This window comes from Pyrus communis, chromosome 1, assembly GCF_963583255.1.
Source record: "Pyrus communis chromosome 1, drPyrComm1.1, whole genome shotgun sequence".
NCBI lineage: Eukaryota > Viridiplantae > Streptophyta > Magnoliopsida > Rosales > Rosaceae > Pyrus > Pyrus communis.
This window is the reverse complement of record NC_084803.1, coordinates 13,108,752-13,175,199: the sequence shown is the minus strand read 5'-3', so window position 1 is coordinate 13,175,199 and position 66,448 is coordinate 13,108,752. Positions and strand designations below refer to the sequence as shown.

At 37.6% G+C, this 66,448-nt stretch overlaps 13 protein-coding genes across 15 annotated transcripts; 5 read left to right on the top strand and 8 right to left on the bottom strand.

Moving 5' to 3' along the window:
* Positions 1-1,251: 1,251 nt before the first annotated feature.
* On the bottom strand, positions 1,252-3,284 carry LOC137709410 (transcription factor MYBS3-like). Its single transcript, XM_068448506.1, has 3 exons — positions 2,753-3,284; positions 2,157-2,353; positions 1,252-1,889 (listed from the first exon to the last, which is right to left on the bottom strand). The coding sequence occupies exons 1-3, from the start codon at positions 3,132-3,134 to the stop codon at positions 1,509-1,511; spliced, it is 960 nt and encodes a 319-aa protein (XP_068304607.1). The 5' UTR covers positions 3,135-3,284; the 3' UTR covers positions 1,252-1,508.
* A 4,979-nt stretch (positions 3,285-8,263) lies between these two features.
* Positions 8,264-10,719, bottom strand: LOC137717568 (probable acyl-[acyl-carrier-protein]--UDP-N-acetylglucosamine O-acyltransferase, mitochondrial). The gene is made up of 10 exons (XM_068456978.1): positions 10,538-10,719; positions 10,325-10,449; positions 10,094-10,202; positions 9,915-10,007; positions 9,733-9,849; positions 9,363-9,446; positions 9,089-9,193; positions 8,900-8,986; positions 8,687-8,819; positions 8,264-8,529 (listed from the first exon to the last, which is right to left on the bottom strand). The coding sequence occupies exons 1-9, from the start codon at positions 10,685-10,687 to the stop codon at positions 8,700-8,702; spliced, it is 990 nt and encodes a 329-aa protein (XP_068313079.1). The 5' UTR covers positions 10,688-10,719; the 3' UTR covers positions 8,264-8,529; positions 8,687-8,699.
* A 553-nt stretch (positions 10,720-11,272) lies between these two features.
* LOC137741583 (inactive protein kinase SELMODRAFT_444075-like) lies at positions 11,273-15,363 on the bottom strand. Of its 2 annotated transcripts, none has more exons than XR_011069318.1 (9): positions 14,515-15,363; positions 13,888-14,042; positions 13,708-13,802; positions 12,547-13,568; positions 12,264-12,424; positions 12,038-12,114; positions 11,799-11,932; positions 11,568-11,717; positions 11,273-11,487 (listed from the first exon to the last, which is right to left on the bottom strand). XR_011069318.1 is itself a non-coding variant. In XM_068481281.1 (9 exons), the coding sequence occupies exons 1-9, from the start codon at positions 14,660-14,662 to the stop codon at positions 11,413-11,415; spliced, it is 2,031 nt and encodes a 676-aa protein (XP_068337382.1). In that variant the 5' UTR covers positions 14,663-15,356; the 3' UTR covers positions 11,273-11,412. The 2 variants fall into 2 exon arrangements, 1 of the variants encoding a protein (XP_068337382.1); XM_068481281.1 differs by having other exon boundaries at positions 11,799-11,946; positions 14,515-15,356.
* Positions 15,364-19,481: 4,118 nt separating this feature from the next.
* LOC137748186 (uncharacterized) lies at positions 19,482-21,459 on the top strand. Its single transcript, XM_068488328.1, has 3 exons — positions 19,482-19,655; positions 19,890-20,272; positions 20,600-21,459. The coding sequence occupies exons 1-3, from the start codon at positions 19,482-19,484 to the stop codon at positions 21,138-21,140; spliced, it is 1,098 nt and encodes a 365-aa protein (XP_068344429.1). The 3' UTR covers positions 21,141-21,459.
* Positions 21,460-23,907: 2,448 nt separating this feature from the next.
* Positions 23,908-26,166, top strand: LOC137740528 (pentatricopeptide repeat-containing protein At2g15690, mitochondrial-like). Its single transcript, XM_068480377.1, has one exon. The coding sequence runs from the start codon at positions 24,112-24,114 to the stop codon at positions 25,720-25,722; it is 1,611 nt and encodes a 536-aa protein (XP_068336478.1). The 5' UTR covers positions 23,908-24,111; the 3' UTR covers positions 25,723-26,166.
* Positions 26,167-26,300: 134 nt separating this feature from the next.
* LOC137740534 (mitochondrial carrier protein CoAc2) lies at positions 26,301-28,948 on the bottom strand. The gene is made up of 7 exons (XM_068480381.1): positions 28,642-28,948; positions 27,883-27,968; positions 27,592-27,799; positions 27,361-27,487; positions 27,067-27,251; positions 26,861-26,983; positions 26,301-26,776 (listed from the first exon to the last, which is right to left on the bottom strand). The coding sequence occupies exons 1-7, from the start codon at positions 28,798-28,800 to the stop codon at positions 26,633-26,635; spliced, it is 1,032 nt and encodes a 343-aa protein (XP_068336482.1). The 5' UTR covers positions 28,801-28,948; the 3' UTR covers positions 26,301-26,632.
* A 4,798-nt stretch (positions 28,949-33,746) lies between these two features.
* Positions 33,747-37,090, bottom strand: LOC137747455 (thiamine phosphate phosphatase-like protein). Its single transcript, XM_068487570.1, has 4 exons — positions 36,815-37,090; positions 35,403-35,524; positions 35,097-35,298; positions 33,747-34,251 (listed from the first exon to the last, which is right to left on the bottom strand). Exons 1-4 carry the CDS (start codon positions 36,950-36,952, stop codon positions 33,976-33,978), a joined length of 738 nt encoding a protein of 245 aa, XP_068343671.1. The 5' UTR covers positions 36,953-37,090; the 3' UTR covers positions 33,747-33,975.
* Positions 37,091-39,602: 2,512 nt separating this feature from the next.
* On the top strand, positions 39,603-43,743 carry LOC137744353 (protein NDL1-like). Its single transcript, XM_068484188.1, has 11 exons — positions 39,603-39,769; positions 41,257-41,356; positions 41,570-41,667; positions 41,811-41,899; positions 42,067-42,127; positions 42,204-42,290; positions 42,375-42,452; positions 42,543-42,599; positions 42,740-42,795; positions 42,890-43,025; positions 43,145-43,743. The coding sequence occupies exons 1-11, from the start codon at positions 39,710-39,712 to the stop codon at positions 43,364-43,366; spliced, it is 1,044 nt and encodes a 347-aa protein (XP_068340289.1). The 5' UTR covers positions 39,603-39,709; the 3' UTR covers positions 43,367-43,743.
* Positions 43,744-44,486: 743 nt separating this feature from the next.
* LOC137717179 (putative pentatricopeptide repeat-containing protein At3g23330) lies at positions 44,487-49,732 on the top strand. Of its 2 annotated transcripts, XM_068456483.1 has the most exons (6): positions 44,487-44,651; positions 44,822-47,901; positions 48,011-48,099; positions 48,202-48,303; positions 48,428-48,750; positions 48,871-49,731. In XM_068456483.1, exon 2 carries the CDS (start codon positions 44,822-44,824, stop codon positions 47,777-47,779), a length of 2,958 nt encoding a protein of 985 aa, XP_068312584.1. In that variant the 5' UTR covers positions 44,487-44,651; the 3' UTR covers positions 47,780-47,901; positions 48,011-48,099; positions 48,202-48,303; positions 48,428-48,750; positions 48,871-49,731. The 2 variants fall into 2 exon arrangements, with proteins under 2 accessions (XP_068312584.1, XP_068312589.1); XM_068456488.1 differs by lacking the exon at positions 48,202-48,303 and having other exon boundaries at positions 48,871-49,732.
* LOC137717195 (uncharacterized) lies at positions 49,213-51,472 on the bottom strand. The gene is made up of 4 exons (XM_068456494.1): positions 50,610-51,472; positions 50,248-50,300; positions 49,748-50,157; positions 49,213-49,658 (listed from the first exon to the last, which is right to left on the bottom strand). Exons 3-4 carry the CDS (start codon positions 49,938-49,940, stop codon positions 49,213-49,215), a joined length of 639 nt encoding a protein of 212 aa, XP_068312595.1. The 5' UTR covers positions 49,941-50,157; positions 50,248-50,300; positions 50,610-51,472.
* Positions 51,473-54,372: 2,900 nt separating this feature from the next.
* LOC137731670 (uncharacterized) lies at positions 54,373-56,871 on the top strand. The gene is made up of 7 exons (XM_068470855.1): positions 54,373-54,748; positions 54,849-54,959; positions 55,249-55,317; positions 55,530-55,661; positions 56,053-56,130; positions 56,217-56,348; positions 56,432-56,871. The coding sequence occupies exons 1-7, from the start codon at positions 54,542-54,544 to the stop codon at positions 56,621-56,623; spliced, it is 921 nt and encodes a 306-aa protein (XP_068326956.1). The 5' UTR covers positions 54,373-54,541; the 3' UTR covers positions 56,624-56,871.
* Positions 56,872-56,881: 10 nt separating this feature from the next.
* Positions 56,882-59,978, bottom strand: LOC137731660 (probable protein arginine N-methyltransferase 1.2). The gene is made up of 9 exons (XM_068470843.1): positions 59,640-59,978; positions 59,111-59,121; positions 58,855-59,010; positions 58,662-58,725; positions 58,413-58,555; positions 58,081-58,168; positions 57,821-57,936; positions 57,560-57,710; positions 56,882-57,282 (listed from the first exon to the last, which is right to left on the bottom strand). The coding sequence occupies exons 1-9, from the start codon at positions 59,878-59,880 to the stop codon at positions 57,077-57,079; spliced, it is 1,176 nt and encodes a 391-aa protein (XP_068326944.1). The 5' UTR covers positions 59,881-59,978; the 3' UTR covers positions 56,882-57,076.
* A 910-nt stretch (positions 59,979-60,888) lies between these two features.
* LOC137731651 (uncharacterized) lies at positions 60,889-65,146 on the bottom strand. Its single transcript, XM_068470830.1, has 16 exons — positions 65,003-65,146; positions 64,868-64,917; positions 64,528-64,588; positions 64,271-64,366; positions 64,034-64,183; positions 63,486-63,617; positions 63,052-63,179; positions 62,828-62,870; positions 62,668-62,751; positions 62,452-62,493; positions 62,152-62,222; positions 62,003-62,056; positions 61,786-61,891; positions 61,603-61,671; positions 61,285-61,428; positions 60,889-61,124 (listed from the first exon to the last, which is right to left on the bottom strand). The coding sequence occupies exons 1-16, from the start codon at positions 65,138-65,140 to the stop codon at positions 61,023-61,025; spliced, it is 1,470 nt and encodes a 489-aa protein (XP_068326931.1). The 5' UTR covers positions 65,141-65,146; the 3' UTR covers positions 60,889-61,022.
* Positions 65,147-66,448: the final 1,302 nt, after the last annotated feature.

Genomic DNA, 66,448 nt, shown 5'->3' with positions numbered 1-66,448 from the left:
TATGTTGGTACTAGACCAATTGATGGCGCTGTTACACTATCGCTGAGACGTCCATTTCTATCAATATAATATTATGTGTGAGTTTTCGTTCAATGTAATGTTAAATTATTGATCTGAGATGTCGGCATAATAATATACTCATATCATTGATTGAAATTGTTCTCCAAAACCTGGCATACCTGATCAAGTTATCCTGCACAATCTTAATGTTGTAGGTACTTCGGGACCTAGAAATTTAATACTGGGGTATGTCCAACCAATTACTCAGAATATTTATTTTAAATTGTCCCAGTTACTCAGATATATCGTAATATTTCAGTACACAAGTGCAGTAGTAGTCCCCCCATTTTATCCTTGATGCTACGACAAAAGAATGCATGCCTTGTTTTATTTATGTCTGCATTAATGCATTTCACAATCTATTAACGTACCTTATTTATCATGTGCTACAAGTAAGCTTGTCATTGAAAAGCATGTGGTTCCCTTTCTGCTAAAATTGGAGTGCAGATGCTCAACTACTGCTGTCTGTAAAGATAGCTAGTTTTTCTTTTTAAAGATATTTCTACTTTAAACTATTTAAGGGCATATGAGTGGATTTGAATCTGAAATATAGTGGATTGAAGAAAAAGACTGTAACCACCAGAATAATCCATCACTTACATTAACTAGTTCTTTTTTGTTAGAGAGTTTTTGAAAGCAATTAATATTCCGAAAACCCTAATATTTCTACTTAACCATGAATATATTTTTTTTGGTAAGAGGGGAAACTTGTGAAAGAATGTTAAATACCAATAAAACTTTTTAATTGTTATTATGTACCATTAATCAAGAAACTGTATTTAAGCAGTTGATCCAGTTGTCTACACATTTTTGTCACTAATCATCCGTGCAGATTATGTTTGTGCATCTGCTTCTGTGTTTTGTTTTGGAAAAAAAGAAGATAAAGACTTTATTAGATTCCAAGTAATATTTATACCTTTCGTTAAAATACTGAAAAGAAATTCAAGACCAATAACATCTCATAAATAAATTCGGGACCAATAAAATCTCACAAATGAGCCAGCTGCAAACTGGCATAAAGAAATCGAACTTTGTAAATAATTAGAAGATGAGATCACTGATCACCTCTGGTAGAAAGAAAACATCGTTAATTTGTTATTTTAATTTGCTGATCAATATTTAATGAGGCCGTGGCTTAAAATAAACCTAGTGAGAAAACCCAACAAGCGATAGGGAGATGTTATACAGACGCAATATGGGTTTCATATATAAAAGCAAGTTAAGTACTTCCATAAAACATGTTGTCATGCATGCATGGATTCATCCTCGTTTTATTCATCAAGAGAAAAGGAAAAGAAAGGAAAAGGAAAGAAAGTTAATAATTAATACATAATAATTAATTTTATTGTTCCTTGAGATCCCTCTTGAGCTGCTTGGGTTAAAGTCAAAATCACGATCATTTCTGTATATAGTATCCCCATGCCAGTCCACCTCATTTTACTTTTTTTTTATGTGACACTAATCCTTCCAAGATTAAGGAGGGGGCCTGCTGGGGTTGGGGATGATCTCTTTTTTTGTTCCAAATTAGGACTAGTTGGCGCGGCAAGCGTGAGCTCTAGATCCGGTACCACTGACGCTTCACTAGAAGATGAACTCGATTTCATCTGGGAATCGATCAACCCGTAAATCCAAGCCGGCAGCTGCTGAGTAGTAGTCCTGCCGCTTTGAGGTTTTTGATTGTGATCTGATTTTAGATTTTTTGCTGCAGTGCTACGTTGAAGCGGAGGCAGTGTGCTGGTATCAATGGCCATGTCACCATGAATAATGTTGTCACGTTGAGTAGGAATTGGATCATAAGTCGCCATATTTATATTGTTGCTGCTCCCAAACTGTCATGAACATGATTAACACAAAATTAAAATTAAAATTCAAGTCCAATTCCATTTCATAAGTAGTTAACGTGCGTCCCTTTTGATAAGCATTTCAATTTTTTCAGTTTTCAGTTTTAATTTTTTTGAAAATTGAAAACCAAAATCATATACCAAAATTTGAAAACTCACAGAAACAGTTTTCAATATTTAGTTTTTGGAATTTAAAAATAAGTGAAAATAAAAAATGAAAACGGAAACAACTGAAATGATTAGTTAAGTACGCACCATATCGAAGAGGCTAGAACGTCGCTTCTTTTTGGTGAGGCTTGCTTGCCTGAGAAAATACTTCTGAGCATGACTTGCAACTTGGGTTGGGGTTCTTGTGGTCACATAATTCCTAGAGATGCCTCTCCAGTCACCCTTTCCTAACTTCTCGAGTCCGATTAGGAACTTCCGGTGCTCCTCTTCCGTCCATGGAACTCCTAATAACATACATGAATAATGAGTATGTAATTAAGGTGCATGAAATTCACTTTCCCTAAGCAAACAATAAATTGGTGAATAATTTTCAGAAAATGCGAAAGTAAACCCCTACAAACTACTCTGGAGGTGCTATATATAGCGGTATTCTAAGCAAATTAAGCATTGTCATGAAGGACATGACAAGACTCAATTAACTTGAAATACCACCATACCGACATCTTAATTGCAGATAAGTTCTCCTCCGTCTTGAAACAACAGATTGGAAAACAAGAATCGTAAATATGATGCATGCTCAAGAACACAATTTTAAAGTAAAAACACACATGGTATTGAATATTTTATTTTTTTCAAAAATTGACAAAGCAATAATAAATAATACGATTAATTTGGAACTATACCCTTCTTCCTTTCTTGGGCTCGGCATATGAGACCGTCGGAGAGATAGCCGATGGAGGCTTTATCTGCTGCACAAATATTTTCATCCATGGAAAGTCTTGAAGGAGACAATGAAGAGTTAGATGGGGAAGATGAAGAGGCTGACGACGTTGTCGGCAAGCAATCCGTGCTGAAACTTTTCTTCATGGACATGGCAACATGATGATTAGCAGAATTACTGTTCATGATAGAAGAAGACATCACGATATGATGGTGATCATGGTGAAGTTGGACACCGAAGAGCCTAAATCCAACAAAACTAGTGCTACTAGGAGTGCCTCTGAAATTTGTGCAGGTCCTAGAGTTGTGGCCTACGTTTCCACAATGTGAACACTTTCTGCCCATCTTCAGCCAGGCAATAATATTAAGCGCTTCTGTATTAAGTGCTTCTTGCAACTTAATTCTCGAAATATATTAAGCTGACACCACCACAATTCCAACTAAATTCACAGAGAGAGAGAGAGAGATATAGAGAGAAAGGACGAATGAGCAAGGCGTTTGGTGGTATATATGATGATAGAGGTGAGGGGTGTGGTGTGGGGTTTATGAAAATGGATGCACACCAAGAGAAGATGATTGGATGGACATTGTTTATTGTTTGGATATTTTCCAACTTGGGTTCTAAACAGAACAAGTTAAAACCAGTTGTATAACTACCTCGCTCTTCTTCTCACTTCATATATATATATAAGAGGAATATATATATTTAAATCTCATCTTATACAGGAACTCTGTCTTCTGGAGTTTGTAGGAATATTCTAAGTACAATATATTAATATTGTAGGGGACCTATAGCGTTTTTTCATTTTTAATAAAAGCAATTGTATGTGTATAATCATAATTAGGTAGATAAATCCTGCGTATAGCTGTTATTAGCACTTTAAAAAAATTATTTCACACTTCAAGTATGCAAAGACATAAGAGAGAAAATACGTTTTAGAAGAGTATTGTAGGATGGCTTTTTTAGAGTCAATAATATAATATTTTCCTACTTTTGTATCAAGGTAAAAATAGTCAAACTTGAAACACCCAATCACGCTAAGCTGATAAATATATCACTCATTTTGAGCAATATTTGTTTATATGTTATTGTGTACATGCCTTGATAATAAAAAGCCGTCATGCAATGCTCAATACTTGGAATTAGGTAGGTATATAAGAAATATCTTGGAAGTAGGTAGACGAGAAATACTTCTTCATATACAGGTTCTTTGTGATAAGTCAACAGCTATATATATGCTTAAATGTTACGCTTAAGAGACTAATGCCAATATTTTCAGGGAAGAAGAAACCAAAATGTCATATCCTCTTCATTCAACCATTCAGATTATTGGACCAAATGTTCATATCAGATTGAACTACAAATTAATGATTTGATTTGTTTTCAAACTTCAAAGCAACCCAATCACTAAAAATCTAGATGATCAAATCTAAATCTACCTAAATTATATCAAGTCTTACCTAACTCTCTCGTTATCCTTGAATCTAAGATAAAGAACACTTCGCTGTTTGCATTGACCTATCATATCACTTGTTTTTACGATTATTTACACACACACACACACACAATATATATATATATATATATGTAGATATGTATATATGTATATATGTGTATATAATTAATAGTTCATGGCTAACGACTTTGGCTAAGGTACCATAATTGTCACTCAGAATATACATATATTAGAATCCCCAGTTCTGATTTAAGGAAATGGTACATATATTCTAATTTCTATATTGGCAAACTATATATTACAAGAGCACTTCAAAATCTAGATAGGGACTCAAAGATATTATTTAATATATACAATTTAATTAATATTATTTAGCTAAGGTACCAACTGCTTTTGTCTTAAGGTTATTATTAAGATTTTTAATTAAGCTACTTGGAGAAAAATATATAATCCAATTTATCTAGAGAGGAGGCCAAGCTGAAGATTGGTTAGTCCTTTCTATGTCTAAAACCATGAAACACTTCCAAGTTCCAATACTTATTCAAACTATTTTTTTTATGCATTTGGCATTCTTTGTAGAAAGGAATCTTCCCTCGTATGAAACTAGAGGATAATGGTCATTGGGGGAGTTTTCTAATCTTGTTTTGACTAAGTATTACGTCACTTTCTTATTCTTTTAATCTATATTTTATATATAAGGTAGTAATTCGCGAGGAGTTGATATCTTGAAGCTTACTTTTTCTAATTATTTGATCAATTAACTGTGATCATGAGGCCTCTCAACGTCAATTCAAATTTTCGGGACGGATTTGTTGCACTACGTACATTTTGACACATATTTTTGTGGGGTTTACTTTATAATGTATTGCTACGATCTGAACCGTTTATCTTTTAGAACATCATTCATAAATCATTCTTGCAAAAAATTAGACAAATCCAAAGCTAGAACCCTAAACCCTTAATCCACGGTCATATGGTTTCAGAATTAGATGATTTTTCGTAGACATGATATTTGAGGAAGTAACTAAAAAATAAACAGTTCGGATCGTTGAAATACATTACGAAATAGGTTCCACAAAAACGTGTGCCAAATACAGTATAAAAAAAGTTGTGTCACATATTTGTCCCTACTTTGTTTGCATGCCATAGGATAGGACCCAAATAGATTGACACTTCAATGTATTGAAATGTGATGTTGTTTTATCAAAATTAATATGTTATTAAATAGTGATTTTAATTGGTGCTCTTCACAAAATAAACTCCTCAAAACTCTTTTCATAGTAATAAAAAAAAATTAAAAAAAAAAAAACCTAAAATTTTTTTTGAGAAATTTTCTTGGAACCCAACTGTTATTGCTCCAGACATTAACAAATTATATGTGAGGCATTTTTATCTATATACAACGATTCGTAAAATATTTCTCACTAGTATTAACAGTTATTAAGCCACTCACTTTCTCTCATCTACTTTAATAACTACTCAAAACAAATGCAGAACATGTGTGTCCCCCTCAATTAAATTCCCTTGCATTGTTATACTTCTCCCCCTTTATCAAAGGGTAGGTGGTTTGGGTGCTGCAAGAATGGTGAGCTTGAGATCTCAGCTTCAACTGAAAATACTTCTTTTATACATGCAACTCAAAAGGAATATTTATCAAGCACCAAGTTGATGAACACATTGAATATTAAAGCATATATTCCTCCTAGATATAATTCTCTCCAACTTTAACTATAAACTTTGGTGTACTTGCTAAATCATGTTCCTGTTAAATTATACAAAATCCGATGCAGATTGATTGAAAATCATTGCTTGTTTTCCGTAATGGCCTCCACACAAACTCAAAAGGCATCAACTTTATGAAAATTAAATGGGCATAAAATATATCCAAATGTATCCATCAGCCTGAGTTGCTGAAGTACAAAAGCTAACTATATCTGCTTTTGGGGTCTATTAACAAATTATTAAGGTTGTAAAACACTAGCTTCCATCCACTGACAAGCATAAAATCCTCGTGTTCCCCCCAAAAAAAAAAAAAAAAATTGTTCCTCGGCAACATGTGATCAAGAAATGTATGGTCATTTGCAATTGGATTTGATATTAAGTGTAGAGGTTAATTAAATTGATGTATGTTTAGTGGTTTGATCTTAATCTTTGGTATCAAATTCAACGGTGAATAATTTTAAATTCGTGATCACTAGGCGACTAAGAGAATTGAGAGTGTCCATACGTATAACATGGAAAAGGAGCACAACGTTTGAATTGGTTCAAATATGGAAGAAAAAGAGAAGGTTAAAAGAACGGACGAGGCTTCAAGGTGGGTCACATTCAATCCCCAAGAACTCAACTGCTCTCTTCAATCTTTATTTAGGAACTGAGCATAATGCCTTTAAATCTCATTTTCATATCCTTATCTTAATATTTTAATCATTATATTTTCCATTACTGCTAAAGATTACAGCACATGCCATAATCCAGTATTATTAGTTGCAACTACAAATGATTAAGTAGAGGAAGATCCAATGTACAAGCACTCATCGGCATCTTTTTTTTTTTTTTGTTTTTTTTTCTATCAAAATAAGTAAACAATCTCATATCAGCAGCCACAAAAGAAGTGATATTATTGTCACTTTGTCTGTTTTATTAATTTTATGAAGGGGGGAATGATTTGAAACAGTGTTGAATAAGATTATTGTTTATTTCCGACTTAATTTTATTTATTTGTTGCTGCAACAAAATAAAATTTGACTCCAGGAAGAAGATGTTTTTCTCAAACTATGGCCCAATTGGTTTTATGGTGAAATTTTAATTTTTTCTGTAGTATCAGAGCAGATTGTTCCAAGTGTGAACTCCAACGGCCACACACGTCATTCGATTTGTGTTGTCTACGTATTAGACTTGAAAATTCGTCATTCGTGAGGGTATGTTGAGAGTATTAATTCCACATCGGTGAAAGAAGGGATCTTGCATGTACTTATAAGAAATTGGGTTACTCTCTATATTCTTAGTTGGTTTTATGGTAGAACCTCAACTTTTTTCAAATTCATGGTGATCTACTCTTGAATTTGATATAAAAAATTGGAATTAAAAAGCTAAAATTACCACTGTTTTTTCATCCTCAATAAGATGAATATTCATGCATTCTTTGGTCACCTAGTCATAACGAGACTATTTTTGTTCTAACTACAAAGTGAGGTGGCCAAACATATTTCAAGTCATTGCTTCAAAGTCAAAGTTGAGGGAGAATATTTACCATGCAGATGAGGAAACTTGGACAATCAAGTAATTTGGACAGCAATTAAAAAAGAGTTCAAATCATTCTTAAAACCAAAATATCTCGTTTTGAAAAAATGAGGTCAATTGCAAAACATCAGTTTATTTTTGTTATCACAATTTATCCTGCCCTGGTGGATTAACTGTTAAGTATCAGAAACTGCAAATGAATGGCTGAAGTTCATACAGCAGAAAAACTGTCACGGTGAATGCAACATTGGCGGGGGCGCGAAATTAAATATGGAGGATGACATTGGTCGGTTTTGAACATTAGGGGTCAAAGTTGTGAGTTATGCAAAAGCACAAATGACCATTTGTCACTATATGGCCACTTAAAAAATGATATTTTGGTCTCTTTCTTATATAATTTTTCGCGTTTTTACAGATTTTGATTGCATAATAACTATTTTACAGTACTAATAATAGTTTCATATATATAAGATTTTGTTAATATTGAACAGTGGATATATACATCCCCAAAGAAAAGGAAATGAAGAACAGTATTCAACAATTATTTAGTCAAAGGTATCACAATAAGAACAAAATTTTAAATCAAATTCAATATGCCTTTTGATGGACTTTAATTGCTTCCATTTTCAACAAGGAAAACAACGAACTTTGAAAACTAGGAAAAACTCCAAGATTGTCTTGTAACATATTTTATGTTGATTTGATTTTTGAAGCAGCAAAGAATACCTTAGTTAATAATATATTCTGGTAATCAAAGAATAATTAAAAAAACAAACATTTTTAAAGCATCAAATGAATTCCTAGCATTTTCTGTGAATTTGAGGTCAACCTTCTTGTACGAAAATTCAAAGGAATGTTTGTTTTTCTAACTTCAAAGAAATTGCACAAGTAATTTCCTTGAAACAATTCACTAGTTGAAAAAGATTAATACTTCTACATTCTGTTATGCATCTGCGACTTCTTGCTGTATTCCATTGTTTCTTCGGCACAGCCACGAGCTGCCTGGCAAGTTCTTCATACTACATACCGGAGCACATCCTCAGCTGTGTTGTAAATAAACTAGCAGTTAGGTCATTGCGAAAAGATGAAACAGAAAACCAAATTAACTGCAAGAATTCATAGGCATAACTCTAGTGATGCCTAGGAAGCACAGATGTTTGTAATATGTGAATAATATCTTTACAGAACAAAGAAACTGACCTGTTACATGCTTTTAAGAGCCATTCCAATGTCTGAATTTACATATTCCACGTCGATTTCCTTCAAAAGAGTCACGGATAGACTGCACCATGGAACGGACTGCAGGTATATGAGCCAATTCAGCATGCAGCTCCTGCAAAATGAATTTAGCTCCATGACCAGCAATTTAAAAGCTTAGATGTCAGAGGGTAGATATGAGGTTGAATGTAATACCACGTGAGAAAGACGTTCTTCAAAATCCTTGGAATTTTCATCAGCAGGCATGAATATCTTTTGGTAAGCTGTTCTCAGGCTTCTGATCTAGATCCTTGCCCAGAGGTATAAAGCTCTTTTAGATTTGCAATTAAATAAAATGAAATGAAAAATGTCAAAAATTAAGACAAAACATTGATTAATCAAAACCTCTGCAGCTGTGAATCCATTACGCCGAAGACCTTCAAGGTTTAAACCCCGAAGCACAGCTCTTTCTCCTGCAACCATCATGTACTTTGGAACATCCTGTACGATCTTCAAGGATATGAAAAAGAACATATTAAATCAAAGATTTAATGGTGAAAATTTTTGAGCCAAATTCATGTACTGGCACCAATCTCACAATTCACTAGTATGAGACTCTGAAGCAATTGTTCAAGTTTCCACGTTGCATAAAAGATGGTAAAAAGTTAGACTGGCATACCACAGAACCACCACCAATAAATGAGAAAGAGCCAACATGGCAGAATTGATGAACGACGACAGCCCCTGCAGTGTGAGCATAATCCTACATTTGAAATGCAACTAAATATCAGATACTACAAGTAGAATAGAAGTATATATCAAGATATATTCTTACTTGAAATTTGCAAAACAGACTAACGTTACATTTGATGTAGAAGAGGAGTTTGAAATGCAAGACACGATGTAACACTGTGGATTACAACAAATATAACGTATGACGTATCATATGTAATCTGTATATTGAGCAAAAGAACATATCTTTCTATGAAAACTCAGCCAATATCCTGAAATTTGAAATTTCATAATCCAAAGAGAGCGTAAGGGCTTACTTCCACCACAACATGGCCTGCCAGCAATGTATTATTTGCAAAAATGATGTTGTTTCCGATCTTGCAATCGTGGGCAATATGACAAGATCCCATGATAAGATTGTTATTCCCAATAGCCTGATCACATAACAACAATGAGAGCATGAAACTCAAATTTGAAATTAATTAACATATCCACATACTGTTATATCACTCGACTTCGAAGATCGGTGGATCGAAGTATGCTCTCTGATATCGTTGTTGTCCCCAACATCAAGGAAACATTCATCGCCTGACTAAATCACAAAACAAACACAAACTAGTGAACTTTGTCTTAAAAGTTAAAGTATTGTAGTGAATTCGTTAACATATCGAAACTGACCTTGTACTTCAAATCTTGGCATTTGACACCAACCACGGCATGGTGTCCAATAACATTATCACACCCGAGCACGGTACGCCCTGGAAGATCATCACCAACAATGGCACCACTGCCTGACAAATTTTGCACCACACCAATGAAAAGTTCAAAGCTTGAAATCAAAGTCGAAACCTTTATCAAGTTATCAACAATGTCTATACACATGTACATATTTATATACACGAAACTCACGTCATCAAAACACAACGCTCCCCAACATCTGTATTTCCAAAAATATGGCTTCCGGGGTATAATCGGCAGCCATTGCCAACCTTCGCCGACGACCCAACAGTACAAAAGGGTCCAATTGAAACACCCTGTCGCAGAAACACCAAACCGCAACGACACTATGAGTTTCGCCACTAAAAGTAAGCTAATTTAGTCGAGCATTGATAGGTGGAGTACCTGACCCAAAACGGCATTGGGGTGAACGTTTGCACTGGGATGAACGGAGCCGGAGATAAGGCTGCTGCAGAAGCGGCGGATATACGGCGAGCTGAGGCTGCTCAGCGCAGAGCTTAAGCGTTTGCTGCCGACTTTCACCAACGCACGCATGGTGTTCGTCCCGTGGCCTCACTCAGACTCATACTCTGCTTTTCTCGATTTATACCTTTTTTTTTAACAAATGTAGGCCCAACTTCACCAATTACCGTCAATAATCCACCAATCAGAGACGGGTGTACTTCATTTAGCAGAAGTAAACAGCTGTGGTGTAATGTTTGGTTACCTATATAGTGCTAAAATTGTTTTTAGCAAAAGAAAAGAAAACCGCGTAGTATTGTTAACATGAAAGTTTTATTAAAAATTATTGTTCACCCGTCTCTTATGAAAGAAGCATTTTTTTAGAAAGCATAGCTATTAGTTGCTTCTTTTTTTTGTTGTTTTAGATTCATAATTTTGAAAAAAAATAATTCTTTTATCAAACACAATTTTAACTCCCAACTTATTCAAGAAGCTACTTTTAAAAAAAATTAAGCAATTCCAAACCAACCCTTAGAAGAATGGCTGAGAATAATGTGGAGTTATGTGATTTTTTTCTTTTTCTTTTTTCCAAATGAAGTTATGTGATTTGACGAGCATTATTTTGTAATAAATCCTGTGACAGGTAAGTAATATCGCACCTTCTTACTCCCAAATGACAGTAAATAAGCTCATTATATCAAAATCTTACACTAATTTTACTATAGTAACAGGAAGATGACATTTGTCTACAAAATCTCCACATATATTCAACTTGATTACAGGCATATCTATCTCTCCGGGATGTCTACAGAATGTCCTCATAAGGCCTCCTTCAAGCAAGAATGATTTGGCGAATTCGCCGGAATGTCATCGCCTTCCAAAATCCGAAGCACCTGCGGATACAAATTGGACAAGAAACAAGTTCACAACACGTACCAGCAGTGAGTGAGGGTTACATGACAGCAACACATACCTGAGAGATTCGAGGCCTCGAACGAGGGTCACGCCTGATGCACAAGAAAGCACATTGCATCATGTTGCAAACCTGTTGCTTCGAATAGCAGTTCCTTAACTGCGGGTCTAACAGCTCGAAAGTGGCCTTCTTTTCGAACAAGGGGCGTGCCTGCTCCGCAGAAATGAGTGTAAGCAATGGCCATTATAGACATCAGCTATCTCAAATTAAAGTTGCCTTACTCGTACATACCCATTCAGTGAGGCATTGCTGGCCTCTCGGGCGGTTTAAGTCCATAGCTTTCCGTCCTGTAACGAGCTCTACTAATACTACTCCGAACGAATACACATCAGCTTTTTCTGTGATTTGTCCACTTTGAGCATATTCTGGAGCCAAGTAACTACATTAACACAAGGTTTCTGATTTAGTCTAAAAAAATTATCCGTTGGTAATTTGATTTAATTAAGACCTCTCAAGTCGTATGGTCTTACCCGAATCTTCCAAGTACTCTTGTTTGCATCCCAATATCTCCATCTGGTTGCCACCGCGCGAGTCCAAAATCTCCGACCTGAAAATCCAGAAGTCAGTTGGTTTTACTCCAAATGATGCATTTTGCATAAACACTCATATGCAGTGCGATTCGTCAAGGAAAACGTTAAACTTGGTGAAGAGAGTACTTGAAATTTATTTGAAAGTGATGAGGAAAGGATGCCATACCAATGGTTCAAAATCATGGGTCAGAAGGATATTGTTCGGCCTCATATCCCGGTGGACAATGCAACCCACTCTGCACTCTTCATGAAGGTATCTCAGCCCTCGAGCTGCTCCAACTGCAATTCTTTGTCGTGCAGACCATTTTAACGGGCAACTGTCTTTCCCTGAAATTTTTTAGCATTCCCCTTAATTAGGTAGGTCTCAGAAGTAAAGGTGAAACAAACTTCTACTGAGAGTGTTCGCGGTTATGTATCCGCTCTTTTGACAAAGGGGATGTTCAACTTACCATACAGATGAGAATCCAAAGATCCATTGCACATATATTCGTAAACTAGCAACCTTTTACCATTCTCCACACAGAATCCGATCAACATGACAACATTGCGATGCTGCGCGCAGCTTAAGACCTCTACTTCTGAGCAGAATTCCTTATCACCTTGAGAACTAGCCAATTTATGTTGCTTGACAGCAACAACCTGACCATGTGGTAAGACGCCTCTGTGTACAGAGCCATATCCACCTTCAGCCAAGAAATTTGCTTCTGAAAATCCACCTGTAGCAAGTTCCAGCTCGGCGTAAGTGAACCACCTAGGTGGATTTCCAAATGCAGGTGCCTTGTGCTGACATATCGAACACAATGGAGGAGGGTTGGGAGGTGAGTGCCTGGATAGCGAGATTGCTTCACGTACACTTCTGCTTAAGTTCAAATCAAGCCTATAATTCAATACTCCAACATCAGGTTGCCGATTTAAGTTGGCTAACTTATCCAGCAAGGTTCCATATGTTGAAATCAAAGCCTTATTGTAATGTCTCTCTGAACCTTCCGCCACATATCTTGAAAATTCACCACCGTAACTTAGGTAATCTGTTGTCATCCATGGCTGGCAATATGAGCTCGCATGACAAGAACTCCGGTTTTCATGGTTTGCCTCATTGTCAGAATCATTCGCATACTGATACTGTTGCTTTAACCTCCCCAAAATTTCAGAATTCGAGCATGATTCAGTCCCTGCATCGGAGCTTGATATAGATGATGTTCCAATATCCGTAGCAGTCAGAGGTGACTCGCGGTCGAAACTACTAGTTGGAGTCACAGTCGGCCCTCTAATCATATGCCACTCTTCAAACTGGCTTTTCGGAAGTTTTGGATACGATCCTGATTCAGACAACGAACAGAAAGGCGCTTCAGGTTCCGTCTTTGGAGAATTAATCAAATTCAACCGAAGAACCTTTGGCCCAGATCGTTTCATAATCACGACATTGCATTGCAGCTTCTCCAAACAGTGTTTCTTTTCACATTTCAACTTTCTGCAAAAGATTGAAATAAGATTGATAACTTTAACCGGAAGTAAGGGAATGAAACAATATTCTGGAGAAAAAGCTTTCGTGCTCAAATTCTTTTGGGATGAGGATTTAATAGATATTAAGGGTACATTGAATGTATTACTTGTCCAATATAACCCAGTTTGATTGAGCTTTCTTTGCTTCGGAAGCCACAACACCACACGGTGTGCCAGAGACAATCTTTACCCGGACCTTTATCTGTGAAGAAGAATATGGAATTAGTATTAGTTGTAATGCATGTAAGGATTAAACATTGGGAACGAAACGATATTGATGCACTGACCTTCTCTGGATCATAGACATCTCGGAGTTGCAGCACCATCTGAGAGCATGAGTCCACAATGTCATCCTTGTCATCTAACATGGTTCCTGAGAAAGACCTCCGGTGACTCGTTGTGCAATCGTTGGTAAATCTTGCAAAATCCCATATCCTTTTACCTAGACACATGGTGATTTCATCAATCAACCATCAATTTTGGCCACCCGAGTTGATATAAACTCGAGCACAAACCGAAGAGTTAAAATTTCACCAAGCAAAAATCAGATACACCTTAGGCATAATTCAACTTGGTTTTGAAACCGATATCTAAGCTTCGAATTTGTGAAGAACCTCTATCAGAATTAGTACCCAATAGACAAATCCAGAGGAAGAGTTAACCATAACATATTTCCAGTTCACGAAAAAGTTCCCTAACGATAAAAACTTCTTACATTCACAGGAGAACAACATATGTCAAGAAATGAATTAGAACACCAATCTTAGACATGCCACACTAAACAGTTTGCTTGTCAATCTACGGAGAGGGGGATTCGAACTTGGGTGCAAGGGACGGACATAATACTGCCCTGACCAACTGGTCTAACCCAGATATGCAATTTCTTCGATCGAAATAAAAGGAAGATTACTTACTTGAGTGCGAAGGAATGACAGCCAAAAGCTTGACATAATCACCAGGCTGCACAACATGAGTCAAAGCCCACACCAGAGCAGTCCTTGGAATCTCCTTCAATGCTTCCACAGCCACCACCACAACTTTCCCATCACCCTTCTCTTTCATAACTCAGCACACCCAGAAGTTCTGAAATCCCACACCCCCACAATTCCTCAGCACACCCCACAATCAAAACCCACATCCAAATTCTTCATCACAGACCGTACAGTTCATTAAAAAGCCAACACAGAAGCAGAAAACATGCAAAATCACTGACTGCAACCTGACGCTAACTCAACACACCCCAAAATCAAAACCCACATCCAAAAATCTCCCTCACAAGCCGTGCAGTTATGAAAGAAAAGGCAAACCCAGAAGCAGAACAAGCATGCACAATCACTGAGGGAATAAGCAGAGATCTGAAATACACTACACCCCAACAACCAAAACCCACATCCGAAGTACTCCTTACAGGGAGTACAGTTCACAAGAGACAAAACCCAGAAGCAGAAACACGCATTAATCACTATGGGAAAAAGCAGAAACGATTATATCATGACAGGCATAGAAACCAAATGAATCAGCTTTTCGAGTTTTTACGCAGATGAGGAAAAAAACAGGCACGCAAAAGAAGCATGAAAGTAGGAAGACGACGCGCACTGTCTTCAAAGTGTAATTTAACAACTCAATGACTCACCCTGCCGCTAAAGCCACGAGCTTTGGGATTATTGCCAATACAGAGCAAATAGTTTCAAACAAAAAAGATTGGATTTTTATTTTTATTTTTTATATTTTTGCATGAATTTTTATGTCTCTGAGAGAGAGAGAGAGAGAGAGAGAGAGAGAGAGAGTAAGCTGATGGCCTAAGTTGGATTTTTCTGCTGGTAGATTCCTACTTAGGACTTGGCATAATTGTGAGAGAAGCACCAAGGAGAAAGCATGTAAAACGACAGAGGGAAGGACGAGATTTTAGGTTAAACGACAATGGATGGTTTATAATTATGTAAAAACAAGAGACCTTAAATTGATCAATGATTGGAGTAGAGGTGGAGCTTCTCATTCTTGCCAGTCTCTAGCCACTCTTTGAAAACTCTGTCCTAGTAACAAGTTATATGAGAAAGTGATTAGTTAATTCTAATCATTTTATTTATTGTTTGATTAATGTTCGTTTTTCTAACAAATAAGCTCATTTGGAAGCATTTTTAAAATAATTGAATCCGTTCTTGGTATAAAAAAAAAATTAGAACCAATTTTTAGTAAAAATGTTAGTGAATACAGGGAAAAAAACACTTTAAGTGCTTTATGGAAGAAGCACATAACTGATGCTTGTGGAACCAAACACATGTTCTCTAAAAAGGTTTTCAATCATTTTAAGAGCACTTCCAACGAGTCTGTAATAACGAGGGATAATAGACATCGATGAGTCACAATTTCGTGGATATGATATATTAGCGTTTTCTCACCACCTCTTTTAATTGTTTTTTGATTTGAAGGAAGAAGTTATTGGTGAATTTTTGTGTACAAGTGTAATATTTTATTGCAAAAAAATCGTGAAATTACATGTTGATCTGTTTTGTTATCCCTCTAGGTTTGGTTGGAAGATAAATTAATCATTCAAACCTCATTAAACTTTTTAATTAACTATATTGGGGTAGCCCATAGATTAGTTCAATTTGCTGTTTCAATTAGCAACAAAGTAGTTTGGTTTGAGGACCCACTTGATATTATTCAGGATCTCCTCATTCAAAATATAATGTAACTTTCGTTTGAGGTTTCTTAATATATCGTCTATTTTAAAAAAATTAAAAAATTAAAAATTAATTAATTAAAAAAAAAAGAACTATCATTTAAGCTTATATAGGAATAGGACCACACTCAAACCCTAAAGGGTTGAACATTGGAGGGGCATCCTAAATCATGTCTCCCCTCTACCCTAGAGTTTCTTCAAGGATTAGGACCTTAGAGGTAACATGTTTCCAGTGCCTTCCTTTTCTTCAAGTCAGAAATAAAAGACTTGCTTTTAGTTTTCTTTTAAGGCTTAAATGTCAAAATGGTATTTGTGTTATAGCCATATGGCCAATTTAGTCCCCGTGTTTTAAATTTTGGCTAATTTAGTTCTTATGTTTGTCTCTGTTAATCAATTAAGGACATTTCATTCAATCTCTTTTAAAAAATTCAAAAGAAAAATCATATGAGAAATAATTACCCTCTCTCATTATAAGAAATAAAACTTTCAATGTGAAAAATGATTAAGGTTGTGAACTAGAAAAGAGAGGAGTAATGTTAGGGAGGAGGTCAGAGAGTTGGGAGGAGAATAATTTTTTCTTTTAATTTTTAATTTTATTTCATTTCAAACTAAATAAATTATAATTATACATATGTTTATAATAATTTTTTTTATATATACAGAAATTAGATTGAAATGTTCTTAATTGGCTAATACAGATAAACACAAAAACCAAATTAACCAAATTAAAAACACGTGGATTAAATTGACCCGATAACTAAAATACAAGGACCATTTTAATATTTAAGTCTTTCCTTAAAGTAACTAGTGATTCGTACATGCATGGGAAACATGGGCACGTTTTTTATTGTAGCCTTCTTCATAAAAAGTTAAAAATCATGAAGTGTTCTTACTTTTGATCATAGTCAACAATATTGACCGATAATACTACAAAAATCAACTTATTCTATACCAAACTTTGGATATGAAAATTCAACCAAGCTAGATATGAAACGAATGAAGTATTATTGTATCAGTCGGTACGAAACGCATTAAATATTATCATATCAGTCGATAAGTATCTGGCTTATATTATTCCTTCTTTCTGAAAAAATTAAAATTATTCTCTCTTTCTCCAAAAAATGTACAATGTAGGGTATCCTAGGCAGGTAAACAATCGGCAAATAATGAACTTTGTAGACCTGGAATCTTAAATTTAATTAAAGTCTCGATCGATTTGCTTTTCCCTTTATCCAAAGGAATTTTCAATGTGCAAAACTTTGGTGCGTTAACTTTAGCTTGATAAAGTTGGCCATGACGAGAGATATATCGAGGAAGCAACAAACATGCATGCATGCTTGATTACAACTTTGATGTTGAGATATACATATGTGACATGTCATCAATCAAGAAATATACGTTAGAATACAAACGGTAGGATAATTACATTGTTTATCTAAATACAAAGAGAGAAATCAAACTTGCATACAGAAAATAAAGCATACCGTTCTAGCTAACTCGATTAAACCTGTATCCGCTCATGAAATTACCTTTCAAGACAACCTTATCAACCTAGGCCAAAGCTTTCAGCTTCATGATTAGTGAACGAAGACGGTGCACTGACTTTCAAAATACATAAGTGCATGATATGCACAAGCTTTTGCTGTCATCTTGTCTCCATCAGGCGTGATTAATTTATAAAGATGCTCTCATTGTTCAGTATCATATTCCTGTTTCTTTGCTGACCGTTATTCATTTTCAAGTAAATTGTAGATATCATCCCTTAACATCTAACTCAATCGAAGCAATGATCGCTCAATTAAAAATCTATTACCATTGGTCCATCAACTTTAATTCAACTGGAGAAATGGTTCCTTAACTTTAACCAAATTGTAGCAATAGTCATTCCAATCGTTTTGACAAAAATTTTGATGTAGTTGACGAAAATGACCATAATTACACACTTTGATGAGTTGAGGGACCCTTATTATATAAATGGTTATTCCAACATAACTTATTTTGACAAAATTTTGACGAAATTGATGAAAATGACTATAGCTACACATTTTGATAAATTGAGGGACCAATGGTAATGGATTTTTAGTTGAGGGACCATTGCTCCAATTTGATTAAAGTTGAGGGACCATTGTTACAATTTACTCTTCCTTTTCGTTACCAAAGTTAAGTTGAATTTAGGGCTTCAAGCAATGTATTTTATCATGTCAAAGCGTTTGCCCTTGTGATTATCACATTAGTTTTTTAGGGCTGGTTTGGTATTGCTGTGCTTTGAAGAAAAAAAAAACTAGAGAATAAGCAGCTGTGAAATAAAGCAGCAGAGTGTTTGGTAAACTTTTTTGTAAAAGTGTTTTTGAAAAGAAAAAAAAGTAGTATTATAGTATTTGATAAACTTTTATGTAAAACAGATGTGAAAAAAAGCTGGTTTTTCAAAGCTGAGTTTTGCAGCTTTGTGTTTTTGGCTTTTTTTCACCCAAAACTGTGGAAAAAAGTTGAAGTTGAATGTTTACTAAACATAAAAAAGCTCCCAGCTTTTTTTGATAACCACTTTTTTTTTAAAATCACTCAGTACCAAACTAGGGCTTAATCTCCCGCACTCTTTCTTTTAAGTGCATACAAAATTATAAAATATTCAAATTAGAATGCAGATGCGAGCTTCAAAATTGTTATCCTTATTCAAAGTTAGCTTTTTGACGCACTCTCATTGGCTTTTTAGTCTACGACATGGAGTGTGATATTGAGGGATTGATTTTTGTTTAGTTTGACTAATTTCCCCATGTTAGAGCATCTCCAGCAAACTAGTTAAGGAAGAGACTGAAAAGTACTCATCTTGATTGTGAACAGTAACTAGCTAGCTTTAGCTGGGAAGAGGAAGTTAATTTTTTTGTGAAACATTAAAAACTATAAAATTGTACTGTTTGTGGGCTTCCAGAGACGGAAAAAAGGTTTGGGTTGTTAAGTTTAAGGAAAAATAAGATTTGAGTCATTTAACTAGTTATATAACAAAATTTTAGTTAGTATTATTGGCGATGCTTTTATATTAGGTTTTTTTTCTCTTTAAATATTTTTGAATTAAGGGTGGTTTTTTGGTATTTTCCTATTTTTATTTTGTTGAGAGAAAGTCATAGTGAGTATGTGCCATAGGCCAAGCCTTGAGCCCAGTTTAGGCGGGCCGTTTTCTTTATTCCATTTTACATGGGCAAAATGGTCTTTTATGAGGCGATAATCTCAGCGCTGATAAAGGGCTCGATTAACGGTCGTTTTCTGAAAAGGAGGCACGAAATCTCAAATGGTAGCCGGCAATTCGACCGTTGCCGTGTCAAGGTTGAAGAGAGAAGATTGCAAGCGCGACCAAACACGACTCTCCACAATTGGGAGGTAAATTTTCTCCCTTTCTTATGAAATTGTAATTTTTGTTAATTAACTTTAATCTAGCATTTGAGGATAAATTTGAAATCGTAAAATAAATCCATTGTAATTAATTATTGAACCAAAAAGAAGAGATAATGTTCTTAAACCACAGAAGGTAAAGCAACCACTTAACCTGCGCACATACATCGCCCCATTTCACTGCTAGCCCTCCACTATCGTGTGCAGCAGAAGCGGTAACCATTTTCGATACGATGCCCGCCGGCGACCTCAGGTGCACGGAGTGGTCCTCGGACGCCGAGGGCGAGGCCTGGGTGTGGACCCAGATCAAAGCCGAGGCGCGTCGCGACACCGAGTTGGAGCCGGCTCTGGCCAGCTACCTCTACTCGACGATACTCTTGCACTCGTCGCTGGAGTGATCGCTGTCGTTTCACCTGGGAAACAAGCTCTGCTCCTCCACCCTCCTCTCCACGCTCCTCTACGACCTCTTCCTCAACACCTTCTCCTCAGACCCCTCCCTACGCGCCGCCACCATCGCCGATCTCTGCGCCGCCCACGAACGCGACCCCGCCTGCATCTCGTTTTCTCACTGCCTGCTCAATTACAAAGGCTTCTTGGCCTGTCAGGTAATTGATTTAATATTTAGGGCTGGTAATTTAATTTTCTGTTGAATGCCGAGAAAATATGAGGAAAAATAAAGGAATTGGCTTGATTTTTTGGCGCATTAATTCAGGTTAGTTAATTTCCTGTTTGGATTCCGAGGAATTGAATTGAAAGAAATGATTTAAATTTTTTAGCGTGAATCGAGTCAGGAGGTAGTTTTTTGTTTGGCTTCCGAGAAAATGTAAGAAAGATTGCACGAATTGATTTTATTTCTAGGTGAGCATTGAGTCAGATAGTTCATTTTCTGTTTGGGTTGCAAGAAAATTGTAACGAATTGATTTGATTTATAGGCGCACCGAGTGGCGCACAAGCTGTGGATCCAGAACCGCAGGCCGCTGGCGCTTGCGGATCGCGGACGTGTTCGCGGTGGACATTCACCCGGCAGCGAGGATCGGAAAGGGGGTGCTGTTCGACCACGCGACAGGGGTGGTGGTGGGGGAGACGGCGGTGATCGGAACAAACGTGTCGATACTCCACCACGTGACGCTGGGAGGGACTGGGAATGCCGGCGGAGATAGGCACCCGAAAATTGGGGATGGAGTTTTGATTGGCGCGAGCGCGACGATTTTGGGAAATGTGAAGATTGGGGAGGGCGCGAAGATCGGGGCGGGGTCGGTGGTGCTGATTTATGTGCCGGCGCGGACGACGGCGGTGGGAATTCCGGCGAGGTTGGTTGGCTGGAAGGAACGGCGGTCGAAGCACGAGGATGTGCCTGGGCAGTCCATGGAATACACATCCTTTATCGGGGAGTGGTCCGACTGTTGTGCCTTGGCTGATTATCTTCACCAACATACAAACTCACAGTTAAATAGTTTAAAATACAAGAAATAAAGACACCGAGAAATTTACGAGGTTCGGCAAAAACCTGCCTACGTCCTCGGAGAGATATTGCTCTTCACTATGAGAAAAACAGTACAAGTTACACATGAGTTAAATCGACATAACCCAATCTCATATCCCTTGTACACCCACTCACAGAATTTTCCCAATAGCCTCACTCTACCCCAAGAGTTCTTTCACAAGAGACCTTTCACTCTAGCTCTCTTGATTTCTCTCACCCGTGCCCATGGTAGAGCCAAATGCTCTCACCATCTCTTTGGATGCTTTTTCTCCTCTTGCAAACCTTCTCCCTAGGCAAGCATTTAAATAAAAATCAGCCCCTTTTCTTCTCCTCCTTTCTTCCACTCGAAAGCCAAATAATTATGGCTTTGAAAAAGCCACAAAACAAGGAACAAATCAAGCCACAAAACAAGGAAACATAATCCTCATCATGATGTTCCCTCGTCAATATTGTTTTGTTTCCTAGCCTAATTTGGCCACTATCCAACAATCTCCACCTTGGCCAAATTCGAAAACATCATAGAGACTCGAATCAACACTCACCATAAGCACCCAAAGTACAAACTAAGGACAACAGTAACTAAATCAAATTCCCCAAACTTTCTGGTACTCATAATGATCTCCACCTCGACTCAAACTGTACCAAAGTCCATTGGCCTTACGTACCAGCATGCACACTCTGAATTAACCTCGTTGGTCCTGTTCCGATTCAGTCACTGCCAATGCATGTGCAGCTGCTGCAAGCAAAAAAAAAAACATTTAGCTTCAGACAGGATCTCGACACATCCTCGTCTCCTCTAGCAGGTTTTCCTCCTCTTCATTGTCTGCAACTTGGAAACTTGTCAATGCACCCATTTCCAGCAACACCCGTCGAGCCAGACAAACATTCCTCACACTTCTCATTCTTCAGGACCATCTCATCACCTGTGAATCCCATAGCTCCACCTGCTGCAAAACCCATGCAACACTTGAGACTATACATCACCAGGAGATGTGTTGCTTCGAGTACCTAGAGGGCATACTCGAAGTCTTCCGCCACAAAATTGTTGCTACCTGGACCAAGATCATCCTTTCTTTTTCTCAAAGGACAATTTATCTTTTTATGCCTGAATTCTTTGCAGTCATAGCATTGTGGTCCCTTGCCTTTGGAGCTTGATTTGAACCTGCTGTCTCTCTCAAATCCTCCTCCCAATTTTCTTCCATGATTCCAACCTTGAACAGCTAAAGCAGTCTCGTGCCCACCATCAACAATGGTCTTCCTCTTTTGTGTATCATAAGACACCAAAGAAGCCTGCACCTGCTCCAAACTTACTGTATCTTTTCCATGCAATAAGGTTGTCACAAGATTCTCATACGAATCTAGAAGTGAGGTAAGAAGTAAGAGGGCTTTATCTTCTTCCTCAACCTTAACATCAACTTTCCTCAATTGATCCAAGTATCCATTGAACACATTCATGTGGTCCATGAGATTCCCGCCTTCATCCATCTTCAGCTTGTACAGCTTCCTCTTCAGATGTAACTTGTTGGTCAAACTCTTAGCAATATAGAGTTTTTCCAACTTCTCCCACAGTGCAGGCGCAGAATCTTCATCCATAACATTGTTGATAATGTTATCAGCTATGCAGTGTCGAATCGTGCTAACACAACGCGACTCCAGCTCCTCCCACTGGTCATCTGTCATTTCTTTAGGCTTCCCATCTTTTCCCTTCAAAACTCTAACCAAGCCTTGTTGAGTCAAGACATCCTTTACTCTTATCTGCCAGAGAGTAAAACTGCCATTCCCATTAAACTTCTCAACTGAAAACGACATGTTTGTAGTCATCATGGTGAATAATAAATCTGAACCTTCAATGAACCAAAGCTTCCAACAAAGCTCTGATACCAATTGTTGTGCCTTGGCTGATTATCTTCACCAACATACAAACCCACAGTTGAATAGTTTAAAATACAAGAAATAAAGACACCGAGAAATTTACGAGGTTCGGCAAAAACCTGCCTACGTCCTCGGAGAGATATTGCTCTTCACTATGAGAAAAACAGTACAAGTTACACATGAGTTAAATCGACATAACCCAATCTCATATCCCTTGTACACCCACTCACAGAATTTTCCCAAGAGCCTCACTCTACCCCAAGAGTTCTTTCACAAGAGACCTTTCACTCTAGCTCTCTTGATTTCTCTCACCCGTACCCATGGTAGAGCCAAATGCTCTCACCATCTCTTTGGATGCTTTTTCTCCTCTTGCAAACCTTCTCCCTAGGCAAGCATTTAAATAAAAATCAGCCCCTTTTCTTCTCCTCCTTTCTTCCACCCGAAAGCCAAATAATTATGGCTTTGAAAAAGCCACAAAACAAGGAACAAATCAAGCCACAAAACAAGGAAACATAATCCTCATCATGATGTTCCCTCATCAATATTGTTTTGTTTCCTAGCCTAATTTGGCCACTATCCAACACCGACTATATTATATAGAATTTTAAAAATTAATTTCTTTTCGGTTATGACGGTTATGTTAGTTATTTCCCCGCCTCTAATGTTTCAACAGTGCAATAATCCTTTGTTTTGTAGTTCCTTTTTTTTTTTTCAATTAAAAAGGAGAATATTAATTACTAAGATGTTGTATGTGGAAGGATGTTGGTTCAATTAAGTTAAAATGATAAAATTCTAGATTAATTCGTTCGATTCGTCTATGTCGATTTCTTGTAACATTTGATATTATTCTTATCCCGCAACTATCTAACAAGATTTGTCCTACGTCAACGATCTCGTCGAACAAGATACTACTAGTATGAAGTAAATGGACTTTAATGACAAATTCGAACAACTCGTCGACCGACCACTCACATTCCACAATCATCCTGCAAGATTTGTTCCAAATTAGAGAAAACCTGATCGAACAAGATGCTAATGTGAAGTAAATGGATTTTTGACAATAGAGTTCAATATTTGAGGACCAAGCCCATGTGCAAAGCACACAATGAAAAAATGACCCAATTTTCCCCCATCAGTTCCACATCTGCCTTCTCTTCGCTTTTCACTGGTCGTAGCAGTTTTACCACAACCATGGCTTCTCTAACTTCTCTTCCCCCAACAGGGAACTACATCGTCTATACCCGGTTCAAATCCCGGGTCAACCGGAATCCGCACGACCAGCTATTTCTCAATCCCACTCTTTCTTCCGTCCTAAAAATCCAACCTTCTTCTACCTCCTTCAACCCCGCCCCATTCAAACCTCTCTGCACCTCCGCTGTCCCCAGCGCCAACAATCCCAGAGTCCGCCGCCGCAATAACGGCTCTTCTCCGCCCCCACCCACAACATCTGGCGCCAATTCCCAGTACAAGACCCAACCTTTACGCAAGGACAACAGGACCCAACAACCAAATGAACCAAAAGTTGACAGAAATGAATCGAACACCCAAAATGTGAGCGCCCCACTACGTATGAACTCAAAAGATGTGGATTTGATGCGTTTGTGCGAGGAGGGTAAGGTCGGAGAAGCGTTGGAGTTTATGGGTCGAGGTGTTTCCGCCGATTACGGAGTTTTCTGTGCGTTATTGGAATCGTGTGATGGATCGAAGTCGCTTGAGATTGGGAGGAAGGTCCACGAGTTCATGAGACAGTCGCCGTTTCGCAGGGATATTGAGTTGAACACTAAATTGGTTCAAATGTATGGGAGATGTGGGAGTATGAGAGATGCGCGCAAGGTGTTTGATAGAATGCGCGAGAGGAGCATTGGTTTGTGGCATTCGATGATCACTGGGTATGCAGTGAATGGGCAGGGTGACGAGGGGATGCTGTTGTTTGAACAAATGAGGAATTCGGGGTTGGAGCCCGGTAAGGAGACTTTTTTAGTGGCGTTGGGGGCGTGTGCTAGTGCGGAAGCTGTAGAAGAAGGGTTTGCGCTCTTCAAATCAATGAAGAATGAGTATGAGATTGTACCGGAGATTGAGCATTATTTAGGACTTATTGATGTTCTTGGGAAGTCTGGTCATTTGAATGAAGTCGAGGAGTTCATTGAGAAAATGCCATTTGAGCCTACAGTTGAAGTTTGGGAGGCTCTTAGGAACTCTGCGCGAATTCATGGAGTTATTGAACTTGAAGATCGTGCGGAGGAATTGTTGGTTAATATTGATCCTTCTAAGGCCAATGCTGCCAAAATCCCATTGCCTCCGCGGAAGAAGCACTCGGAGCTTAACATGCTAGAGGAGAAGAATAAGGTGAGTGAGTATCGGAGTACAAACGAGGCGTATGAGAAATTGAAAGGTTTGAAAGGACAGATGAGGGAAGCAGGCTATGTGCCGGATACAAGATACGTACTTCATGACATCGATCAGGAGGCAAAAGAGCAGGCATTGCAGTATCATAGCGAGCGTTTGGCAATTGCTTATGGTCTGATCAGTACTCCAGCCAGGCAAACTCTGAGGATAATTAAGAATCTTCGAATCTGCGGTGACTGCCATAATGCGATAAAAATCATGTCGAAGATTGTTGGGAGGGAGCTGATCGTTAGGGATAACAAGCGGTTCCATCATTTCAGGGATGGGAAGTGCTCCTGTGGGGATTACTGGTAAACTTATCCGCAGTTAGTTGATAAAGCTTTCAAGAGACAAGGCTGTGGTGCAAAGTTATGTAATGTTGAATGCTCCGCAGCAAGAAAATTCAGAGTAAGTTTTTTGGCTGGAAATCAACTTTGTCAAAATTTATGAGTGTCGTTCGTTGTAGATTATTCTAGTACTTAAATTCATTCACACTTAATAGAAAACAAATAAACAAGATGTTTTGTTTGCTCGATTAATTCTATGTTTTATTTCTGAAAGCATGTGTCTGGTGCTGTGTATGATTCCTTTCCTTTGTTATATCCTGGAAAAGAAGAAAGAAAAAGTGGCAACTGCTAATGGGGACTGCAAATAGTGAAGAATCATGTATAGAATGAATTCCTTTTTCGCCGAAAAATGGGAAAAAATGGAATCTGGTTCTATGGCAGTGGTGAATAATTGTGAAACATTGATTCGGTGCAATTCGAGTTTCTAGAACCAGTATCTTCAAGCGAAAAGATAGTAAGATGAATCACGAAAGTAAGATCAGGATTTATCAGAAGTAAAATTAACGAAGAGATCTTAACCGCATAAGATAATGACAATCCGCCGAATGCTTAAACTCATCTCGAAGCTTATTATTCAATTGAATAAGAATCTTCTATCCTAAGTATACATTGCCCTGTTTGGATACCTCTTGTACAAAGTAGTCTAATCGACGATTTCTCCTACCTTAATCGGTGGAACTAGAGCTTTTACGATGTCTAAGGGAAGGGTTTAACCTACTGATGGACTATTATTCAGCTTCAAAGAATGAAATGTACAGCTGAAAATGGTATGGTTGGTACAACAAGTCAACCTAATTCACGATTTAGAAGGGAAGGAAAAGCTCCGAATCATTGTGTAGGACTTTTGTTTGAAGTTAAAATTCCGAAAGAAAATGTAACTAGGAGTCAAGGGAGGATGGATGGGTACTTCTTTTGTTGGTTACCACTTTTCTCACAGCTTCAGCTTCGTCCCTTGATGGAACTCGAAGGCAGGACTTCATTATATCGTAAACTGTGAACCCGATTGCCACAGATGGTACGACCTGAATTACACATACAAAAAACGTGATTAGACACGAAAGACAATGGGAAGTTTCTGTGAAAAGAATGACTAGGTTCTTTACTACCTTCAAGTAATTGATGCTAAGTCCTGAAAACAATTGCTTCCATCCTTGCTTTTGAGCGATCATAACAAGGGTTTCCATTGTTCCTTTCATCTCTGGGCTGCTGGATACCATGATTCTTTGAACCTGTTTGCAGGATTTTCCCCCATTAATGTCACAAATTCTTTTAATTCAAACATCATTTTGAGGACCATTGAAAAGCAAATTACCTGCATCTGCCTCCTCACCACATCAAGGGGATACGTAAAAGTCTGGCCTAATACACCAGCAACAGAACCACATACGAGTTTGAACACAATACTCTTCTTGTGCTCCGGAGGGACATGGCACTTCATCTCCTCGTAGAAGTAAAACTTCAAACCGGCATATGGGAAGATCCCATAAAGCGACGGAGCTGTTAATAATGTTAACGCATTAAATGCAGAATCCTTACAAAGATCACAAAAACTATAGAAACACACAAGGACAGCAGTGGATGAAACAAGCAGTTTTCAAATTCATACCAACGCCACGGTAGAGGCCTCTAAGTCCAGCCTCTCTGTACGTCATTGAGAAACAATCGAGAATTCCTTTATATATTTGTTGAGAATTCAGTACCCCTTGAGCATTTAACTTCTGTGAACCAACAACCTGCAGAAAAGTAAAAAAATGTGGCTGTACTCAAAAAACCTTTTTTGGGGTGTAACAACCAACTCCAACACTTGCGAGAGGTTTGTCAGGATTCAGTTAGTAACCTGATAGGCCAACTTTGTGCGAACCAAATCAAGAGGATAAGTAAAAAGCACAGCTGTTCCTCCAGCAAAAGATCCTGCCACAAGATCAAGACCAGGTCCCCGCCCAACGTCAGGATAGGTGAGAATAATCCATCTGCGGTACTGCTCATAGGTCATATAATGGAGGGCTGCATATGGAACAATTCTTGCGACACTAGCTCCATTTCCCCTGTACGAGAACTCATTAGTTGATCGAAAACTTGAAAACACCCTTCACATAAATGACTCATTACTCAAGACTCAAGTATCCACCTGTAGAAACCCATGGGCCCTTCTGTCCTTGCAATTTTCTTAACGGATCCAAAAAGCCCGATGCTCTGGTATTCTGCTCTTCTGGTCTGCAAAAGATAAACAAATAAGCTATCATATGTACTTATCGACAAAAACTTACTGGTAAATCCAGTTAGAGTTAGCAACTTGTTTCTGATTGACATGTGAAAGAAGAGGGCAATCTTAACTTCTATTGCCCACCTCGGGGAAGAACACAAAAATCCGAGCCACAAAACTTGCAATCGAAATTAACACAGGTACTGAATACAAATTCTCTCCTTTTGTTTTAGTTTTCGGATAGGGGAAGGAGAATTGAATGGCATGGTATCCAAAAGTTATCCATCTAATATCTATCCGGAAAGGCAAAAACCTTACGGTGTGTACTGACCATGGAAAAAAACAAGTATCGGGAAACCGAACCGAATAAAACAAGCCCTTGAATCAACTTATTTGATCACATTGTTACTCAATCAATCAAACAGCCAACAGAAACCCATTTGCACAATCCATTCAATTTTGAACTGCTTCACTTAAAAGTAATCATCTTTCATCAAACCTCAAACTACCCAATGAACAAATCCAAGAAACTTAAACACCCAACAGACTAAAACTAAAAATGCATTACTAATCTCTACAGTTCCCAAAATCAAGAAGCAAAAGTTTCAGTAACTTCCCCGGCAAAAAGAAGGAAAGAACCAAATTGATGTTCAAATCTCCAGAAGAATTTAACGCAATTGTCACCTGAAACAAAATCTTGATGCGCTCGAGTGGCGCAACCACTGTTTTTGCAACCCCGCCGGCGACGCCACCGGCGATCAGCTCCTTGGCGAACACAGGCATGGACTCTATCATCCCGTCCAGGTACACGTTCATCTCTCTCTCTTCCCTCTTCTCTGACATTGCAGCAAACTTGGAGAGAGAGAGAGAGAGAGATTCTGGGTGTGTGATTGAAGGAAGAGTTGGAGAAGAGAGGAAGGAATGGGTTGAAGAATCGAAACGTCTCCTTTTGTGCTGCTTGTGGATTTTATATGTATCGGGTGAAGAAGAAAACGTTTCTTCAAGTCAGAGAAGCACACGCTTGACTTTAAGATTCCCCTTTTTTTAATGTAAGAGAGAGAGAGAGAAGAATTGTTGGGTGCGGAGTTTTTGTTCAGCTGCTTTCAGTTCTATTTTATTTGTTTAGATCAGGACCGTCCAATTAGTGGGCTAGTTTTGAATCATGGCCCTTTGAGGATAGTAATTGGGCACTCAAAAGAGTTCGATGCAGTGGAAGGATTGACAAACGTCAAATTTACATTAACAGAAGTGGTAAAGCCTAGTTAAAGCATTTATTTATAAAACATTAAATTCTGATTAAATTAGTGAAGAACTTGTAATTCAATTGAGTAAGAGCATTTACGTAAGTGGCGGTGTTCAACCTTCCTCCTGTCATGATCAATTGGATCCATTACTGTATCTCGTTCTCCAAATTCTCCATTTCTGTAAATAGTGAATTGACGGGATTCTTTGCTAGTAAGAGAGGCTTGAGACAAGGGGATCCTTTGTCCCCTTACCTTTTTGTTATTGCTATGGAGGTGCCCTCTTTATCAATTGCCTCTAATATAAATGCTAGCCCTTCTTTCAAATACCATTGACGCTGTGAGGCAGTCCAGTTTGCTCATATTTATTTTGTTGATGACCTCTTTATGTTTTGTGGAAGGGATTATCATTCAACTAAGATCTTGAAGGACTCTTTATGCGGCTTTAATTCTTTGTCTGGTCTTAAGGCCAACCCAACTAAAAGCTCAATTTTTCTTGCGGGTGTGGACGAGATGAGCTTCCAGAATTATGCTTCTTTTCAATTTTGCCTTAGGAATGTTGCCTATTCGCTACCTTGGTGTGCCTCTCATTTCAACAAAGCTTAATTTGCAAGATTGCTCCATTCTTACCGAGCGCGTTGAGGCTAGAATTAGAGCTTGAAGAGAACAAGGTCCTCTCTTTTGCCGATCGTTTACAACTTGTTCAATCTGTTCTCTGTAGTATGCAAGTTCTTTGGGCCTCACACCTCATGCTCCCTAAGAAAGTTCTCTGTGATATTGAGCAAAGGGTCCGAAAATTTTTATGGTCTGGTAAGCTTTCGGGTCATTAAGTTGCTACAGTTGCTTAGGATGATGTGTGTCTTCCTAAATCTGAATGAGGTATTGGGATTAAAAAATTGATTCACTGGAATAAAGTGCTTATGGTTAAACACATCTGGAACTTGCTCATTGATGAAGACAATATTTGGTTTGTCTGGGCTACAATCTATCTTTTGAGAAATATGAACTTTTGGCAGATTAAGACCCTCCAAAATTGATAGTGGAATTGGAGGAAGCTTCTCCGATTGAGAGATTCTATTCGGCTTTTCTTTTTCCACAAAATTTGAGATGGTAAGGGAACATCTCTTTGGTATGATAATTGGCATCCTTTAGGTCCTTTTGTTGTCAATTAGGGTTGCCATATCATTGCTGATTCCAGGCTTCCAAAAACTGCTTTGATTTGCAATATTTGGAATGGTTCTAATTGGTACTAGTCTAATAATTCTTCTCATGAGTTGTTGGAAATTCAAATTTCTATGTCTAATATTGTGGCAAATCCTAGCTTGGGTGATATGATTTGATGGACTCCTTCGTTGTCTGGCATCTACACTATTGCTTCTGCTTAGGATAAGTTTCAGCAATCCAAGCCTACGGTAGGTTGGTCTTCTTTAAGTGTCTTTTTACCGATGGTATTTGGTCTTCGATGCTATTAAAGTGCGGTGTCCCTTGGCCTCTTTTTGTCATGTGGGTTACTAGCTGTTGCAAGGGAAAATCTCTATCATCGATAGTTTTGAAGTTAAGTTAATGTGTATTATGTTTGGAGGGAGCGGAACAATTGTAGATTCAAGAACTCATGTCAACCCGATGCGTAGTTCTCATCTCAATTAAGTCCACCATTAGTCTTCGATTGAGTTCTTTGAAAATCACCCATTTCGCTGCTAATGACCATACTTTACGGGAAATGAATATAACTATGAATAATTAGTGCTTATTTTTGCTGCTTTGATACAACATTGTTAGCTTTGCTGGTAGTTTTTCTTTTAGCTGCAGCTTTTTGTTGCGTATTTGTATTTTCAGCTACTTTTTCCTGCTTGTATTCTTTTTTTCTCATCAATATATTTTATTTATAAAAAAAAAAAAAAAAAAGGGAATCGAATTCGATTTTTTTATTTTAAATAATGACAAGATTATTAAATATTAAGAGTGCCTAAAACACAATTGACTAGGATATCTACGTTAGGGGCGAGCACGAGCTGAACCGGGTTCAAATTTAGTGGAACCAAAACCGACCTGTTTGGAAATGAAACAAGGTGAGCGGGTCGTCATATTTTCAAAAATAAAATTGGACCTAACCCGGCCCGTTTGATACAAGCCAATTCCAAGAGGTCCAATGATCTATTTCCTAATCTAACGTGAAAAACCTGATGCAAATTTTATGAAGGTAGCATGTCAGTAATGCTTGTGTTTATGTTCTATTTCCTCACTATACAAATTCCTAACTAGAACCAAAATGCAAAATCCCAAATCTAGAATTCGTATCCAACTAAGTTCCTAACTAGAACCAAATGCAGAAAAAACCAAATTAGAGAAAGAACAAAAAAACCCAAATCAGAACCAAAGCAAGTAAAACTCGACGGATTTCCTTAAAGACTCTCTTGAAGAATCTCAAACTACAAACTAGCAAACGAGGGTCAACGGCAACCTTGATCAACAAAGACAGGGAAGGAACTTGATCGACAAAGAACAGACAGAGACAAACATATACTAGATGGAGAAACGACGAACAGACTGATGACAAATGGACCAATCGACAACGGATGGACAAAGTCACGAGACTAAGAGAGTCGAGAGTTGAGAGGTCTAAATCTCAATACTAGACAGTGGATAGGTCTAGGCCGGGGGCCCTTGTCTCTGCCCCGTCCCGTTTTATGTATAAAATGTATAGGACCCATCCATACCCGCAGGTCCAGGGCCCGTTTGCCCACCCCTAATCTAAGTAACTCCATCTTAAAAGTTAAACGGGAAGATAAAAAATACAGTGTACATATTATCCTTCTTCAAAGCAGCTCAAGCAACCCAAAAATTTTAACGATACAGTTCGGGACAACATACTTATTTCTTTTGTAGTTTCTTGTCAAATTTTTGCATTTTTATTTTTATTTTCTCCACTCTAAATGACCCCTATTTTGTGTTCAATAACCATTTACCCCAAAATTTACACACAAAATAGAAAACAAGTTGTCACTTATTACTACGTTTTAACTGTATTCCTCCTTGCTTATTAGTATGAAGTCTTATATTTCAATCTCATAAACCGCGAGTTTGAAACCGTTTACATCTTCACCTCCCCTTTAATATAAATATATTTGTGTATCAAAATTGAAAACAAGTGCATCTACTTTCTCAGCTACAAATCAAAGACCTCTTTGGTCAATTTTGACTTGAATTCTTATTGTCTCAGTGTCATCAGTCGATTAAGCCTTCTAATCACACATGTTCTGTTGTATTATGGTATATGCTCAATGAACAATGGATATTATATGATTCTCTTTTCAGTACAAAACAACATGATTTATTCTAATTATTCTACTATCAAGTTGCGACAACGATGCGTGTAACACGTGGCAACCGATGAGAATATTAAAGAAAATAGAGGAATTTCATGTCTACTTGTCTAGAAAATAAAAAACAATCTAAGGAATCATTTTTTTTTCATAGTTTATTAAAAAGAAAATCTAAAAGGAAATATTCTATCAGAAGGGATTTTGTGCCTTCTACTGCTGGTGATAAAATAGTTTTGGTTTAAATTTGATGATATCTCAAACTAATCATGCAATGCAATGTCAATTTTTAATTTATAGCTTGCATATATGATAGTGTATGAATGGCTTGAGACACTGACACAATGGCATACCCGTTGTGATTTTTAAAATCCTCCAAACCCTCATGAATAATGGTTACACTTACGTTATCCTGATTCATCATTATTCCTCCACGAGTGGATAATGGTTACACTTACATTATCGTTTAGATTTCTAAAATCCTCCAAACCCTCATGAATAATGTTTTTTATTTGAGGGCAAACTTAATAATAATTATTGTAGAAGTGTAAAAAATGTAAAAAAAATATACAATCACTCATAGTGACAAGCGCTTTACAACTTTCATGAAGGGGTTAGCTTCGAAATCCAACACTATAATCCATGAACCTTAAATTTATATTTAACCATCGATTGTCATTTACGCTTTATTCTTCTTACTGAATTTCATTTTTTGAAAACATGATCATCTGGTGAATGTAAGAAGATGAACGGTTCAGATCTTTGATATCATGTTTCGATAATTGAAGGGTTTGATTGGAAGAAAATGTGCAAGGTTCCAATGTTCTAATGTTCCAATGTCCTTAATTTTGCAAATCTTTTGAACATTTGATATTTTGTAATTTTCTAATGCTTTTTTTATTATGCTCTTATTTTGGGTACGTAAATATATACTTAAAAGAAAAATGTGTTTTTATGTTTTGAATGTGACAATATGGTAAGTATATACTTGTTTAGTATTATGTTTTTCATTTGATTATTTATTGGTTTAAAATATATTTTCTTTAATAGGTAACAGATTTGATCATATTACCTGTTAATATTATCGGGTTGATTTCGGGTCGGGTCATTTTACCCGTTTATTTTAACGGGTATTAAACGACACAACCTGTTAAGATATCGGGTATGACACGAAAACGACACGAATGTCAGATCTACATTTTTTTCATAGTTTATTAAAAATAAAATCTAAAAGGAAATATTCTATCAGAAGGGATTTTGTGCCTTCTACTGCTGGTGATAAAATAGTTTTGGTTTAAATTTGGCGATATCCCAAACTAATCATGCAGTGCCAATTTTTAATTTATAGCTTGCATATATGATAGTGCCTGAATGGCTTGGGACGCTGACACAATGGCATAGCCGTTGTAGGAAGTTCTTTTACGAGCTGAAAGGCTTCATCAGGCATATGGGGGTCACTACATTTGATTTTCTTCAGAAGAAATTCTGTGGATGAGGTGAAGTAATGTCTTCCCGAGCTCCTCTCCATCACTCCATTCATGGATGTCAGCCTTGATAAGCACCGGGTTGCTGCAAATGCGCTTCCATAGAGCGTAGTCCTTCCTCGGCATTACATGGTCTCCTTCCACAAGCCTCAAACTCGGGCAATAATCGTTTCTCCCATCTCCTAAGTAGACAAACCTTTTCCTCCCATTGGCAGAAACAGAAGCTCGGATTTGGTCAATCACCACACCCTAAGAAGGAAACAATAATCAGAACCTCAGTTTTATATCGAAGAAAGCTACTGTAACGAGGAGGAGAAAAGTTATGCAGTAAAACATATTGAAAGGGAAATAAGCCTCAATAGAATTGAAGCAAAACTAGCATTAGACCCGCTCCAAAACTTTTGTACCCAAAAGAATCATCCGTTCACCCCCATAGCAGAATCGGTGTAAGTTTTTAGTTTTACGTAGTGTGAAATAGTTAGGAGGGTGAGTGATAGAAAAGAAATCAAATCATTTTGTTCTGCATATTCTACGGAAACAACACACTTACCTTAAGGGCTAGCATGGAAGGACTGGGGGTATGATTTTGATACCTATCACGCAGCCAAAACGGCATCCAAGTTCTGTGTTTTTCTAAATGCCAGTGGAAACAGATTGGAAAGAAATGTGTACCACACTACAATGCGGCTCCTAGATGAAATGTGATCTTTTCTAGAAACCAGACAATATATACAATAGAAATGTCCATCTGTTGTTCTTGAAACAATTCTTCACAAAAGAAAAAGAAATTACAAACTGAGTCCGTCTCCGCTTTGTTGTTATTTGTTTCCGGTCCAAACCATAGGATGGAGTCTTCGGAAAGCCATTAAAACCATTTTCCTTGATAACCCTATGTATATCAGTACCTCAATGATGGTGCGTAATTTGTATAAGAAGAGAAGCTTGAATCATCCGAACCAACCAGTACTCGTGAAGCAGTATGACACCAGAGACACGCAGGTAATAAATAACGAAAAAATGGATGATACTCAGACTCTGAATACACAAGCATCAAACAGGACACAAATGCATATTGGCATGTAAAGAAAATTTACCTTGCACAAATTTGGAGGGCATAGATTGCAGCCATGAAACGATGAACCTAAGTCACAGTGTGGGAATATTCTGAGTCTTCCATCTTGTTCTACAGAGGTTGGGTTTGTGACGATCTGTGAGAAGCATCCTAACAGACCATGACATTCCAAGATAGCCTCAATAAAGAACTGATTTGCATCGCTAACTATCCTCAAATCACATCTGAAACAATGACATTGAACACCACAACATTCAGTCACCACCAATCCATAAGAAAGACATAACTAACTTACAATCGACCATAAAGATTTGGATGAAATACTTACCCCGAAGCGTGAGCTGACTTAATAGCTGCAGTTACCCTCGGGTGCATTGGAATTCTTTTAAGACACTCCTTAATATCTTCAGAAGTTTTTCCTTGTAAATGCAGCTCCTCCGTCATTCTATCCTACTAGGTTTAACAATAAACATTAACAAGGCTAAAGTCGTTCGGCATCATAACATGTTTTCGATCATAGTTGTAAACTTTGTGAATATTCCCAATTTGCCAAAAGAGGGTGGGAAAACTGAACATAAAAAAACCCAATAAGTCCATGATCAATGCATTTTCTTTTGTACAAGCGATACTGTTGAAAGGGGATCAAACTCGGGACTTCAGGTGCAAAGGTGAATGCTGCAAACTAAGCTACAAGCACCTTGCGTCCATGATCAATGTTAAAATCCTACAAATGCAAGGATCTCTCAGCAATAATGCAAACCCAAATAGTAATTCAATCCAAAATAGTGATTTGCATAAAAATTCTCAATCTTTTTTCATGTTCTTATCAGGCTAGAGGGTGTATTCAATTGGGATTTTGAGGGATTTTAATTAGTTTAATCAATGGTGTATTCAATTAAGAATTTGAGAGACTTTAATGGATTTATAAATCCATGGATTTTTTTGAAGTTTAATTGATTTGTAGGATTTCATATAAAATTTTGATTCAATTCCCTCGAAATCTCATGGGGAGAGGTGAGATTTGTGGATGTTTAAAATACACTACGAAATCTCACAAATTCTCTCTAATTCCTCAACTTTCTCAAATTCTTTAAAATCAATTTCTAATTGAATACACTTGAAATGTTATAAATCTCTTTAAAAATCCTAATTGAATACACCGTATTTCTAAGGATTTTAATAAACTATCTTAAAATTCTAATTGAATATACCTTGAATTTCAGATAATCACTTAAAATCCTGATTGAATACCCTTAAATTTATTAAAAGAATTAAAATCCCTTAAAATTCCAATTGAATACATTCCCTAAGCATATTCAATCAGGATTTTAAGAGATTCTCTAAAATTCAAGGTGTATTCAATTAGAATTTTAAAGAAATTTATAACATTCTAGATGTATTTAATTAGAAATTGATTTTAAAGAATTTGAGAAAACTGAATTAGAGAGATTTCGTAGTGTATTTTAAACATCTACAAATCTCACATCTCTCTATAAGATTTCGAAAGAATTGAATCAAAATTTTATATGAAATCTCTATAAATCGATTAAACCCTATAAAAATCTATGAATTTATTAATTCATCAAAATCTCTAAATTCTCAATTGAACACACCTCTTAAATGTTCCAAATACAAAATTTCCTTTCTTTTCTTTCCCCAATTCTTAGCAACCAATCAGAGGATAAAATATCTCTAAAAACACCATTTTTATGTAAATCTAGATAGAGAGAGAGTACAGACCATGAGTGAGTTCCATGGAAGAGTAGAGCGAATCTCATTGAAGAGCTGAGTGAGACCCATCTCCGTCACCACCCAGCTATCGCTGTCACCGTCGATTAGGGTCCGGTCAAAGTCAAAAACCACGACTATTCCCGCCATTATGCTCGCCGGATGTAGTTTCCCGGCGACCCAGAAAAGCGGTTTCACGGTAAATAGCTGAACGCGTCAACTGTCAGTCAAGAGTTAAGCGACGTCGGCTTCTGCTTTTTTGTTGTCGGGAGTCTTGATACTTTGTTGCGTGTGTGTTTTTTCTCGTATACAAAAGTATTCATCCTTATACAAGATATTCCTCCCAATTTGTAAGTTAGGAGTGTTAAAGTTCAAATTTTCTTTTTCTTCTTTAAAAAAAGCGTAGTTGGTGGTTTTATTATGGCAATTCTCGTTTTTATAAACAGAAACACTCATAGATGTATTTCACTATTTTCTGACCACTAGTGTTAACAATCGAATTCACATCATGTTGTATGGAATACGAGCCGTAAAATTCATCCTGAATCTAAGCCACATCGTTGTGTTTAATAAGTTTAAATTTATGGCCGTGATCATAGTCCATGGTTAAATTATTATATGGCTCGAATTCTATATTTTTATTGTAGATACATCATTATATTAAAATAATACTAGTTTTCAACGTTGATCAAAACTGAAATATACTTTGGTAAGTTCTTGCTTGATTTTGGTTTTTTAGTTTATAAAAAATTGTAATCACAATTGTAAGCTCATTGTGAGGTTGAGTCAACTCCCCTCCCTTTTAATGTATATAATATCGTTTGTTCAAAAAAAAAAAAATTTCAAATGTTATAACTTCAAAATTGAAAAACAAAAATAAAATAATTATCAAAATGTCTCTAAATAAACATTATTTTGAGCCTTGTTGGAATTTTCAAGAACACAATAAGCACTAAGCAGTCTGTTTGAGGACAATGGAATATCCTAAACAATGTCTTTGGGTTTATTGTACTATTAAAAAGTGGCAGGCCTCAACGATCAAAAGTTATTTGACTTGTAGGTGATGTAGAAACAATGTGATCCAAACACATCCAATAATTTTAGGTTTACATAATCAAATTGATTTGTATTTTAATTGATAATTTTTAAACTTTGAATGAACTAGTCATTGATTGAGATGGTTAGCAAAAAAGCGAACAGGATCACTAAATTAGAAGCAATAATCTTTACTCGTTCTTACGTGAATTCACAGTTGAAACCGAACATATTTAGTAGAATTTATATTTACTATGAAACCGATACAACTGTTATTGTTTTGACGATTCTTAGAGATCTTTACTAATACGTAACATAAACCAAATTAGGACCATCCTCTAACTAAAGTGGAATGATCTATAAAACAACATTTTCCTTCATTGACCCAAACAACACAATTTCAGTTTAGCAAATTCGTTGCTTCCAAATCATTAGCTCAATGGTAGGTTTGTTTCCATTCATAAGAGGATTCTTGTCCATAACAAATTGCTATAAAAAAAGACCTGCCAAATATTCTTTCAAATATTTGTTACCCTAATTTAAATATATTCCTTTTAATGCCAACCAATTCCATTGACACCCAAAAAGGCAGCAACTTGATTCATTCCTTGTAAGTAGTTATGTATCTTTCGGGGGAATCACACTTTAACGAGATATTTTTCCTTGTGATCGGCACACAAAGTGTTACATCACGTGTCATTATACAAATTATCGGATATGTGTGTTAAAAAGTTAATAACTTAAAAAATAAAATTTTTCTTAACTTACATAAAAACACATGATGTACTAATCGTGTTCCAATCACAATAAAAAAATCACTCCACTCTAACACACTAGAAGAAATAACTCAAATTTAATATAATTTATACACGTGTGTGAGGTTGTAATTAACAGATAAATTTAAAAAAAAAAAAAAAAAAACCTATTTTCTCTAAAAAAAATCATCGAAAAAGGGCAACCCACCATGCAATAAATGTGATAAAAAGAGTTATTCCATCGTAATCATGATTAAGGTGGCATGATTAATCATGGAGTCAGATGAAAGGCAAAGCAACTGTAACTTCAAAGTCCCCCAAAACCATATAACACTTTATTTTTTCGGTAATGAATATGTACACATATTTTTATGTCTCGAATTTCTTCTTAATTTTTGATCGTCAAATTGAATGAAATAAAAAAAAAAAAATCGAATAAAAAATTAATAAAGACCCCCCCATAAGGTAATTTTAATGTGGCCAATTTCCTCTTTTTTGTAATCAGTTTCACTACAGCACCGCTCTAGACAATTGTCCATTGTTTCGAAATGTGATTTCTATGTTATGTATGGCCGATCTGTCAAAATTATTTTTATACAGAATAAAAAGTAAAAGGGATATGGCTCACATGGGACCCACACCAAAGCTCGCCCAACGACAGGTCTCCACGTCACTAGACAACAAACGCTTCTAGTCAAACACACAATGATAAGGTAAGGAGGAATGCCACTGTCATTTCCCCTTCGGGTAAAAGAAAATGAAACTGTAAATCGGGATCCGTAAAACGAGCATCTAATTACGGTAAATAGCAGCGAGAAAGTTAACGCTAACGGCGCCGTATCGAGACACCCGCCAGAATTTGACAGCGGGTAAAAAAAAATTAACGGCTTGAAAATTCCGTTAGGACGGATTGGGAGTTGCAAGCGTCGGTGGTGGTTAACCGCAGGTTATTTTTTTCGGTTTAGAGGGAGAGAGGGAGAGAGAGAGAGAGAGAGGAGTCGCATTGTATATAAAGCCACAGCGAAGCCAGAGGCCTACGATTTCTTGAAGGAAAGGAGAGAGAAACTCAGAGGAGGAGAGAGAAGGGGCTGTTTGGGAGACGCGCAGAGTGCAATTCATGGCTGAATCAAACGACGCCGTCTCCCTCGATATGGAGAAGATCTATCTCGGTGGAAAGGTTCGAGCTTTTTACTTCAAAGTTTGAATTTTTCTATCCCTTTTTATTACCCTTTTGTTTTTGGTTTTGGGTTTGCGTGATGAGAGGTTGGGGTAATTGATGGAGCTGTTTGGCATTGTGTCAAGATTTTTCAGTTTAATCTTTTGAAAAATTTTGAATTTTCTGTATTTTGCATCTTGGGTTCGGATTCTGGAAAATTGGTTTTGGAATCCGTTGAATTTTTGGAGTTATTTGCTGTTTGGTTGTCGAGAAAACGGGGGAAGATGGACTGGAAAGCTGCATTTTTGTAAATTTTGTATTCTGGGTTCTTTGTTGTTCCCTTGCCGCAAGTCCTCTGCGGGCCTGTGGCATGTGACAGCGACGACTTATTTGTCTTGATTCAGTGAAAAGAACACTAGAACAATTAAATTTTGGGATGTTTCTACATATCGGTTTTGCGAAAAATTAAATTTTGGGATGCTGGTGATGTAGAAATGGTAATTCTAGATCTGCGCGTGACGTATTTGCTTGATTTCAATTTTCGTTTTTCGTGTATATTTAACATCTTCTTGCTGCATTTGCAATCTCACCTGGTTTGTTGTAATGGTGAAGTTTCTTATCTTTTCCATTCTCTCTTTATTTTAATCTCATCGTGGTATTGTTCGAGTTTCGAACTTTTATGCGAAAAGATAAATGTTTGGGATAAAATTGGATCATTAGTGTACAGATTATTGATTTAGACCCTTTTGTTGATTTCTTTGGAATTCAGCGTCAACTCAGTGATGCGGGGTTTTATCTTTTCTCATTCACTTTTTTGCTGTTCTGTTTTGTATGGTTTTTTCTTTTTCGGTTTCTCGATTCCTTGCTTCTTATGTGACGTTCTTTGTTGGCAAGAAGCGGGTTGCTTCGATGAGTCCATCTCTGGGGTTTATTCAATGTCTGTTATCCTATATTGACGAAACCAAAGTTATACCTTCCTTTGTCTTACTTCTCAACTCTATCAACGAGTCTAGCTGTTCCTTTAACAAGTCATCTGTATCCTATTTTTTTAATCGGTTTCTGATTAGTTTAAAGTCATTTTCTTCTTTAATATATTTGATTCCATGCTTCTCTTTTTAACTGTCACCACTTTCTTTCCTTCCTTTTTCAAAAGATTTAAATGATTGATACCCAGAACCACTTATTTGTTTCATCTTTTTTTTAGCAAAGTTATGTCAAAGATGAAGCAGGTGAGTTTTGAGTTCCTTGAAAAAGTATAAGTGCACATGGGAAGCTCTTTACGGAATAAAATTATCTGGAACACCTGGATTCCTGGGTTTTTTTTCCCTCTTTGATTATAGATAAAACACAGTAGATATCTCGAGAAAATGGCTATATGTTTTAGCTTTATCATATTTAGAATAGCATGGTAGTAAAATAGTTCGATTTGCAGCTTTTTGATGTTTTATTTGACAATTAAGTTTAGTTGTTAATCTTCAACCTCATTTATCATGATTTTTCATCCTCAGGAACATTTTATTCGAACTGGCTGTGGTTCAGTGTCCGTTATCGTGTATGGAGACCAAGAGAAGCCTGCACTTATCACTTATCCTGATTTAGCTCTAAATCGTAAGTGTGATAGAGTCTATTGTCCTGGTTCCATTTACATTGTTTGAAATGACAATCTGAGATTTACCCTTTGCTATTCCTGATAAAATCTTAAGACATTATTTCCTCAATGGACATCAAAGCGCTCAAATATATTTATGTTTATTAGCTTCTTCTTGACATAATTAGACTATATATTCCTAACTTTTCTGTTTATTTTGTCAAATTGAGCAGATGTGTCTTGTTTCCAAGGGTTATTCTTTTGTCCGGAAGCGGCTTCTTTGCTGCTCCACAATTTCTGCATATATCATATCAGTCCTCCTGGCCATGAGGTCTGTAAATGGTTTCGCTTCAAGTGGATTTTTATTATTATATCTGTTTATCAAATCATATAACTTTTATGAAAATACTTTATGTAACTGAAAGCCATTATTCACATAGTTTCTCTTTGGAACTCTCACAAGAGTTCTTGCAGTTAGGAGCTGCTTCAGTTTGTCCAGAGGATCCTGTGCCTTCAGTTGATGACTTGGCAGATCAGATCCTTGAGGTTCTCAATTTTTTTGGGTAACGACCAACACTGAGTCTTTATTTTAATTGATTTTCAAGTTGTGAGTGTTTGAAACTCCTTGCTGTTGCTTCCAACATTCAAATGGTGTAGAAGCGTGTTTCCTTTTTTGCTAATCATGTTTTAATGTTGTTTTCTCTTATTGCACTAAAATCTCTTTGTGCAGGCTTGGTGCAGTTATGTGCATGGGGGTGACAGCGGGTGCTTATATCCTTTCCCTATTTGCTGTAAGTTCCTTAAACCGTTTGCAACTATATTTAAAAAAATTCTATCTCAGTTCACTGATCTGGGTTTGTATCGTAGATGAAATATAGGGAGCGTGTCCTTGGATTAATACTTGTATCCCCTTTATGCAAAGCGCCCTCTTGGACAGAATGGTTTTATAATAAGGTTCCTTTTTCTAAACGTAGCTGTTATGTTTATAGTAAATGATTAATTTCAAATATTTTACCTATGATTAGTCGTAATCTGTAGGTGATGTCGAATATGCTTTATTTCTATGGCATGTGTGGTTTGCTAAAAGAGTGTTTGCTTCAGCGATACTTCAGTAAGGTACTGCTGTGTTCTGACAATGTATCGGTTCTCTTTCACATGTACTATATTTGCTAGATTTAGTGATGAGTATGTTATGTATCTCGACAGGAGGTTCGTGGTAGTGTTGAAGTTCCAGAGTCGGATATAGTTCAAGCATGCAGAAAAGTCAGTGCTTCAGCTTATTGAAATTTCTTTTACCTCAATAGCAATTCGATTGTCCTTCTTCTTGTTTGTTATGTTTTTTTAAGTGTTGGATTTTCAAATGGTTTTATCTGTTCGATTCACTCGGAAAGTTTCTTCTTCAGTTGCTGGAAGAGAGGCAGAGCTTAAATGTTTGGAGATTTCTTCATGCAATTAATCGGTAAATGGTGCTGGAGTTGCTATCTTGCTCTCCCTCGGCAGAGATGAGTGCAATATATTTTGCTGTGCTCTAACTTTGTTTTCCCTACTTGCAGGAGACCTGACATAACCGAAGGGTTAAAATCTCTAAGGTGTCGCACGCTTATATTTGTTGGGGATAGCTCTCCCTTCCATTCGGAGGCTCTCCACATGACCTCAAAGTTGGACAGGAGATATAGTGCCTTAGTAGAGGTACGTCCACTTTTTTTTGTTTGGCATGTTTTTACACGTTCATCGGTAGACGTGCATATAGTTGTGAAAATAACTGGAAGAGCGTGTTCAATAGAGGATGGATGGGGTTGTTAATGTAGGTCCAGGCTTGTGGATCCATGGTGACAGAGGAGCAGCCACACGCAATGTTGATACCAATGGAGTACTTCTTCATGGGGTATGGCCTGTACCGGCCATGCCATTTCAGCGACAGCCCTAGGAGCCCGCTCAGCCCGTCTTGCATCTCCCCGGAGCTTCTCTCCCCAGAAAGCATGGGCCTGAAACTAAAACCGATAAAGACCCGTGTTTCACTTGGCCTATGACAATGTCGGAAGACAGGCAGAAAACTGGAAACAGTGCAAAGGGATGTTGGGATTCGAAATCTGCTTCGATTTTTTGGTTCTTTTGTTAAAATTTTCGTTGTTTAAGAAGGAAAAGGGTAGACGAAGATGAAGCGTCCGGAGGGAGAGGGGAGAGGATGGTGTAGATACAGACGGGGAAGAAGAATATGTGGATGTCATATATATATTATTAAGTATAATCAAATGTGTTATTAAATAGTAGGAAGGAGACTTTCATTCATTCTTTTGTAGTCACTCAAACAAATTGGATTGACATTTATTCATGATGACGAGAAATCAATAACAAAGGGGGGACAACTCTTCCCATTCATTCACACAATCTCTCCCCCCCCCTCTCTCTCTCTCTCTCTCTCTCTCTCTCTCTCTCTCACTCATTATTCAAGCAAAGTATCCAATCTTTCATACCTAATTGAGTTCGGTTGGCTTTTGGCTTGTGCCTTGTGACTCGAATAGTTACAGGTGTTCATTTTTGCATGCTAAATTCAAGTACTTTTGAAATTCAAAAACATTTAAAAAAAAAACGGTTTTAGTTATTTTAAAAGAATTAAACGAGTAATTTTATAGTTATTATTTCAAAAAAAAAAAAAAGTTTTTTCTATAGTTGGGTTTTGCATTGCTGCGATTCCAAGTCTTTTTCTTTATCGGGTCTTATTTGTGGGCCCGGCAACGTCCGCTTCAGATTAGGATCCTCTTCGAATATTCTTTGTGGGAATCTAAGAGATCAATTAATTGTATCCGTTCATCGTATATCGTGTGGTCAATTTTTATTATGTACTATTATATTCAATTTTAAAATTTAAATTTATAATGATTTATAACCACACGATATACGATAGACGGATACATTTGATTGATCCTCCGAAACCACCCCCCAAAAAGCGGATCCTATTCCCGTCGGGTTGGTCATTTGTAATTTGGGTTACTGTAGCCGTTTCTACGATAAGCCTGTTTATCGAACTTACAACCGTTGGATTTCATCTAACGGTGTCAAGACGATACCGCTGCATTTTGCACCCATTCCGTAAAGAAACGACATCGTAGCTCACCACTTCATCTTTATCCAGACAATAAGAAACAGACCACCGAAAATCCCGCGAGAACAGTCGTGGGTTTAAGACTTCAAGTAAAACCCATACCCTACCCTTACCCTACCCAGGAGAGAGAAAGAGAGGGAGCACCGGCTGCTGCTGCGAGAGTCGGCAACCACCGTTGCCGGCGTTCATCCGTTACCGTCTTGGTTGCACCTGTAAGTGAAAAGCTTCAATTTTTAACTTTTTTATTTCTGAAAGCTTGAATTTTTTTAATTGTGTGATATTTTCGTGTATGTGTTGCCTTTTCTTTTTGAGTTCCTTCATTTTGGTATGATATTATTATTTTTGTTTGATGTATTTGATGATTAAAAACTGTTTGAAATAGATGGAATGTGGCTTAATTGGTGTTGGAATGTCACCTGCTTTCCGGAGGCTCTTGTTGCCAATTTCCCAAAATCCCTCGCTTCGATTGCAGAACAAGCTTAGTCCAGTTTCCAGGTCGCTATCGCTTCAATTAAAGCCTTTGTCTTGTGCTGCTTTGGATGTGATTGACTCGAATCTCATCAGTGATTCGTGTCTCGAAAGTGCCCCAAACTCTGAGACTCAGCTTCGTCAAGTAAGATTAGATAATGGCTATTCACCTGACCAGGAAATTGTAGGAAGCAATGTGAAAACCACGCCTCTAGTTTTCGATACCAAAAAGAGGCTTATGCATTATTCTGGGATGCTTCGTACCTGTGTTTCGCTAAGGTCTTTGAATGAGGGGAAGGCTATTCATGGACAGGTGATAAAAGAAGGGATTGATCCGGATTCGCATTTGTGGGTTTCATTGGTTAATGTTTATGCAAAGTGTGGGGACTCCGGGTATGCACGCAAAGTGCTTGATGTGATGCCTGAAAGAGACGTTGTGTCGTGGACTTCTTTAATTCAGGGGTTTGTAGTCGAAGGTTCCGGTGTTGACGCTGTTAAATTGTTCTGTGAGATGAAGAAAGATGGTACAAAAGCAAATGACTTTGCATTGGCAACTGGGTTGAAAGCATGTTCTTTGTGCTCCGATTTAGGCTTTGGGAAACAGTTGCATGCTGAAGCAGTGAAACTGGGGTTGTTATCGGATGCTTTTGTTGGTTCTGCTCTAGTCGGTCTTTATGCAAAATGTGGTGATATGGAACTTGCAGATAGAGTGTTATTTTGTATGCCTGAGCAGGATGTGGTATCATGGAATGCACTGCTGAATGGGTATGCTCAGGAAGGTGACGGAAAAAAAGCTTTGGCATTGTTCTGCAGAATGACTGAATCAGAAATGAGGTTGAGCAAGTCCACCTTGTCCACTGTCCTCAAAGGTTGTGCAAACTCAGGAAATTTGAGCGGAGGTCAGTTTTTGCATTCTCTAGTTGTCAAAATTGGGTTTCAGATAGATGAATTCTTGGGTTGCAGTCTTGTTGATATGTATTCAAAGTGTGGGATGGCAGTTGATGCGGTAAAAGCATTCAGGATGATTGAAAATCCTGATGTAGTGGCCTGGAGTGCAATTATCTCATGCCTTGATCAACAAGGGCAATCGCAAGAAGTGCCTCAGCTATTTCGTGAAATGATAAGTACAGGCATCTCACCAAATAAATTTACCCTTTCTAGTATCATTAGTGCTGCCACTGATCTCGGAGACCTTCATTTTGGTGAAAGTATCCATGCTTTTTCATGGAAATATGGTTGTGAAGCTGATATTTCAGTCAGCAATGCTCTAATCACAATGTATATGAAAAGCGGGTGTTTGCTTGATGGTGCTCAGGTTTTTGAGGCAATGACAAACCCTGATTTGATTTCATGGAATGCCCTTTTATCTGGAGCACACAATTATGAATTATCTGACCTAGGGCCAAGAGTCTTCCACCAAATGCTTGTCGAAGGTTTGAAGCCCAACATGTACTCATTCATTAGTGTTTTAAGGTCTTGCTCTAGCCTCTTGGACGTGGGCCTTGGAAAACAAATACATTCCCATATTATCAAAACTAACCTCGATGATAATGACTTTGTTGGGACAGCTCTCATTGACATGTATGCCAAAGGCAGGTTCGTGGAAGATGCTGTGAAAGCTTTCAATAGATTGAGTAATCGAGACCTCTTCACTTGGACAGTCATCATTACTGGTTATGCCCAAACTGATAAAGCAGAGGAATCTGTTGCTTGCTTCAATAAGATGCAAGAAGAAGGCGTGAAGCCAAACGAGTTCAGCATCGCTGGCTGTTTGAGTGCTTGCTCCCGCACAGCTATGCTGGAAAATGGGCGGCAGCTCCACTCAATGGTAATTAAGAGTGGGCATCTGGAAGATTTGTTTGTTACTAGTGCTCTTGTTGATATGTATGCAAAATGTGGGTGCATAAGTGATGCTGAGGATATCTTTGAGGGCTTGGTTTCACGAGATACAGTGTCATGGAATATTATGGTGTGTGGATATTCCCAATATGGGCAAGGAGAGAAGGCTCTTGAAGCCTTTTCGACAATGTTGGATGAAGGTGCCATACCAAATGAGATCACCTTCATTGGTGTTCTTTCTGCATGCAGCCACCTGGGTCTAGTCGAAGAAGGGAAAAAGCACTTCGACTCACTGAGCAATGTTTTCGGGATCACTCCTACAATTGAGCATTATGCTTGTATGGTTGATATTCTCGGCAGGGCTGGAAAGTTTAATAAGATTGAAACCTTTATCGAGACAAAGGAACTAACACCATATGCTATTATTTGGGAGACTGTTCTTGGGGCTTGTAAGATGCATGGAAATGTTGAATTTGGTGAAACAGCAGCAAGAAGGCTTTTTGAGCTTAAACCTGAGATGGATTCAACATATATCTTGCTATCTAATATCTTTGCAGTCAAGGGCAGGTGGGACGATGTTAGCAAAGTCAGGAAATTAATGCAGAGTCAGGGTGTTAAAAAAGAACCTGGTTGTAGCTGGGTTGAGGTTGATGGTCAAGTCAACATTTTTGTCTCTCAAGATGGTACGCATCCAAGAATTGGGGATATTCATTTGAAATTGGAGGAACTAGGAGAAAAGCTAAATTCATTAGGTTATATACCGGAAACAGAAGACGTGCTTCATAGAATCACTGAAAGAGAAAAAAAGGAACGTCTCCAATATCACAGTGAAAGGTTGGCTCTTGGTTTTGCCCTTCTAAGTACCAGTCATCCAAAAACTATTCGGATCTTTAAAAATCTACGCATCTGTGGAGACTGCCATGACGTTATGAAGCTTGTCTCCGATGTCACAAATCGGGAAATAGTTGTTCGTGACATCAGGCGGTTTCATCATTTTAAGAATGGAACTTGCTCCTGTAAGGACTTCTGGTGATATGGCATTAGACGCTCTGTGGTCTGGATAGGGGTTCACCCACAGTGAATTCTAAACACTTTCCTCGTTACGAACTGAGCCACAGTTTCATACCAAAGGAACTCCGCCCTAATCTTATCAGAGTACTTCTTCTCGACATATTATTTGCTTCTTTTTTCATATCATAATTATACAACTCAAAAAATTGTGGTTCCTGATTAAATTTTTTTCTCTGTTGAACAAAATGAGCAGATGCCTCTTTCAAAGTCCTGTTTGTCCTGAAGCGGCTGCTTTCATGCTCCACATTTGCATATATCATATCAAATTCTTCTTGCCACAAGGTCTGTAGATGGTTTTCGTTGAGCGCATTTCTATTACCCTTGTTTCTAGAATCTTATAATTTTTTGGAAGAATAAATTATGAATCTGAATGCTGTTATTCAGTCGTATTTCTTCAGAACGTCACAATAGTTCTTGCTGTTGAGAGCTGCTTTGATTCTCCTGATGATCTTGTGCTTCTGTTAATGACATGGCAGAGTCCTTGAGGTTCTCAACATTTTTGTGCAACTATGTTATAAACTATTTCTGTCTCTTTATTAATCACGTATGATCCGTAGATGAGTTTAGGTAAATGTGCTCGTGCTTTGATACTTGAATTCTTTGTATGCAGAGCACCCGCATGGTAGGCCAAGTGATGATTATGCTATGCATCTCAACAGGAGGTTCGTCGTTCTTCTGAAGTTCCAGAATCAGATATAATTCAAGCAAGCAGTACCCTGTCTAGAGAATGAGTTGCCTTGTTCGTGAAGTTGATAGCAGGGGCACATCCAAGCACGTCCCTACTTCACCTGTGTAAAAGAATAAAGTGCAGGACCTCTACAAGTGGAAATCCTGGGTCGTGTAGACCGAACGGGGAGTCAGAAACAAGCAGTATAAAACTGCAGCTGCTCGGCGTCTATGCTATGTGAAGTTGGAAAGCCACATGGTACCATCGTATGATATGCAATCTTTGATGGTCTTTATTTTTTACCACTAATTACGTTAATTGTTTTTACCCTGATTATTTTGACTGGTTAAATCCTCAACAAAGGGCTAATTACACTTCCATGGCAGTTTGACCTCCGATCGAATTTCCCCTTCATTCCACCGGAATTCCCAAACTTGGAACCAGAATAAACGACTCGATCTCAAGGAACAAGAAGACATTTTCGAGTCTCCGACTGTCCAAAGTAGCACCAAAATTTTATGCTTCACCAAGATGTCTACATTCCTCACTGTTGCACAACAAATGTAATATGTCCCATCAAGAAAAATAAGTTACACCAAAAATGCGACATGCCCTATTTAATGGCTACTAAAATAACAAAAAAATTGGTACGGTATGGTACAGCGTTACCCTACGATAGTATGCGTTCATTTTCATGGATCTCCCAAGCAATGACATTACTGCTCTTCTCATTCTGTATCCTCGTCGGAATGTGGATTCTCAGCTTCACTCCCACTGTTTATGCTATCGTTGTTCATAAGTGAGGGCCTCCCACCAGTTGAGTCGGAATTCTGATGAAGGTCATACTTAACCAATTTTATCTTCTCTTTCTTCTCAGCGTTTTTCCCCTTTCGTTTTCTTCCCCTTTTCTCCGACGATGTCATTGTATGTGCAGCATCCACAAATGCAGCATTCGTGGATCTGTTCACCTTTTCATCTTCCTCATCGTTGTGTTCATCTTCTCCCTTGTTATCTATGTAAAAAAGTTCATCATCCACTTTCTTGCCATCCAACTTAGAAGCTGCTGGTTGCAAGGAGTCTGATTTGGATATATCAAGAGCCGGATTGATACGAAACTTCACAATGCTATCACCAAATAATTTTAAGCCTCGATCCTCAAGGTTAAGAAGCCATTCTAGATAATTAGATCAATATTAGAGAGAGTTTTAATAAAAACCTGCAAAATTGATTCACCACAAGGGGGAAGCAAGTATAATCACTTACTTATAAGAGCTTTAGGCGAAGTTCCCATTGATCTGATTGCACCATCATCCACATAAATCTGTTTCTTTGCCCATTTAATTATTTGAGAAGGTAACTTTGAACCAGAAAATGCGTTTACATAAGAGACGGCTCTCCTCTGATCCCCGTTCTCCCTGAAGAAAGCCAGTAGTGAGATTTTCCGAAAGGGTTTCATTACAACTAAACAAGAAGATGAAATGTAATTGTTCCTTACATACCTAAAATATTCCACCTGCTTCTTGAGCAACGATCAATCTTTCCATGGCAATACTTTTCATGAGCTCAGCAGGTACGTGAATCACTCTCTCAGGGTCAGGGTTGAGGAACAAATACTCAACTAATACAATGGCATCATACAACACTTTTCTCAACAAAACTTCATCTTCAGAACTCTGCATATAAAACTTAACTTGTTATCCTCTTCAGTTTTAAGATCGCATCAACGGATTGAAAACTCTCAAACAGGGAGGAGAAATACTAACCAATAGGGAGGTAACAGGCAAAGTCTCCTCCAGCAGCATCCTCAAAAGGACATCTGTGGACATACATATAAGAATGTTAGCACAAGACACGCAGTGACTTACGCTACTTATGACAGAATTTCACCTTTTGAAATCAACGCAACAGAAGGAGCATACAAATTCAAATGACAGCCAGAAAACCAGCAAAGCAGCCACATTAAAAAGTTTGTATACGATAACAATAAGAAACACTTAATCTTAATGTCTTCCCTTAACATTTTCGGTGCAAAACCTCAGCCATTTAAGTTTATGCAGAAATCAAGCCTTAAGTAAAACTAACTATGTCATGTTACTCTAATTAAGACAAAAGTTAAAACACTAACCGAAAAGATAACAGTTCCGAAACATGGCAATGGAGCCAATAGCCCAAGTGCTTAACTCCTTCTCCTACTCCTTCCACGAAGTCCCGACTTCGAAATCCAAGCAGAGTTTCAACAAAAACACCTCTGCAATAACAACTCCAGCCAAGTAATTCACATCACATTCTCCCTAAGCCCTCCAAAAATGTCATTGCTCACTAAAGGCAAGAAAGATTCCAACCCCTCATTTGAGTTCATCCAAACACGAATTAATCCCGAAAAAGGCGTAATCAGATTCAATCCAATCAACCCATCACTCTCACCCGAATCCTCACAAGAACACAAACTAATATAACCAAGAATCGTTCCCACAAAATCCCTAACCTTTCTCATCACTTTCTTGTCTCTCTTCAACGACAAATCCCTCTTGAACAAATCAACAGACACATTGTACACTTCGCGAACCACCGGAGCGAGCAGCGCGACACTCTTTGAAGAACCGCAAGAAGCAGAGCACGTCGACAGCAGCTGAACTAAGTCCTCTGCGGCTGACACTCGATCCAAAGGGTCGTCTTTCGGATGATTCCGTCTCCGAAAGATCAATGCGGCGTAGACCCCGATGGATTCGAGATGCGGGTCGACTCGGGCTTGCATCAATTCGTAGAATTCCTCAATAAAGACAGATAATTTGGGGTTTTGCTTGTCAATTTCGGATAAAAGGTTTTGGATTGATTGGATTAGCTTGAGGTCGTCGTTTTTGCCGATTAGAGTTTTCATGTTTGGCGTATCTGGAGAATTTGTGGAGCCAATGAAAGCGAGAGCCATGGTTGAATGCTGAAATGCGACCAATTTGTGTTTCGGCGAGGAATGTGATAGAGAAGGGGATGAGCTGAAGAACAACCCTAATTCTATCCAACGGTCTAGGGTTTAAGGGGTAAATGATTGAAAAGCACCTCATTTGAAAGTGTATTTTAAATAAGTCAGAGCGTTTTAGTGAAAATATTTTTGAGTATTAGAAGCATTTTAAAGTGCATTTGAGAAGAATAAATCGTTATATACTTATTTTAAAATTCATTTGTATTTTTATTATGAATTAGTTCCAAAACCGTTTTTATATAATTCTCAATAAAGATAAGTGATTTTACAAAAACTTTTCAAGTGCTTCTTTTTAAAAGTGATTCAAAATCTCTTCTAAGTTAGCTCCTAATTTATCCACTATTAAAAAATAAAAATTATCAACCATCCATGTTGTTTATACAAGAATTCAATGTAATTGGTACATTATTTTGTAGTATTACTAATTCAATTATTGTAAAATGAGTGAACGACATAGTTAACACTCTTTTTACTTAATATATATTATTAGTTAGATAATTAGATAATAAGGTATATTATTTGACAAAAAAAAAGGATAATTAGATACAAATCCATTTACACACTCAAAAACTACTACTTTTTTCTTCTTCTTATTTTTAGTTACGCCTAGTGTGTAACAACCCGTCCCGAAATTTACGTAAGAAAATGGATATTTTTGTATTTTCACTAAGTTTGGGGATACTTTCCTTTTTAAAATTGTTTTTGAGTCTTAATCGGTGAGCCCAAGGGGCCCACCCCTTGATTATGTCCCCCCGAGCCTCTCATCTCTTTCTTCTCTCTCAGTTCTCTCATTTCCCCCGACCTCTCTCCCTCCCTCCGAGCAGAACACACCCACACACACACACACACACACACACACACACACCCATGCCCACACCTATAGTTATGTTCTGACCCCGTGGTTGTGTTTTGGACGTCAAACCATGAAGAAACCACCTCGGAGACATTTCCCCAGTTTTCCGGCGAGCACCGCCCCTTTCGAGGCAATTTCCGGGCAAACCAAGGCGAGTTGACCAGCGTGCAAGGTATCAATCTCTTCGTCTCGCTGAGTACTACAACTTTCCTTTTTGTTTCACCCAATTTCATTGAGTATTGAAGAAGTTATACTCATTTGAATCTTACCCAGTTTCCGGCGGACCCCCGTTGCTTCCAGGCTGTTTTCCGGCCAACTCCGGCCACGATGACGGAACCAAGGGTATATTTCGATTCCTTACCTTCGAGGCTTCAATTTGGTATATTGAATGACATGTTTTGGTTGAGTTTTGAGCTCCAACGGAGCTTGGGTATTCTCCGGCCGAAATCCGGCCTTCTCCTTCCTTGGAAATCCGGCGAACCACCAAAACCCAAGGCCTTTGGGCCTTTCCTGCCAAGCCCAAAACCCTGGGCAGCCCAACCCAACCTTTTTATTTATTTTATTTTGTTTTGTTAATTTAATGGCCTTTGGGCCGTTTCCTTTAAGGCCTTCGGCCCGTTAACCCTAAACCCATTAGACCCAAACCCTTAGGCCCAAACCCGGATCCAACCCAAGTTCAAACCCTTTAACCCAATCCGGATCCAAGCCTAGACCTGTTTGACCTGTTGACCCGGGACCCGGTCAACGGTCAACGTTGGTCCACTCATGTTTGTTTTGCGCCCCCTTCAGGACTTAGAATCGAGGCATACAATCCCGACGTCCAGGCACTTCCGCATCGGCATCTTCGAGTCCTCTCGGTGCAGGACCCACTCCTTTGTTTCATTCAATTTTATATTATTTTCTTCTAGTGTTCTAGATTAGAGGTGTGCTCTGAACACGGTCCTTATTTGCATATTCATTATTCTTTTATATTTATAAACCTTATTTATCCTTTGTTTTCAGTATTTACACTCAATAAATGGCTTTCGTCACCCTCGGGTGTCGACCAGCACGTGCCTATCCTGGTATTCGGGGAATATCGGGGTCGGGGCGTGTCATAGTGTACTTTGATTTTGATCTTATTTTACCTCTTAAAACTCAAAGTTCGTTCACATTGCCTTGTTTTTATTATTTCCGTTCGAAAAACATCAAATATGTTGATGTGGATTAAAAATTACATTTTTAGAAGGCTTATTTTTAGTTACATTCTCTAAAACTTGATTTCATTCCCACTTTGCCCTTGAAACTCAAATCTATTTAATATCAAATTTGAAACAAAACAATCTAGAGTGAACTTTGAGTTTTAAGAAATAAAGCATCGGCTTTTGAGTTTTAGTAGATAAAGTAAGATTAAAATCAAGTTTCAGAGAGCATTAACAAAATATTAGCTTAAACTTAACAATTATTTAATGAAATACACAAAAACAAACCAAAGTCGAGAATGTATTGGATTTTAAGGAATAAATGACGATTTTTGAATTTCAAGGCCTGTAGATACGCTTTGTTTTTTCCTTCCTCTTCAAGGATAGATTTTTGAATGTAATTAGAACACGAGGTGGTATACCATGTGTTACTATATAAATAGTGGGATATAAGTGTTAAAAAGTTAATAACTTAAAAAATATAATTTTTCACCACTTATATAAAAACACGTGATATGCTACTCATAATGATGAGTTGTTGTTCCCGTCGAGAGATTTGTCAATGTGACCGTCACACAAAGTGGTACATTACGTGTCTTTATATAAATGGTGAGTTATGTGTGTTAAAAGGTTAATAACTTAAAAATTAAAAATTTTCACCACTTACATAAAAACACGTTGTTCCCGTTACAACTAAAAATTTCTCGTTCCTGTCACCTCGAACAATTTTTCCTTCTCAAGACGACCATGGACGTGTCGTCTCGTACTCTATTGGTTGAAAAGTGGAACCACCACATACGGTACTCTGGCTAGCCAATCAGATGCTGAGAAACACGTAAGCAGCCAAGCAAATCGATTTCACGACTACATCGTTGTACTGACAAAACGAAAGATTGAACCTGCCAAAATATAAACAATCAAGATCGTTTCTTTTCTGGTGAAAAATCCTCATAACGATCCACCAACTTAACTGCCCTCCTCACTGTTCGATTCAAACTCTGCGTTCTTGTTCAAATTCTAAAGAGAGAGAAAGAAGAGAGAGAGTTATGGCGAAGCTGAAGCAAATTCTAGTAGCTATCTCAGTGTTGTTGGCGGTGTTAGCGTCCGTGCCATTCTCGGAGTGTGCTAAGAAGCCGGCGGCCGGCGCCAGGAAGGAAGACATTCCTTTCATCAAATGCCAAGTCTGCGAGAAACTCGCATCTCAGCTGCACCAACAAGTCGAGAAGAAGCGAGCTGAGATCGCCCCAAAGAAGGTATTGAGATTTCCAAGTGCTTTTGTTTGAGATTTCGATTAGTGGGTTTTGTTCCTTGTGTTGAATTTGATTGAGGGTAGTTTGTTTTTTTTGGCGATAGATCTCGGAGTATCAGATTATTGAGATTTCGGAGAATGTCTGTAATTTGAAGAAGCAGGAAGCCGATTGGATTTTGCAGATTGATATAGTTGAGAAAGGAGATAAGTTGGAGGTATGAATAGCAATTGTTTTGGGTTTGATTTCGGTTTTAGAGCCGTTTGATGTTTTTGGATCTTGCTTTGGAGGTATGAATTGGTGTTTTCTGTGCTTTTACTTGATACGGTGTTTTCATCAGAGAAATTATTGCTTTAGTTTCATGAAGGAGAACATTTGTTTCTCTGCGGGTGTATAGCGCAAGTATGACAATGTCGATGCAGTTGTACAAACTTCAGTCGGGTATTGTTGTATAGACACTTTGTTGTTCATTGTCCTCACCTGCTAGATCATTTGTTACTTTTCAGTTGGTGGATCAAGGTTCTGAAGGACAATGTAATTCCGAATGCAAGACAATCGAGCGAGCTTGCCAGGAGGTGAGGTTTTCTGGGTAAATTTGCTTCCTAATACAATTGTTCCTCGAAGCCGATCTAGTTAGATTCGCTGCCTTTTCCTTTTGGTTGACCGAGGAAGTCGACGACTGTCGAATGATTTCTTAATAGAATAACAAGTGATCATTACATATTGAGATGAAGTTAATCTGTTAGACTGTTACAATTAAACTAAGTGCGAATGTGGAATATTGCAGGTTTTGGGGTATTCTGATACAGATGTTGCAGAATATCTATATACATCCAAGCCTGACCTTGGTTCATTGGTGAATTATCTATGCAAAGACCTCACTAAAGCATGCAGTACCAAGCCTCCCCCAGTTCCTAAGGTTAACTGCTTTCTTTGACTTGATATTCGATTCACTTCATTCTTTGCGCAATGCGTGTGCAAGGATCATGCTATTAAAGGTATGCAAATTAGGTTTTTGAAGCAAACAAAAGATGCTGGCCTTGAAATTTGTTTTTACACTCATACGTGACCACCGATGGTATCTTTTTATTCCATAACCTACAAAATTTGAGACCCTAGTAAGATTGACATGGAGATTTGTGGCTGCTGCCTCGCATACATGTTAATCTCTAGTCTCTACCACTATTATTGAGGTCTCTAGTATCATTATGTTACGTAGGATAGCATTCTAGATGTTTCACTTTGCACAACTTGTTCCACGATCAAGACACTTTACTTTGATACCCATGATATTTTCTTGTGTGTTCCAGAATAGGATTCCTGGGGAAGCTTTCGTGGCCAAGTCGGAGAAAGAAGCTGAAATGGAAAGGATGATGAAATCTATGGAGGTAATTGTCCTTACATCGCTGAGAAACTTCATACCATTCTAGTGGTGCTGAACTTTTGAGCTATATTCTGCTTTACCATTCTTCAGGGTATGCCAGGAGCCCCAGGCATGAAGATGTACTCAAGAGATGATTTGATGAACATGAATAATTTTGGTGGCAAAGATGCTGATGATGAAGATGATGATGACGATGATGAGACTCGGTTACCCTCAAATTTGGTAATTACAGAATTTTAACTTCAAAAATTCTCCAACCAAAATCGTATTGTTTCTATCAACATTTAAAAATTTTCACTCAACAGGGAAAAATCATGAGAGAAAAAGAGAGTGCAAAGAATGACTTGAAACAGAAGATCACCACCGGAATTGTGAAGACCAGAGAGACACTAAAGAAGCATGCAAACAAAGTCTCTAACTGGTTACGGCAAACATGGCGGCGAGTGAAAAAGACGGCTTCAGAGAAGAGTACAAAGGGCAACAAGGGAGAGCTTTAGAACACAAACTCAAGAGAGTTATAGGAATTGTAGTAGAGAGTAATCAGGTTTTTGTTAATTGTATCAATATGCTTATGACATTTTAGGTAGAAATTTTGATCAAAAGTTGGAAGACATTTGCTTGAGGTTTTACACTACGTTGTTTTTCATTGCAATTGTATCAATTTCTGCTACATTGCTCGAGTTTTCGTGTTTATGCGAATGAAAAATCTTAAAGAAAGAAGTAAGAACAGATGAGATTTATAGAATTGCAAGACATCAAGTAAAATAGATCAATTCAAAACCTTTTAGCACCAAAATTTTGACATTACAATTTTAAGAAATGAATAATTCGAAGTACATAGGCTACAATGCTGCCTCCTAGCACACGTCTAACGAGAGGCAACAATCCACAACACTGAGTTTGTTGCAATTATGGATTGCTTTCTTGATGGAGCAATACCAAAGCGCAACTTAGCGCATTTTGTAGCATTGAACCCTTGAGACTGTGCATCGTCGGCCATTTAACGAATACTTGAGCACTATGTCAATATCACGGGGATTCTTTTTGTTTTGCGCCACAGTCATGCTTCCGACAATTGACTCTCCTTGACATACTGTTAGCACATCTTCCAGGTACAGGACTGTTTGCTTCCAGTGAGTAGACCGTGATCTTGGCCCTGCATTACATTTCACTTTGTCAGAAAAGATATGATTACCTACGGAGAAGCAGGTTGTATACACCATACAGTAGTTAACTGAAAAAATTGAGTTGCGGAACACCACACTGAGGAAATTAAAACAAATTTACTAAATGGATAAGAATGAATGCTGTAGAAAACGCTGGAAACCTATGAGAAATCTATTCTTTTCCATTTCTATGTTGCTATAAATGGCCTTATCAAACTTTGATCCACAAATGAATAAAAATAAGAGGTAAGGCACAAAATTATTGACCTGTGGAAAAGCCCATCAATTTATGACACTTCGTAAATGACACATCAAAGTAGGCTACAAGAGCATGAATGAAATCATCACGCTCAGCAACAAGCTTGAAAGGGGCTGTGAAGGACGCATCTCCTGGAGTCATCTTAGATATATCCATTGTCTGAATGAAGGAAACTGAAGAAAATTAGTGGAAACAATTGACAGCACAAAGGGGGCAAAGACTTACTTCACGTAGTGTAGCAGGGCGAAAACAGGATATGTGTTTCCCACCTTGAGTAGCTGACTGTTTGTAACAATTTGGTTTTGGTCAACGGTGTCCACAAGGGGCTCCATCATGGCTTGCTTCTTGATGCAACTCATGTCAAAGCCATAAACATTGTTCCAAACTGGAATAACATGAAAAGTAGGGGCAAGAAGAAAAAAATCAACAAGATGCACTGCAAGCTACATGTTCATTTGTGTGACACTAAAGAAAATTTGAGCCTCCACAGATGCTAAACCGGACACACACAAAAATTCAAAAGGCTTACATTCTATCTTGTCCTCTTTGTATTCTGCATCCTCAATAGCTGTCAAAAAGAGAGACGTTTTGTCTGGTAGTAGAATTCCATCATCTACCTAAAAGAAGAAAAGACAGAACACATTCAAAAGGTTATGCCATGGCTCCATAGTTTCTATGCAAAAATCAGCAATTAGCAATTAACTAATAGGACCCTAGAACACTACAACTGCAATGACTATCCCTTGAAAAGGGTCACAGGAACCTATGGCCCACCCAACCGAATGGATAGTTTGCATCAAGTTTAGGTATTCTTGACCAAGATACCACAAACAACAAATTTGGAATGTAAATACTACTTACAAGCCATTTATCACGAGCATAGAGGACCGTATTTAACATATTCTCAAACAACAAAAAATATCCCATCCATTCTGAGATAATAATATCCACTTTAGGGACTGGAAGCTCAATTTCTTCAATCTTCCCCTTCAGAACGGTTATTACTGCATTTATCAAATAACGAATGTGTAAGCATAATACTCAGTTTGTCAAACCAATGTCAAGAGATTGAACAGAACTACATGCAGGTATGAACTTCAAAAACTTTACAATTAGAATATCCGTTTGTTTCAACAATCTCTTTTGCCATGTCAGCCATGTCAGAGCACTCAACCTGTGGGTAAAATAATTTGTTAAGTCAATAATATTAAGTAGACATAAACAAACTACATTGGAAAATAGGAAAATACTATGCATTCCAAGAAATTGAATTTTTAACAAACTTTCATTAGGAAAAACATACCGCATAAACATGCTTTGCGCCCGCTTTTGCACAAAAGAGGGACAAAATTCCAGTCCCAGCTCCCACGTCAAGAACAATCTTGTCCTTTATTAGAAACTTATTCTGATAGATAACATTCTGATATGTCTTAGTCCTCACTAAATCTTTCAACATTTCCTGCAACATAACAATAGTCAGTGAGCACCCAATCAGTATCAGCAAAAGGTTACAAGAATGAAATACAGAACCGTTTTGCATCCAAGCGCAATGCACTTACTTCATGAATACCTGCAATCAAAGGAAAACACAAAGATAAGCCTTTCGTAGCAAGTAACATCGAAACTGAACAAGATATTAAAAAAACAAATCAAAGCATGGTTATTTTGCGACTCGCTCTATTACTTGGTGCCATTAGCACTTAAAATCAAAACTCCCAATCAACTAAACTAGCACAATATCTAACTTCGAAAACAAAATCCGACCAAGTTCGAACTTTACAAAACCACACCCGAGTTCAAAACAAAACGCAAACAATTCGAGACCATTCTATTACTTGCTTCCATTGCACCTTAAAGCACGCTCCCAATCAAACGAAAACCAGCACAAAAGTCTAACTTCCAAAACAAAATGCAACCCAGTTCGGAACTTGCGACCCACACCGAAAACCCAATCACGAAAACTAAAAAAAAAAAAAAAAAAAAAAACCCCTTTTCCAATCTCATTATCTAAGTTTTCAGACCATCCAAACCAAAACCCAGAAGCAAAAAACAGAGAATCGAAGAAAGTTTGTTTCTTTTTTTCTTTACCGAAGTGAGAGTAGGAGTCGAAGTAATAGTCAGCGCTGGTCTTGCCATCGGCTTCGACGAATGAGACCTCCGGCTCACCCATGGAGTCATCGACGGCCTTGTCGAGCTCGGGGTCGCACATGGACTCGTCGGGGTTAGAGCTCTCGGGGACGTCTTTTACGGCTTCGCCGGGGTGGCCGAAGCCCGCCCCCGAGCCCTGGTTGCTGCTGCTGCTGTTGTTGGTGTTCTTTCGGCGACCCATTGACAGGCGGATTTAGGGTTTTGCGAGGGATTTTTGGGTACTTAATGGGCTTGCAGATTTGAGCTTTTATTTTTTGTTTCCAAAATTACCGAAGTGGGAGTTGGAGGTCGTTTTCCTCTTCAAGTGGCCGGAGACTTTGGTCCATGCTGATGAAACGACGTCGGCAATAGTTCCAATACACAGTCAACCATGTCAATTAAATGGATTTTTTTTTTGTTTTTTTTTTGTTTTGGTAAAACAATGGATTATTTTTAGTTGAAGTTCTACAAAAGTGCTTTAATCAGTTAGTAACTTAATGCGGTGTTAATTATTTGTTTGAATTTTTTTTTACTCCCGCCTATTGTGGAGGGGGCATAGTTACCCTACTAACACAAGAGCTTATGACGTGCTTAATTTGACCTCAATATGAGATGATAATGAATCAATCACCCACATGACTCAACAATCACTTTAATGCCCTACTATACTTAATTGCAAGCCAACACTATCAAACTCGACATTTGTTTGAATTCACTTCACAATTAATTTTATGATAGATAATATTTTAAGGTGATCAATGAAGATTTTCTTTAAATGATTATTACCTTAACAAGTTACTAACTACCAACTTAACTATCAGTGCTTCAGCGCTCGTGTGAAGCTTCCAATGCCGATGTTGTGCCCTACATAATCAACATTTTGTTAATAAGTTGATTCAAAATTGTACAAAAGTTGTCAAAAGTGCAAATTTTTAAAACATCACGGAGAAATTTACCATAGCGAAAATTATATATACATTCTAGAAGTGTTTGTTTTACTTTGGAATTCTTGTATCGTTCAATGAGGGAAAATATTGAAAAGCAAGACAAAGCCAAACAAGCTACCTTTTACTACAATGGTGGAAAGGTGTTGAGTCATCGCATGATGACGTGATTTCGAACTCCGTCGGTGGCTAATCTAACATCTAATCTTACAAAATCTATCGTTTGACCAAAAAAAAAAGAAAAAAAAAAAAAGGCAAAACAAGAGTTGAGGAATAACGACCATACATGTATAGTGAAAGTTTACAACAATATTCAGAGAGGATGCTTTGTTTTGTTTCATCTTATTCTTCTTTCTGTGATAAATAGCAGAATTCAAAGCTCATGGAGAGCACATCAAAGTCATTTATCAAGTGGCCATGGCGCCCCTGCCATTACTGCTTCAATCTCCGATATTTCCCGAGGAACGTTTGTCATGTTCTTACAACCGTTAGCCGTGACAAGCTACAAAATGCAGAACCGAACCGGGTATAAGCACATATCACCAGTACAGAGAAAATAAGATATGCATGAAATCACAAAGGCTGAAGTGAGATCAGCAGCATGCCAGCATGTACAGTTTTAGGCATAGCATAGGAATCATAGGGTTCAGAAAATGGGGTACCACATCACTTTCAATTCGAACTCCACCAAAACCTTTAAACCTACTAACTGCTTCATGATTGAAGAACTTGGCAGTATTTGAGTTTCCCATAGCTGGAACCAACAAAGCATCAATGAAGTAGCAACCAGGCTCTACCGTTATCACCTACAGAACAACCCACCAAGACAAAGCGTCAAATGCAATAGAATTCATTTTCGCCAGGGTTCAGAAAATAAAGATTCAGAAAACCGGTGAAAGGATTTGATATTTAATTATTTATATATTAATGGGGAAAAAGGAATAAGAAAGAAAAACAATCACGCAAAATTTGATACTAACCATTCCCTCTTGGAGTTCTCTTGTTGTACGTAAAGACTTCAATCCAGGTTCTTTTGATCTCTCCGTTCCCTGCAAATTATGCAGTTGTTCCCAAGTTCCACCAAGGAGTAATGCCAAAATTATTTAAAAAATTAATTCTGAAAGATAAACCAGAAAGGTATAGAATAACTTGTTGAAAATAACCTTTGGGTAGCCACCAGGATCATGAGTGTCAATACCAAGCAAATGCCCAAGACCATGAGGCATAAAAACAGCACCCAGTCGTTTGACCATCATATCATCAACATTCCTAGAACCAAGAACCATGAGCAACTTATGTAAAGTTATCCTCCCGAAACTAGTGAAAACTTGCACATAATTGGAACACTAGAGTATACAATTGAGATACAATGATTGTTACCCGACTAGGATCCTCCCTCTCTTCAATGATTCAAGAATAACCTTTTCTGCTAGTCTGCAAATTATAAGGAGGCAAAGAGAATCAGAATTTAAATGATATTTGCAAAAGCCTAAATATTTTTCGTAGAACATATTTGACTTTAGTCATACTTATGCATATCAAGCCAGCTTACTCCAGGCTTCATTGTGGATATGACAGCATTGTGAGCATCAAGGACAGCCTGCAAAAGCAAGATAATTAGACACGAAAAGTAAATATGTACTAGAAAATCCTATAAATCGTTGGACGCAGAAATATGAATGTTGCGTAAACTAAAGCAGGCGCTACACACCAGTCAGGAGCCATAAGCACACACATCATGCATGTGTGCACACTCGTGCACCAAAACCAAGCGCAAGAAGAAAAATTATAGAAACAAAAAATGCGACAATAACGCTTAATGCACTTACATTATATATAAGTGCTTGGTCAGGGGTAAACTTTCCGTTCACCTGCAGATAAAGTTGAAAGAATTCTGAGAAAACCTCAGGGAAAATTCAAACAAATAGGCATTGTCCACAGTACCATAAGAAGAGTCTCCTGCTTACTTCTATTTATTACCCTTCAGTTCAGAGAACCTCAACCATAGCTAAAAGAACAATTTCAAACAAAATGCACATACTCACTGGGTAAGAACAAGTGATGTCAGAACCATAGAAGTTGTATTCAGCTCCCATATCAAGCAATGCCAAATCTCCATCTTCCAAGATCTGCACAAAAGATGTTACGAGTTTTAGCTAATGTTCATAATTTTGACAAAGTACTCAGTAGTGAAGTATAGTGTACCCTGTCATTCGGAGCTGCTGCATGCCCATAATGGAGAACAGCACTGTATTTTTCAAAACAATAGATGTTTTAGCAATATATTACAGTTGAGGTTTAACCTCAATATCAATATATTCACATCCTATAATGAAATAAAAATGATCTGTTAATTACTGGAACCAACCGGATTATTGGGACTACCTCATGGAAACAAAAACAATAACTTTTGATGATGAAAAGCCTACCTATTATCACCAGTAGCACAAATACATGTGTACGAGCAATGTCTACAGCCACCATACATGTAGGTGTGGTGAAGAAACATACTTTCCAGCTGATACTCGTACATGCCTACCCTAATTTTTCTCATGACCTGGTCAAATGGAAAATTGCAAACATGACTAAGAAAAAGAGAGTCAAGTTTTGAAACATTCTGATGAGAAAGAGGCAGAATCAGGATTTCAAAGTGCACAAAGTTCATGCGGTAGTGAACTAACTGATCCATTCCTAACTCCTAAGCTGCTTCTTGCTATTAGAAGTACATAAAGGGCATGTACTCACAGATATACTTTCAAGGATGATACGCAGAAGTGTTAAATGGACGTTTATTTATTAAAATACATATATGATGTATATATCAAACACATTTCTACAATCGAACATTTTCATAAAAGATTACCTCCACATGAGCTTCAGAACTTATATCATTGGCAAACTGGATAAGGGCAAGCTCCATATCTGATTTTATAACACGGCATTCAGTCAAAACTGGATGCAAGGTAGTCAAATCTGTGTCAAACTTATCAATCCCCTATACAAAGATTAAGAAAATATATTAAAATTTAAGAATCTACTTAAAGAATATGAAGTTTACTTTATAAAACCAATGAAGCTTGTTACCAAGTCCTTAACATCATCAAAACTATTGAAGGAAACATATATACCTATTTCAAGGTAGTTATGCTATCAGTCAAGCAACAACAACAACAACAACAACAACAAAGCCTTATCCCACTAAGTGGGGTATGCTATCAGTAAAGCATTATAGAAAAATTTGTTTGAAAAGGAGAATGCAACATGTCATTACCATATATTGTTGTTATTTATTTGTTTAACTATTCAACCTAACACCTATCACTCTCCAAGGCCAGCCATCTTAACCATCCTAACCATGAACTTGTGTAGCAAGTCTTATTCTGAAAGTATTATTTGAAACGGGGCGTATACCTGAAACTCCGCGGGTTTCGGGAATAGATCACTATCAGTGTTGATCCCATGCAAGAGAAACAATACAGGTTTACCGGATCCCTTGTATTCATCATGCAAAACTGTTGCGATCTCATCAGTATAGTGTACCGTGCTAACCATATATCTTTCCTGCAAATGAACAACACAAATGTGAGCTAACGACGAGTAATGACTGCATCATATGTTGGCAGAGAATGTATTAAAATTAACAATCACCTTGAAGTAAGATAAAGGCTTTATCTCTCCCAACCAAACGGCATATTCAGCAGGCAATCTCGGAGCAAAGAGAACAGCCTTCCCTGTTGCAATGTCCTTCGGGAAAAATGGAACAAAAAGATCAGTTCCGAACAAAAATTACGTGTGACCCACAAAAGCTTATCTATTTCAGCTTCAACATTACATAAACAAACACCTAACAAAGATAAATTCACATTCGAGAACAACCCGAATGTCACAACTATATATGTACTTACTATAGCTCCATAGAAACCAGGCTCTCTTACGCCAAACAAGTAAGCAAAGTAACTCTCTTGTCTGTAACAAAATCAAACACTAATCAGAAAATAAGCAAACAAATCATCCATCAATAAAAAAAGGCATTGATCTTTCGAAACCAAGTTAAATTAAATGGAACATTTTAATCTCTAATATTAAAATCTAATCACACTGGATAATCAAAATGTCCATTTTACATACTGGGATTCCATTAAATCAAGTAATACTTAATCATGCAACGCAAAAACCGAAAGCTAAGCTGAAAATAAATAATAATTTGAAACTTGATTAATAATATTAATTATTTCAATTGGGTACCTGAAGAGCTCGGTGTGATCAGTGTCATAGCGATTCTGCTCTTCGCCTCCCTGAAACAAGAAGTTGATCAAAAACAAAGTTTATTAATTTTTTTTATGAGATTTATTGAATCGAAATTAACAGAAAGTGGATTACTTGGAGGAGAACGAAGCCGTAGAGGGGGCGGGAAGATTCAGAGAGGTGGCGGCGAAGTGAATTGAGGAGCGTTTCGCGGTTGGTGACGTGGAGCTCCGGTGGGACTGGAAGAGGAGTGAGAGCCGACGGCGGAGCCATGGGAAATGGCTTTTCTTTCCAGGCCAAAAATGGACCCACAGACTTACTTATAGGGATTTGAGATGGATTCAGCCCAACAGCTTTATCCTCTATTTTGGGCCTAGAATCAAGCCCACTTCAAGCTCATCAAGGATAATTGATTTTGGCCCGGCTTATGAATAATCTAGGGTTTCTATTTATTTGTTTATTTATTTATTGTATGAATTAATAATATGAACCCGTATGAAAACTATTTTGTTTTTCAATTTTTTTTTTGTCAAATTATATATTTTGTTAGATTAGATGTTAGATTAGTAACTGACGGGGTTCGAACCCACGTCATCATTCAATTTTTGGAAATTAAAATTTTGTTTGTTTATCATTTTTCAGTTTTCAATAAAATGCAAGACTTGATGATATATTTTACCAATTTAGTTGATAACATCAGGGGTGGTATATAATATAGAACAATACTTGATTTCTTGTATGTAAGAAATCATTCCTTATCCACGACGTGAAAATATTTCACTGTATAGGTGTTATAAGCCGAACCCTTTTTTTTTTTTCTTATCATCACCTAACAATCATCTCTAGAAAAATTCATTCAATTTCGAGACATTTATTTTAATGGAAAATAATATTTAGTTATTATATGTGTCGAACAAATCAACACTATTATTTTAACATCCTCATGATGGACTTTTAATTTGTTTGATTGATTGGATGACAATATGTCCTCAAAATTGAATAAATTGTTCTCTAGATGATCTTCATATCATAATAAAAAGAATAAGTGGTTCCAATTATAATGTATGCATGTATGATGAAATAATGTCATTCATTGCAGATTGTACGATTTTATGAAACAGTGTGCTAGGTTCAAATCAGTAGTCAATATTATTTCCGATGGGAACAACTGATACTTTCCAATATTTGAAAAAGGCCAGAAGTCTATAGAAATTTTAGTTTTACATGTATATGCATTTGCATGTGTTTGAATTCAATTTACGAGGCCTTACTAGCTAGAATTAGAATATTATGAACAATCTCATGAGTTCCAATGTAAATAAAGGATATGTATGCATGAGATAAGGTGATTGCCAATCAGCTAGCCGATCCTGCGTGGTTGCCTTGTTGGCAAGGAGGTGGAGCATATGGCTACATGTATCTATGAATTCGACCTGTTACGTTGATAAATTATTATTTTAAGAATTAATTTGAGATTCTTTTAGAAATATCAAAACGACTGAGACAATTGTAAATAATTTTTACGACGCATGACTAAAAAGGTTAAGAAGTACTTTTGAAGTCTCAAAGATGCACATATAT

Bases quoted from the DNA above. Each gene is read 5' to 3' on its own strand.
- LOC137709410 (XM_068448506.1), bottom strand. From the start codon at position 3,134: ATGGGCAGAAAGTGTTCACATTGTGGAAACGTAGGCCACAACTCTAGG. The intron at 2,354-2,752 runs GTATAGTTCCAA...GTATGTTATTAG, and splicing joins AGCCCAAGAAAGGAAGAAGG to GAGTTCCATGGACGGAAGAG. The intron at 1,890-2,156 runs GTGCGTACTTAA...TGTTCATGACAG, and splicing joins GTTCTAGCCTCTTCGATATG to TTTGGGAGCAGCAACAATAT.
- LOC137717568 (XM_068456978.1), bottom strand. From the start codon at position 10,687: ATGCGTGCGTTGGTGAAAGTCGGCAGCAAACGCTTAAGCTCTGCGCTG. The intron at 9,447-9,732 runs GTAAGCCCTTAC...TTTCAAATGTAG, and splicing joins CAGGCCATGTTGTGGTGGAA to GATTATGCTCACACTGCAGG. The intron at 9,194-9,362 runs GTATGCCAGTCT...ATATCCTTGAAG, and splicing joins TTATTGGTGGTGGTTCTGTG to ATCGTACAGGATGTTCCAAA.
- LOC137741583 (XM_068481281.1), bottom strand. From the start codon at position 14,662: ATGAAAGAGAAGGGTGATGGGAAAGTTGTGGTGGTGGCTGTGGAAGCA. The intron at 13,803-13,887 runs GTCAGTGCATCA...TCTTCTTCACAG, and splicing joins ATGTCTATGATCCAGAGAAG to ATAAAGGTCCGGGTAAAGAT. The intron at 12,425-12,546 runs GTAAGTTGAACA...AAAAAATTTCAG, and splicing joins TTTGGATTCTCATCTGTATG to GGAAAGACAGTTGCCCGTTA.
- LOC137748186 (XM_068488328.1), top strand. From the start codon at position 19,482: ATGGTCTTTTATGAGGCGATAATCTCAGCGCTGATAAAGGGCTCGATT. The intron at 19,656-19,889 runs GTAAATTTTCTC...AAGCGGTAACCA, and splicing joins CGACTCTCCACAATTGGGAG to TTTTCGATACGATGCCCGCC. The intron at 20,273-20,599 runs GTAATTGATTTA...TTTGATTTATAG, and splicing joins AAGGCTTCTTGGCCTGTCAG to GCGCACCGAGTGGCGCACAA.
- LOC137740528 (XM_068480377.1), top strand. From the start codon at position 24,112: ATGTGCAAAGCACACAATGAAAAAATGACCCAATTTTCCCCCATCAGT.
- LOC137740534 (XM_068480381.1), bottom strand. From the start codon at position 28,800: ATGTCAGAGAAGAGGGAAGAGAGAGAGATGAACGTGTACCTGGACGGG. The intron at 27,969-28,641 runs GTGACAATTGCG...TATCTTTTGCAG, and splicing joins GCATCAAGATTTTGTTTCAG to ACCAGAAGAGCAGAATACCA. The intron at 27,252-27,360 runs GTATGAATTTGA...CATTATTAACAG, and splicing joins AGGCCTCTACCGTGGCGTTG to CTCCGTCGCTTTATGGGATC.
- LOC137747455 (XM_068487570.1), bottom strand. From the start codon at position 36,952: ATGGCGGGAATAGTCGTGGTTTTTGACTTTGACCGGACCCTAATCGAC. The intron at 35,525-36,814 runs GTCTGTACTCTC...TAAACCTAGTAG, and splicing joins TTCCATGGAACTCACTCATG to GATAGAATGACGGAGGAGCT. The intron at 35,299-35,402 runs GTAAGTATTTCA...TCATTGTTTCAG, and splicing joins AAGTCAGCTCACGCTTCGGG to ATGTGATTTGAGGATAGTTA.
- LOC137744353 (XM_068484188.1), top strand. From the start codon at position 39,710: ATGGCTGAATCAAACGACGCCGTCTCCCTCGATATGGAGAAGATCTAT. The intron at 41,900-42,066 runs GTAACGACCAAC...CTCTTTGTGCAG, and splicing joins GAGGTTCTCAATTTTTTTGG to GCTTGGTGCAGTTATGTGCA. The intron at 43,026-43,144 runs GTACGTCCACTT...TTGTTAATGTAG, and splicing joins GATATAGTGCCTTAGTAGAG to GTCCAGGCTTGTGGATCCAT.
- LOC137717179 (XM_068456488.1), top strand. From the start codon at position 44,822: ATGGAATGTGGCTTAATTGGTGTTGGAATGTCACCTGCTTTCCGGAGG.
- LOC137717195 (XM_068456494.1), bottom strand. From the start codon at position 49,940: ATGAAACCCTTTCGGAAAATCTCACTACTGGCTTTCTTCAGGGAGAAC. The intron at 49,659-49,747 runs GTAAGTGATTAT...CTAATTATCTAG, and splicing joins TTCGCCTAAAGCTCTTATAA to AATGGCTTCTTAACCTTGAG.
- LOC137731670 (XM_068470855.1), top strand. From the start codon at position 54,542: ATGGCGAAGCTGAAGCAAATTCTAGTAGCTATCTCAGTGTTGTTGGCG. The intron at 54,960-55,248 runs GTATGAATAGCA...GTTACTTTTCAG, and splicing joins AGAAAGGAGATAAGTTGGAG to TTGGTGGATCAAGGTTCTGA. The intron at 56,349-56,431 runs GTAATTACAGAA...TTCACTCAACAG, and splicing joins CTCGGTTACCCTCAAATTTG to GGAAAAATCATGAGAGAAAA.
- LOC137731660 (XM_068470843.1), bottom strand. From the start codon at position 59,880: ATGGGTCGCCGAAAGAACACCAACAACAGCAGCAGCAGCAACCAGGGC. The intron at 58,556-58,661 runs GTAAAGTTTTTG...TGATAAATGCAG, and splicing joins AACAAACGGATATTCTAATT to TAATAACCGTTCTGAAGGGG. The intron at 57,283-57,559 runs GTCAATAATTTT...AATGTAATGCAG, and splicing joins ATTGATGGGCTTTTCCACAG to GGCCAAGATCACGGTCTACT.
- LOC137731651 (XM_068470830.1), bottom strand. From the start codon at position 65,140: ATGGCTCCGCCGTCGGCTCTCACTCCTCTTCCAGTCCCACCGGAGCTC. The intron at 64,918-65,002 runs GTAATCCACTTT...TTCTTGTTTCAG, and splicing joins ACGGCTTCGTTCTCCTCCAA to GGAGGCGAAGAGCAGAATCG. The intron at 64,589-64,867 runs GTACCCAATTGA...ATTTTGTTACAG, and splicing joins GATCACACCGAGCTCTTCAG to ACAAGAGAGTTACTTTGCTT.